The 66,678-nt window shown below is 43.7% G+C and overlaps 1 protein-coding gene across 1 annotated transcript; it reads right to left on the bottom strand.

Annotated features, from left to right (window-relative positions):
* Positions 1–6,036: 6,036 nt before the first annotated feature.
* LOC147439638 (signal peptidase complex subunit 2-like) lies at positions 6,037–36,428 on the bottom strand. Its single transcript, XM_086485451.1, has 7 exons — positions 36,255–36,428; positions 35,573–35,732; positions 35,398–35,471; positions 35,159–35,301; positions 6,538–6,566; positions 6,447–6,482; positions 6,037–6,368 (listed from the first exon to the last, which is right to left on the bottom strand). The coding sequence occupies exons 1-7, from the start codon at positions 36,330–36,332 to the stop codon at positions 6,292–6,294; spliced, it is 597 nt and encodes a 198-aa protein (XP_086341577.1). The 5' UTR covers positions 36,333–36,428; the 3' UTR covers positions 6,037–6,291.
* Positions 36,429–66,678: the final 30,250 nt, after the last annotated feature.

The following is a 66,678-nucleotide window of genomic DNA, read 5'->3' as shown; positions in this document are numbered from 1 at the left end:
TCCTTTGTTTGTTAACTATACCTCCCAATTAGCTTGCAAGATTATTCAAGACTTAATTGGTTGGGATGCCAAGCATTTGATGCATGTTGTGATGGTATCATGAAATTCAAGTGGGTTGATCCCTACTTAAATTGGTTTAATAATGTATTGTGGAGTTCTTTTCAAGAGCATGTTGTCACATTTACTTGCAGTCGAGGAAAACTTATGTAGAAGAGTTTTGTCAAGATGAGACCTCCATTGTCAAGTAAGGAGAGAAAATCTCTCTCTCTCTCTCCTCTCTCTCTCTCTCTCTCTCTCTGCCCTAGCTCGTCTTCTACCCTAAGCTTCCATCAGCCTCCCCTGGGCGAGGGGCCACCTTATTGGAGGGGCGCCAAACACAAGCCTTGCCCCAACGACGAGCACGGTACCTGCTTGCCCGCCATCTCCTATTCGCGACCTGAACCTACGTGCGAATCTTTGAATCCCCACGACACTGCCTCATGCTCTCTAGCCCTAACCTGATGCGATTCTCTGCCTCCTAGCCTCTAGGCCCAACTGTCTAACCCAATTGACCCTATGGCCCCGAAATAATTTACACTCTGGCCTCGAAGAAGTGAGCCTTGAGCTCTAACACAGTTGAGTCCCACCACACAAGCATGGCCACTCGAGCTTCGTCCCGCAACAAACTCTACTTCGCCGGGGTCGTGGCAACACCCCCAAAGACAGACAACACTCCTCGCCTCCAAAACGAAGGTGAAAGACTCCGCAAGGAGAAAGACGAGCTGAAAAACGAAGGTTGCCATCGAGGCTCTATTCGCCACCATGGAGAATGGCAAAAAGGAGGAGGTAGAACAGATGGAAGCCAAGCTCAACAAAGCAAAAGCAGAAGTAGAAACCACCCTCACAAAAGCTGTCAAGAATCAAGTGCAAGAGGTCATCTCTAACAAAGTTGAAGCCCGTGTTGCGCCCACGCTATTCGAACAACAAAGACAAGAGGATATTGTCCTCAATGTTCGCATTGGTGGGCTTCCAAGCAATTGGAAAGGGAGGGGGACCTCAAGTTCCTTGACTCTCGTGCTCGCATCCAATCAACAACCCACATGATACTATGGGATCTAGCGGCAATTACCTCTCTAACCCACGAGCATCGCACCAATCATGCAATCCTTACTTTCAAGACTAAGGCGGACCGAATCAAGCTCCTTGAGCAACCGAGGCTTCTCAAGGACACAAAAATTTGGTTTGCAGAAGACCTTACACCCGTCCAACTCAAAGAGAAAAGAAGGTAGAGTTACAAAAGATGCGAGATGCGCGCGCGGCAAGAAAATGAGTAGTTCACCAAGGAGGCAAAGCCATTATTTAGGAGTTTATGGACTCTCAAACCGACTTCCCCCTTACCCGCCCCTCTTTAGGTTTTCATATTCTCTTCTCTTTTTTCCCACACCTTGCTGATGGATCCTCAGTCCTTAACTGAGATGTATTTGAAAATCCCTAACCTTTGTGATGTTTTAATTTTCGGTCCCATAGTTCATATATGACCTCCGTGGACAATAATTCTATCTATCTATCTATCTATATCTCTCGCTCGCTCGCTCTTTTGAGTGTTCATGGCTAGGTTCAGTCTCGGGAGTAGCTTGAGTAGCCATATGCAACTTGCAATATGAGAGGAGAGAGCCATGCAAAGGAGAGGATAATGTGTTACGTAACCCTTGTTTTCTTTCTCCATACTCGATGACTTCTCTCCATCTCCTTTTTTTCCAAGTAGACATCCACATAGCCTTTGATTTTTTTACAAGAGATTAAAAGAAGCTAACCTTCAAGTTGATTTTTGTTTTGAAGGGGGTTTCCCCATTTGCTCAAGTTTTGAGCCATACGCTTACAAAAATCTAAGAGATGACTCGGGACATGGGAGACATGCTTCAAGACCTAAGAAAATCTAAGAGATGACTCGGGACATGGAAGACATGCTTCAAGACCTCAATTTCATTAGTCGCCGTCCTCAAGGAAAGAGAGACACAAGCTCTACTTGTTATTGAAAGGGCCTACAAAGCCTAAGTCACCGATTTCTAAAGTTTCTCGATCGATAACTTCCATAACTTCCAACTCTATTGGTCTCTCTAAGAAAATCTAAGAAATGACTTGGGACATGGGAGACATGCTTCAAGACCTCAATTCATTAGTCAATGTCTTCAAGGAAAGAGAGACACAAGTTCTACTTGTTATTGAAAGGGCCTACAAAGCCTAAGTCAGTTTCTCGATCGATAACTTCCAAAACTTCCAACTTTATTGGTCTCTCTAAGGCGCTTGCTGGTGCACAAACACTATGTTTTGTTATCACTTTTCAATGTTCCATAGTTTTTCTTCTTTAATCTACATCATATTTTCCTTGTCAAAGTATTTAAGTTTGCACAGACAAAAGATTGTTGAAGTCTCAAACCCAATTTCCAACTAGTCTGTGAAACATCCCTTCTACATGTTAGCCTTTTTCCAACTTGCACTGAGATGTGAAATCTCTCTATGATTTCATCAAAATACTGATTTGATTCGACATTCAAAAATTCCAACTAAATCTCTTTTTCTTTATGATCAAGATGTTAATCTCTTTCAGTGTGACAGATCAACATTACACCAAAATACTGAGCACCTATGTATGTGTGTATCTGAGTAGTTTGAGCAGCTACCTATCTACATTTATTCAATTTGAAATCTCCATAGGGTTTTGAAGTGTTGGGTTGCTCTTGATTTTGCTCGCATCACCAATGTAGTTCTCATCCGTCTCTTGAGTGATTAATAACGAAGATCCACACAAATTTTTTTTGGGATCGTATAGTGAGAGAGTTTAGCATTTTTTCAAATAATGGATTTTAAGTCCTTCAATCTCACATTGTAAAGGGGTGATCTACTCACAATATCAAATAAGTGAGTATGGAAGATCCAGATGGAGTCATTCTAGGTGACCACATAATCTTTGGGATATTTTTCAAGGGAATGAACAAAGACTAGATCAATGAACAATGCAACTATGATTGGACAACAATATTACCTCTCCATGTTATCAAATCTCTTGAAGAAAATCATGGATATCAACATGTAACAAGTCCATGGAACTCTCTTTAAATCTTTTATGAGTCCACAAAGACTTTTTGGATTCTCACTTTGAGGACTGGAATCAACCAAAGTTTTAGGTTTCATTATTAATCAACTTATAATTACTTATCAAAGATCAAGCACCAGATTGCTAATATTGGTGATAAACTTGTCGATAATGAGTTAGCACACGTTTTTCTAAATGGTTTTGGAGAAGGTTATACGAGAACCTTGTTGAAGGGTATGCTATCCAAAAGCAACTACCTTCTTTTCAAGACTTCTACTTCAGAGGAGCATTGACTTTATAATGAGAAGGCAAGAAGAGAGCAACATAATCACAACAAGAAGTCCAATGAAGGAACTTTTTCAACTTTACGAGGAGAAAGACAAATAGAAAGACGATGTGTGCATGTTGTGTAGGCAACTTATGTCACTTGTTCTCCTACGCCTGAATATACCACTTTTGTGCAAAAGGGACTTAAAATATGCAAGTTATCACCCAAAATTTGGTTTCCAAAATGTTTGCCACTTTTTCTATTGGAAATCAAGCAAATGAACATTTTTTGAGCTTTGGCTATATGACTAGACTCCTTGTGATGTATACTTTTGGGATGTGAAATCAACGTATGTCACTATGTGAGGTGCCCTTTGCAAAAGAGATGGTATATTCCTTCACAAGAGGTATTTTTGTAAACCAGTTTCAAAAGAGGAGAGGTGCCAATTGCAAAGGCTTATGCTAATGCACATTGATGATAGTGCATGGATGCCAAAATGAAAGTTCAATATGTTAAAAGAAGCATTATATGGTGAACAAGATATTAGTTTTGCAATAAAGTTTATTAAAATAGTAGAGATAGTGCACTTTGAAAGAGACTAGGAAGAGTATGAACACAACAACCTAAGGCATGAGAGAGCCGGATACAATCTTTCACATGATATTAGTCGCCTGAATAAAGTTATTTTGTACGTGGACAACCAAAATGGCAAAAGTAATGGTTTGGAAAGGTTCCTCTCGGCCTTCTCCACATTGAACGCACATACTATCCATATCATATCACACAACATGGGAAAAACTTGAAATAGAGAAAATCCTTTTTCCAATTGCTCGTCCCTAAGTTGCCATCAAGAGTAGGAAAACAAATGCCCACTGAAGAAAGGCTACTCATACATCTTATTTGGGGACCTAAGTGATTGAATCATCAGACCATTTTGCACGGATAGGTTGAAGGATGTATTTTTGCACCGAGGCATCATGAGCAAGCACTTCAAGAAATGGTCAAGTCTAAAATCAACATTCGTTTGAAATTCAACAAATCCTGCTCTCATGCACGCTCTCTACTTATATGGTCCCAAAGCACAAAAATAGTACAAAGATGAAAAGAGTAATAAAGAGCTCTCAAAAGGCCAATATTGCACCAACAAGGAGCTGCCAATCAAAGGTGAAGAAAGACAGACAACAACCACCACCACAATCACAACCTTACCCACCATCAAGGGTTGAACAACCTCTTCCCCATCCACAAAAAGATAACAAAGGCAAGAAGCTGACTTTCAAAGTAAGCAAGCGGTACCCGAGTATGAATCAACAAGGAGAGTTATAGGTTAAAATAAGGTCAATGCAGCCACACAAATCTAGTAGGATCTTGGTTACAGAATTGCACATTTTTGTTTAATTGTACCATGTAATATGCACTTTGATAATATTATGTAGCTCCAACAATCATAGCGAGTAATGTGGATGTATATCATTGAGCTAGGACATCTAGAGAAACTAATCTTTGTATCTGTTCATAGTCCTTATCTTATTCGATGTTGTTTTGGTCCTTTTTGTCCCCAATCTACCATTGTAGTCAAGACCTCAATTCCAACCTAGTAGGGTAAGGGCTCACACGATTAGCTTTACAAGCAAGGTGTTGCATCTCAAGTATGCCCATGAGTAGGATACATCATGTTGCTCATTGGAGAGTGAACGACGAAAAGTCTCTACAAGGAAGAGCTTGCTAGGGAGAGGGTGACAAGTGAGAAAGATTAGCATAGCTCGCCGTCCAAAGATTACGTGACATTGAAGAATGTCCGATAACACATGGAGTTGTATGTGAATATCATCATTATAAGGTCATTTAAAACTAACCCCTTGGATTGATGCATTATCATACGTGGCCATAATTATGTTGCAAAGGCTAAGAAACATGTAGTTTCATATACAGAGTAGCTTCATCATATATATATATAGCTCAACAGCCCCCACTCAAGTACCTTGAGAGCTCAAGGCAAAATCCACAATTCTATGCACACGCAAGCTATTCGAATATGTATTGAAAAAAGATGATGCAAGGTGTCCAAGTTTTAGGAAAACAAGCTTGGATGCACTTGGAACAAATCGCCTGCAATTTAAAAAACTACTTTTCCAAAACCAATGTACTATAAAGGGAAGGGGTTTGCAAATCGAAATGTTCATTTAGCTATGAAAACTCACAAGAAAAGACATCTTGATGTAACATGACCGGCCCAACAAACCTCTTCTAAACTCATTGTTAGGTCTCATTAAGTGGTTGACCTTCAAGGCCCATGGTATGCTATCACAAATATGAAGGGCACTTCTGATCTATGACATACTGAGAAGCATCTCTGCCCATTTCAAATGTAAAACAGTGGTAAAACAAGATGACCATATAAAGAACAGTAAAATGGAGATTAAAATCATCACTTCTTGTACTTCAAAACCATCAATTCAACAAAAATCTGGTCTTCGAGATTAAAAAGTTTTACGTTGGAACTGAGGTTTAGAATTAAGAACATTTTTCCTTTCCCCATTTGTGGATCCAACTAAGTACATTCCACTATTATCGTCCAAATAGATTGCGTAACATCACTTGAAGGTGGCCAAAAAAAGCAGATTTTGCCCAAAAAAATCACATGGTAAGGGCTACTTCCTGAAGCAAAACAGAAAGAAATGAGACACCACCAATATGAGCGCAGCATGTTGCTGGTCCAAAACAACCTAACAGATCCAACAAATTGAACAATGATAAACAATGACAGCATCCACCATTCTTTCACTTTCTAGCTGCACAGGATTCTTTTCTTCATTAACAACGGAGTTGACACATAAAAATGCCATTAAAGGCTTCTCAATGAAGATGTAAAGTCCGACACAAATTAATAAGACTCAATGATAAGTGTTGACTTCTATGATAAGTGTTGGCCTTGAGCCAAATTGCGCCATCAAAATTTGTAGACTCCACTTCGAGTGATAAACGTCCAGCAGTTTTCTCGAGCCTGGAATCCCTGTTTCAAGATTCCTGAAATCATGCAAAACTTGGAGTCACTTCCCACCATATAGAATCAACCTAAAAGAAATTTTCTTTTCAGCCTTGTACCTTCAAAGAAAATCATACAGCAGCTACTTCCCCTTTCTAGAGTCAGTACTGTACTTAGTCAGCAAGGTCTCAACATCCTCCCGGAAAAAACTTTCAACCAGGACCCCATCTTTTGTAAACCTGTCCATGGATCAAATCAGTACAGACATGAGATGAGATTCAAGAGTGCCATTTACTGTTGTTTTGCTTGGGGCACAGAGACAGGTACATATAATTTTATAAAACCCCGTTGACAAGGAGTAGATATCTGCGTGTTTACCCATTCAACTGCTCATGTTTGCGCCACCTTTCTGCACTTTCCTTACTTTTCTGTGAGTGTGCGTCGAGTTTGCTAAGAAAAAGTGTGTCGAATTTGCTTTTGGAGGGGAGGTTAAGGGCAGCCCTCAGCCACTATAAAAGCACCTGCTCGTGTGCCACTTTGAATAACACAGTACCACAGAACACTTTTGTGTGTTGACTGCCTGGGCATTCAGCTGGATAACTCCTCCCAATAATTGTATCTGACTTTTCAAGCAATAAACAAACACCCAATTTGGAGGTGCTGATCATGGCCGTTCAAGGCCACTGACTCGTGTACAGGGGCATCCCACTCCAACATCTTCTTCCTCTACCCTTCATTTTGTTCTACTCAGTTCATTTGAGTTCAGAGCGTGCTCAGTTCAGTAGTTCACCATCTTTCACCCAACCTCTCACCAGAAGTGCTTGCATTTGTATAAGAGCTTAGCTTCTTCCTTGCCCACTGCAAATCAACACACGGTCCTTCCATGAATTACCATGGTATCATAGTTCAAAACGGATAAAACAGCGGAGAAGATTGATGAGCGCGCGGCGGTGTGTGCAAGTGAAAGAGCACGCAAGAATGTGCAGGGAGTGCACCTTGGAGAGGGGCCAGTGCAGAAGGCAAGGAGGGCGCTAGCAGATCGAAAGAGGGAGAGAGAGAGCACGTAAGTTTCAAGGGGATAAGTGAGTGAGTTGTTAAAACTCACTATCCCTTTATTATTGTATAAGGACCAATTTAATAAATTAGTGGCCAAGTTCAATGTGAACTTAGCCAAAGGTTAGTAACATTTAAAATGTACATTAAAGGGGGCCATTTGGACCTTTAACCCAACAACCTCCCACTTAAAGGCATAAATGGCGCCTTTAAGCTACGTGACTCCCACCATCTCTATGCATAGATGATGTTGTGCTTTGGGTAAGCACTTAGTGAGAGCATCGGCTGGATTTTGTGATGTATGGACCTTAACCAATATAATAAAGCCATCCTCAAGCACTTCACGTATGAAGTGATACCGCCATGTCAGAGTCACAAAATCCCTTCAACTCCATTGGTCCTTTACCATAGCAGAGGCATTTGTTTTTAGTCCCTTTCAAGTACCTCATAATGGACTTCACTGCATCCCAATGTAACCTGCCTGGATTAGCCATAAACCGGCTGACTCCTCCCACTGCATGGGCTATGTCAAGCCTAGTAGCAACCATAGCATACATAAGTGAACCACAAGCTGAAGCATAAGGCACACTTTGCATGTCATTGGCTTCTTTCTTTGACTTGGGACAATCATCCTTGAGATTTTAACATATAGTTGTAATGGCACACCAAGAGGCTTTGCTTCAGCCATGTTAAATCTGTCCAGCACCTTTTCAATGTACTTTTCTTGCGACAAATACAATAAACGCTCGTCTCTTTGCTGTGTAACACGCACTCCAAGTATATGTTCAGCTGCCCCAAGGTCTTTCATTGAAAACGCAGATTTCAGCTGCCCTTTAAGAGCATCAGCAGTGCTTCTTTTCTTTGCAGCTATCAACATATCGTCTACATAGAGCACAAGAATGATAGGGCTGCCATCCTCATCACCTTTGGTATACAAACAATGGTCTGCATGGCTTCTTTTGTAACCATGTTTAAGCATGAAGCGATCAAACTTCTTGTACCACTGTCTACATGATTGTTTCAACCCATACAAGCTTCTATTGAGCATACATACCAAATGTTCCTTGCCAGGGATGACAAAACCCTCGGGTTGCTTCATGTAAAGCTCTTCTTCCACATCACCATGCAAGAAAGCAATATGTACATCCATTTGGTCCATTTCCAAATCAAGAGCAACCACGATGGCAAACAATACACGCAAAGTGGTCATCAGACATCTTCACAACAGGAGAAAACACTTCCTAAAAGTCTATGCCCTTGGTTTGAACATATCCCTTTGCAACAAGCCTTGCCTTATACTTGGGTTTTGCATCAACAGTCTTGATTTTATACACCCATCTGTTAGGAATAGCCTTCCTTCCTTTGGGCAATTCAACCAAATCCCAAGCATGATTAGCATGCAAAGCTTTAATCTCTTCCTGCATAGCAAGCCCCCACTTGTCGTTGTGCTCACATGTCTTTGCCTCTTTATACGTAAGAGGCTCTCCCTCATCTGTCAACATAATGTAATGCAAAGAGGGGTCATATCGACTCACAGGCCATCTTTGACGAGTAGACCGCCTCACCCAATGATCCACATCATCCGGCAATGGGTTTACATCAAGTGGCACGACAAAATCATCAACAATGGGCTGTTGTACATCATTTTCAGCACCATTTTCAGCATTGTTTCTTGGCTGCAAATACCCTTCAAGAGCCTAAATTTGTTGTCCAACATCATCTGGCTCAAACACCATTGGATTATCTACATTTTCAGCCATTTGTGGTGCATCCTGAGGGTCAAAAATAGGCCTAACAGGTGGCTGGTCATGCTGAAATTTGACCCTTTTATGGTCATGCTTTGAGGCACAATTGTTTTGAAGCAAACTTGCCTCATTAAAAACAACATCCCGGCTGCGTACAACCCTTTTGAGCTGAGGTAACCAAATCCTGTAACCCATTTCGCCTTCTTCACCATATTCCATGAAGAGGCCTTTAATGGACTTCGCATCTAGTTTACTCCTCAACTCAGGTCTAACATGCACAAAAGCTTCGCAACCAAAAATGCGTAAGTGATCATATGAAGCAGGCTTACCAGACCAAACCTCTTCACGGATGTCACCTTTCAAAGACGTGAGGGGATCGATTGCATATATGCACTGCAGTTTTCAAAGCTTCTCCCTAAAATCCATGAGAGAGATATTGTGGACAGCATGCATCTCACCCTCTCACAAAGTGTCCTATTGAATTTTTCAGCCACACCATTAGAAGAGGGGCTGTATGGCACAGTAAGCTCCCTCTTAATGCCCAAATTTTCACAAAACTTGTTAAATTCAGCACTTGTGTACTCCCCCCTATTGTCTGTACGCCTACATCAAAAGTAGAGAAACACTCCTTGATAGGAGTCACATGAAATGAAGCACCGGAATCAACAATCCAAGTATGGGACAATGCATCATTGACAGTCAACAAAGCATCAATAAGATCACTCTTGGTGATCTGCATGTCCTGTGAATGAACATTTAGAGAGGCATCAAAGTCATAAGCATCATCATCTGACAAAGTGGCACACAAGATGTCCTCTACATCTGACAGCTCCTCAATCACGACACTAGAAGCCACATTGGCCTTCTCTTTGTCCTTTAAGCTATCCTGTGCATCGGCCTTGACTTCCTTCTTCTCTTTCTTTTTGTCTCCGCCATTCTTTTTCCTTTCTAACTCAGCTTTACAGTACCTGCAATCGGGTTTCTTGTGACCTTTCCCGCCACATTGATAACAAGTCACATCACCCTTGCCTTTGCTTGCATTTCCCCTTTCTTTACTCTTACTCTTACTCCTTTGTGCATAAGCATTCTTCTTTTCTATCCTGCCTCTAACCATGTTGGCAGAGTTGCCTCCCTCTCCACTTGCTTTCCTCCTGATTTCTTCATTCAAGATAGAACCCTTAACACCATCAAAGGTCAAATTGGGGTTATTGGACAACGAAACCACCAAAGTTTCCCATGACTCAGGTAAGGTCATAAGCAAGAAGATAGCTTTTAGCTTATCATCAAAAGGGGGCAAGCCAGAATCCTGTAACTGTGACAAAGTATCTGCGAACAATGACAAGTGCTCTGCCGCGCTCTTGGACTCATCTAGTTGCATGCCAACAAGTTTTCGCATCAAGTGCACCTGGTTGACATGCGTATTTTCATACATTCCCTTTAACTTCTCCCACACATCAAAAGCAGTCGTGAGACCTTTCACATCAATGACAGTCTCATCTATCACGGCCATTTTAATGTATGTAACGGCTTTCTCGTTCATGCTAACCCATGCTTCATCTGTCATATTCTGTGGCTTCACCTGTTCAAGTGCCCCTTCGCAATCCTTAAGAAATAGGATTCCCTGAATCCTGTCTTTCCAAAGATCAAAACCTGTTCCATCGAACCTCCTAATCTCAAAGAGGTTCTTCACATCCGAAGAAGATGAGGCCATAGTTGCACGAAATAAGAGGTATAATACGCTAAACTTTTGGGCAAAATGCACAAAAATCGGAGTATAGCCTCACAGAGATGTGCACTACAGCTCCAAATGGTCACAGAAGCAATTTGGGGCAAAATAGGACAATTTGGGCACAAAATTCAATTTCTGAAATTTATGCGCAAGAAATTTCAGCGAGCGAATTTGTGCTCGAAAACAACAAATTAGTTGTTTTTAACCTCAAAAGACATACATAAGGCTAATACACGGCCTTTAGAAGCATGTAAGCGCAAAAGCCCCAATTTGTAGCATCAAAATTGCATGAAATTGAGCCCCAGATGGTCATACATCGACAAAATTTGTCAAATGTGCGTGGATATGCATCTATTTGCACTTTCCCCAATGTAATCGCACCATAAAAACACTTGCAAAAACCTGCGTAAATCTGAAATTTGCTTAAAACACCTGTTTTAGGGCTTGTTTTTCGGCAATTTCAAGGTTTTTGGGTAGCGGGGACTTGGGAAAAGTATTCCCACACCTTAATACATCATTTGCAAAACCTGTATTTTGAAGTCATAACCTGTAATTTCCTGTTTTTGACCTAATTTCAGCCTGTTTTAGGTCAAATTTGGTTGCCGGGAGCTCTCTAGTGTCCGGGGACGAGTCCTTTGGCGACGAAATTGCAAAATCTCGCGTGAAAGTTGACCTTCTTGGCTGAAATTCAGCGTTTGTAGATTTGGGGGCAAACCCTGATCGGGCTCTGATACCAGTTGATGAGCGTGCGGCGGTGTGTGCAAGTGAAAGAGCACGCGAGAATGTGCAGGGAGTGCACCTTGGAGAGGGGCGAGTGCAAAAGGCAAGGAGGGTGCTAGCAGATCGAAAGAGGGAGAGAGAGAGCACGTAAGTTTCAAGGGGATAAGTGAGTGAGTTGTTAAAACTCACTATCCCTTTATTATTGTATAAGGACCAATTTAATAAATTAGTGGCCAAGTTCAATGTAAACTTGGACAAAGGTTAGTAACCTTTAAAATGTACATTTAAGGAGGCCATTTGGGCTTTTAACCCAACAAAGATTGTCTTCAAGATTCTGGTGATGTTCCTGAGAGTCCTTCCACTTCACAACAACCGAAGGACTCCTCCCAACAATTGCATCCAACTTTAGAAGCAATCAACAAATGGCCAATAGGGGGCACTGATAGAGTCTAGAGACGGTTTAGGGCCACCAACTCGTATACAAGAGCATCCCAGTCCAATTATTTTCAATTTGTTCGAAAGTACCAAAAATGTTCAGCCCGTGCAGAGTTCAGTAGTTCACTGTCTTGCATCCGACCACTCGCAAGAGATGGTTTTAGTTGTAGAGCGACGACTCAATTTCACCGACGATCGGATTGATATGGAGTCACTTAAATTTTGGTGAGCATCTGTCCTCTTGCTACCCATGCTATCCCTCCACAAAATTCTTATGTTCCCGCTTCTCATGATTCTGACCCTTCTCAATCCCAATCAAACCTCTTCTCATACATCTCAATTCTTGGGCAGATTGTTTTGTCATATGGCATCTAGTGAGTCTCAACGTGGATCTCAGAAGTCTACCCCACCCATAGCCGCTATAATTCGGCTATTCTATTTAAAATTCACAATTTGACCTTTTTTTTTGCATACAGTATAAAGCATTAGCCCCTATAGTTCGCAGTGCTTGAAGTTGTTCAATCTGTTCTTTTTCGTTGGCACGTGGTGCCCGTCCCCATTACATGCCGAGGGTGTGGTGTTGCTGGAGGCGGCGCTTGCCAAAAAGTATGGCGACAAGGGGCCTTTTTCCAACCACCCGTTGTGCCCTGAGGTGGGGGATGTTGTGGCTCAGAGCGACGCGGAAAATGGGAATGGAGTCTCTCACCATGTGCCCAAACTGTTGACATCTAAGACACTGATCCGGGCAACCGGTAACCACCACCCTTTATAGACGGACTTGGTTTGTGGTGAGATCGCAAAGTCGTACTCTATCCGGGAAATGGGTGTCCCCGGGTATCCGTGGTGTGCCTATCTTTATAGCCAATGAACCTCGTATAAACAGGCCCACCTGGCCCCTACACAAGTAACACAACCCGAGAGATGGACTGGCAGCGATGGAAAGGAGAGTGACTGGAAAACGAGGGATCCTTTGCTCTCTTCCTGGACAGCCGCCCCTTCCCGACCCCCCCGATCCATGTCCCCACACATGTGCTTTTTTCACCGCTGAGATGGTGAGGAATGTAACAAACTGCTGACGTGTCAAAGCCTAAAGAATGGAGCCAACTTACAGATGCCAGCCGAGGGGCCTAAACCCTAAGAAGCAGTAGAAGAAGTGTCACAGAGTGAGGACGTGGTAACCCTAATTGCTGAAACCCTAATTCTGGAAACCCTAACCCTAAAACCTGCAAACCCTAATTTCTGCCAAAAACCCTAACTGCTGAACCCTAATTCTGGAAACCCTAACCCTAAAACCTGCAAACCCTAATTCTGGAAACCCTAAGAAGAACAAGCAACAGAAGAAAAAGTCCTACCAACTTATGGGGATCCCGTCCGATGGGGTCCCAAGTGACATAAAGGCATTAAAAATAAAGCAGAACACACTCAAAAGACTTTGCACATCAAAATATGATGATGTGGCACCTGTACGGACGTCCCGGAATTCGCGGCGGATTTTTAGGGAAATCCCGAAATTTTAGGAAAGTGATTTTTTGGAGTCAGCTTTTCATATTTGATGCTTTTAGGCTTTGGGCCTTTAAATATGAGCCTTGGGGGCCCTCTTTGGCACTCTTCAGCGCGCAGATTGAAGAGGAGATGCTCCCCGGTTGTTGTACTTTGCGAATCAGCAGTAATATAAAGAAATATCGAAAGGGGCGCCAAGGTTTGGGGCCAATACTCTCTGGGGTGGAATTTCGCCACTCCGTGTCGCGTGTCGTCTCTCTCTCTCTCTCAGTTCAGTTGTTATTGAAGTGCTAAAAGTCTGTTCAGTCTGTTCTTTTCTATTGGCACGTGGTGCCCGCATTTGTGACAGTGGTATCAGAGCATCAGGCGTGTGCTTTTCTAAAAGCATACCGGTCCTACAAAAGAGCAGACAGAGCTATTGGAATTTGATTCGAGGTATCTTCGCCCTCCAATCGAGACTTATTAGCCACTCCCACCCTTACTTCATCGCGCATCGGGCGCGCTCCCGTCTTCACCACAGTGTCTTACAGGGCATAAGCCAATTAAGATCACTTGCAAGAGAAGGATCCAGATTTGTTTCAAGTCACTGTTTTTCTCAGAAGCAGTGCTATGCAGATGTTGATTTCTACAGCTACCAAGCAGCATACTCCAAGTACTTGGCAAGCTTTCAAGAAAATTTTTTGCCCGAGGTTATATGGTTTCTGACATCTTCCTTCAGAGTGCAACTTCTGGCAGAGTGGGGTATCCTGAAATGCTTGCCATGGAAACCCTAGCAGATTATAAATTGAAATTTCTCGACACCTCTCAGTAGATGTCTCTTCACGAGCAGATAACCTTGGAGGTTCAGTGTGATTGCTATCTCTTGGGACTACCATCGCCGCCAAAGAAACACTGTCTGTCCAAGAGCTGATGGACCATGTTGTGCTCGGCTACGACCTCATGGAAGGAACCTAACCCTAATTTTTGGTGCAGGTTTCAAGATGGAAAGTCAGTCGACTTTTCGAGCTCGATTGATGTCGACATTGCTTTTTAAGTTTAAGTTCTATTTGATCTTGTTTGGTGATCCTGTTTGGAATTTGTTTGAAATGGATGATATCTGTTTTGAACCTGTCTTGGTGCCGATTTGAAATGTTTGACTTTGGTTTCAATGCCGGTTTCATTGATTGGCGATTTTTACTCCCGAGTGGAGGAGTGAGAAATACTGTCTTGATATTGTTTGAACCTCGGAACGACGCAGGCCGATGCCTGGGGAGCGTTTCGTTGTATGCTTGAACCTTCGAGCGACGCAGACTGCAGTCTGGGGAGCGTTTGGTTGTACAGTCCTCTGAGCTCATGGCCCGGACCTTCTTAGGTTATTTGCGGGGGGAGTGACGAGGTAGTCGTTGAGTAGCTTCATACCGCAGACCGTTTATCTCGAAGGAGTGCTCAGCGGCACTGTTTGTTGTGTCTTGTAACATGCATATGTGAGCATTTGTGTTGCATTGTGATGTGTCAATTACTGAATATTCCTAATTGGATGAGATTGCCTGGGTATGTAATTTTAGTGCATCAAGACACCCGTGGAAGATCAGTACGGTCTGGGTGTGATGGCTAATTTTACTACGCCGGAATATCAAGAGTTCCAATCTGGACGAAAGGAGAAGCTAACTCCTTGATCAAAACAGCCGAAGGAGAAGCTAACTCCTTGATCAAAACAGCCGAAAGGAGAAGCTAACTCCTTGATCAAAACAGCCGAAAGGAGAAGCTAACTCCTTAATAAAAAGAGCAAATTGATTGTCCCTCGGAAATTTTTGAGCTAACTTGAGTTGTTTTGCAGATATGCTGTAATCGCGGACGATTACTCTCTTTCAAGAAGGGGAGATGTAACAAACTGCTGACGTGTCAAAGCCTAAAGAATGGAGCCAACTTACAGATGCCAGCCGAGGGGCCTAAACCCTAAGAAGCAGTGGAAGAAGTGTCACAGAGTGAGGACGTGGTAACCCTAATTGCTGAAACCCTAATTCTGGAAACCCTAACCCTAAAACCTGCAAACCCTAATTTCTGCCAAAAACCCTAACTGCTGAACCCTAATTCTGGAAACCCTAACCCTAAAACCTGCAAACCCTAATTCTGGAAACCCTAAGAAGAACAAGCAACAGAAGAAAAAGTCCTACCAACTTATGGGGATCCCGTCCGATGGGGTCCCAAGTGACATAAAGGCATTAAAAATAAAGCAGAACACACTCAAAAGACTTTGCACATCAAAATATGATGATGTGGCACCTGTACGGACGTCCCGGAATTCGCGGCGGATTTTTAGGGAAATCCCGAAATTTTAGGAAAGTGATTTTTTGGAGTCAGCTTTTCATATTTGATGCTTTTAGGCTTTGGGCCTTTAAATATGAGCCTTGGGGGCCCTCTTTGGCACTCTTCAGCGCGCAGATTGAAGAGGAGATGCTCCCCGGTTGTTGTACTTTGCGAATCAGCAGTAATATAAAGAAATATCGAAAGGGGCGCCAAGGTTTGGGGCCAATACTCTCTGGGGTGGAATTTCGCCACTCCGTGTCGCGTGTCGTCTCTCTCTCTCTCTCAGTTCAGTTGTTATTGAAGTGCTAAAAGTCTGTTCAGTCTGTTCTTTTCTATTGGCACGTGGTGCCCGCATCTGTGACAGTGGTATCAGAGCATCAGGCGTGTGCTTTTCTAAAAGCATACCGGTCCTACAAAAGAGCAGACAGAGCTATTGGAATTTGATTCGAGGTATCTTCGCCCTCCAATCGAGACTTATTAGCCACTCCCACCCTTACTTCATCGCGCATCGGGCGCGCTCCCGTCTTCACCACAGTGTCTTACAGGGCATAAGCCAATTAAGATCACTTGCAAGAGAAGGATCCAGATTTGTTTCAAGTCACTGTTTTTCTCAGAAGCAGTGCTATGCAGATGTTGATTTCTACAGCTACCAAGCAGCATACTCCAAGTACTTGGCAAGCTTTCAAGAAAATTTTTTGCCCGAGGTTATATGGTTTCTGACATCTTCCTTCAGAGTGCAACTTCTGGCAGAGTGGGGTATCCTGAAATGCTTGCCATGGAAACCCTAGCAGATTATAAATTGAAATTTCTCGACACCTCTCAGTAGATGTCTCTTCACGAGCAGATAACCTTGGAGGTTCAGTGTGATTGCTATCTCTTGGGACTACCATCGCCGCCAAAGAAACACTGTCTGTCCAAGAGCTGATGGACCATGTTGTGCTCGGCTACGACCTCATGGAAGGAACCTAACCCTAATTTTTGGTGCAGGTTTCAAGATGGAAAGTCAGTCGACTTTTCGAGCTCGATTGATGTCGACATTGCTTTTTAAGTTTAAGTTCTATTTGATCTTGTTTGGTGATCCTGTTTGGAATTTGTTTGAAATGGATGATATCTGTTTTGAACCTGTCTTGGTGCCGATTTGAAATGTTTGACTTTGGTTTCAATGCCGGTTTCATTGATTGGCGATTTTTACTCCCGAGTGGAGGAGTGAGAAATACTGTCTTGATATTGTTTGAACCTCGGAACGACGCAGGCCGATGCCTGGGGAGCGTTTCGTTGTATGCTTGAACCTCCGAGCGACGCAGACTGCAGTCTGGGGAGCGTTTGGTTGTACAGTCCTCTGAGCTCATGGCCCGGACCTTCTTAGGTTATTTGCGGGGGGAGTGACGAGGTAGTCGTTGAGTAGCTTCATACCGCAGACCGTTTATCTCGGAGGAGTGCTCAGCGGCACTGTTTGTTGTGTCTTGTAACATGCATATGTGAGCATTTGTGTTGCATTGTGATGTGTCAATTACTGAATATTCCTAATTGGATGAGATTGCCTGGGTATGTAATTTTAGTGCATCAAGACACCCGTGGAAGATCAGTACGGTCTGGGTGTGATGGCTAATTTTACTACGCCGGAATATCAAGAGTTCCAATCTGGACGAAAGGAGAAGCTAACTCCTTGATCAAAACAGCCGAAGGAGAAGCTAACTCCTTGATCAAAACAGCCGAAAGGAGAAGCTAACTCCTTGATCAAAACAGCCGAAAGGAGAAGCTAACTCCTTAATAAAAAGAGCAAATTGATTGTCCCTCGGAAATTTTTGAGCTAACTTGAGTTGTTTTGCAGATATGCTGTAATCGCGGACGATTACTCTCTTTCAAGAAGGGGAGATGTAACAAACTGCTGACGTGTCAAAGCCTAAAGAATGGAGCCAACTTACAGATGCCAGCCGAGGGGCCTAAACCCTAAGAAGCAGTGGAAGAAGTGTCACAGAGTGAGGACGTGGTAACCCTAATTGCTGAAACCCTAATTCTGGAAACCCTAACCCTAAAACCTGCAAACCCTAATTTCTGCCAAAAACCCTAACTGCTGAACCCTAATTCTGGAAACCCTAACCCTAAAACCTGCAAACCCTAATTCTGGAAACCCTAAGAAGAACAAGCAACAGAAGAAAAAGTCCTACCAACTTATGGGGATCCCGTCCGATGGGGTCCCAAGTGACATAAAGGCATTAAAAATAAAGCAGAACACACTCAAAAGACTTTGCACATCAAAATATGATGATGTGGCACCTGTACGGACGTCCCGGAATTCGCGGCGGATTTTTAGGGAAATCCCGAAATTTTAGGAAAGTGATTTTTTGGAGTCAGCTTTTCATATTTGATGCTTTTAGGCTTTGGGACTTTAAATATGAGCCTTGGGGGCCCTCTCTGGCACTCTTCAGCGCGCAGATTGAAGAGGAGATGCTCCCCGGCTGTTGTACTTTGCGAATCAGCAGTAATATAAAGAAATACCGAAAGGGGCGCCAAGGTTTGGGGCCAGTACTCTCTGGGGTGGAATTTCGCCACTCCGTGTCGCGTGTCGTCTCTCTCTCTCTCTCTCAGTTCAGTTGTTATTGAAGTGCTAAAAGTCTGTTCAGTCTGTTCTTTTCTATTGGCACGTGGTGCCCGCATTTGTGACAAGGAAGGCCATTGAAAGGATGAGGACTGGGAGAGCATATGATCATGATGGCTTAGTGGTTGAGCACTTCATGCATGCCAGAGATCTACTAGCAGAGCTTCTAGCAGTTATGTTTAACCGTGCCATGTGTGAGGGCTTGCCTGATACTTGGAGCCTATCTACTATTGTACCTATCTTCAAGTCAAGAGACCCTATGGAGCCTGGGAATTATCACACTATCATGATCGGACACACATTGGCACGGTTGTACGCATCCATTGTTGAGCAGCAGCCGAGCAGACGGGCAGAGAGAGAGAGGATACGCGCAGCCCGGGCAGGCAGGGTTCGGGAGAGGTTTTTCTACTCTTGACCATATCTTGACACTCAGAGCCATCATTGAGGAGGGCAGATCACATGGGAGACGGATCTATTGTAGCTTTGTGGACTTCCGCAAAGCATTTGACACAATACCCAGAGCTAGATTGATGCGGAGATGGGAGTACCCACAGAGCTCATTTGGGGGGTCATGGCATTATACAGGTCAGTAGCGGGGCATGTACGCACCTCAGAGGGCCTATCTACGACGGTTCACTCCACTATTGGGGTGAAGCAGGGTTGCCCGCTCTCTCCTACTCTATTTGGTATGTATGTGGATGAGGTTTCTAACTACATTGAGAGAGATGGTGATAGAGGTGCACAGCTGGCAGGGACATGGATTCCACTATTTTTATATGCTGATGATATTGTGTTGATCTCCGACTCTCCGGGGATGCAACGTCACTTGGATGCTTTGCATACGTTCGCCCATGAAAGTGGTTTGTCTGTCAACCTTGGTAAAATCAAGGTCATGGTATTTAATACCACCCCACAGTGGATCAGGAGGTCAGCGCCCGCTCTCACATAAGGCCAGGAGACAGTGGAGAATACAGATGCTTGCACTTACCTTGGAGTGGTTTTCAGTGGACCAACATTTTCATTGAGGAGAGCAGCAAAGACTAGACTGACCAAAGCCCACGCAGCATTGGGTAGATTGGAGAGAATGTGTTCACATGTTCAGTTTCAGGAGCCTCGGACGAAGCTCTAGCTCTTTGACAAGGCTTCATTAGAGCCAAGGCTTCAATACCACGTGCCATTATTTGGGCAGAGCTAGCTGCCCCCCCACTAGTGGTGGAGGTGCTCACCATACACCGCATGTGGGAACTTCCCAGAGACAGATATGCCCGCCTTGCACTTGAGTCCTCTCGACAGTTAGCCATGCAGGGAGATACAACATGCTGGTATGGGGAGATGACATCATGGTTTCAGGCGCATGGGTTCAGCATAGACAGATTGCCCCCCTTCTAGTACTCACTGGATGCACCCTCTTTGACTCTTACACAGTCCAAGATCACCAGGCTCATCCGCCAGGACCTGACTCAGCTAGACACCAAGAGGACATGGATACAACCAGCACAAGAGTTGGGCACGAAGATGGCTTTCTACAAAGAGCATCTTCTCCAGCTTACGGAGGACGGTTTTGTGATGAGGCCCAAATACGTGGACACCCACTTGTCTCATGGGATATGATGTGCTATTGGCCAAATACGCACATCTTCACACCAGCTGCGGATCGAGACTGGGAGATACAGTGGAGTACCGGCAGAGGCCAGGACATGCCTCCTATGTGACATGGAGCCTGAGACAGAGTTGCACTACACATGCCACTGCCCCGTCTACTACGAGATACGTGGTCGCTTCCACTGCTTGTTCAGAGAGGGCTTTGGACCACTCTCCAGAGTCATGCAGTACAAGGATCAGAGATGCTTGGGTCTGTTATTGCTCGAGCTGCGCACACACACAGAGAGCCTGATGAGGGGAGAGGTTAGCCAGTCTCAGAGACGGATCACACACTTCTTAGAGCAGACATTGGGCACGCGGAGGAGCTACTACCACAAGAGAGCTCGTCGCCTCACACCAGAGGCACACTGATCGATCGAGCGACCGAGCTAGGGAGATCCAGACGCCCACCACTGTGGAGGACTACACAGAATCGACGGAGGCTGCATCGGAGGATTCGGATCACTTTGGCCTGACATGCACGACGGCCGGTGAGGCTATTGAGCATGGAGGAGATTGATGAGATCTGCCAGCGACCGATGCTGGATCTTTTGTGATTTAGCTATCCCACCTAGCTGCTTAGCTCACACCTAGCAATTTAGGATTCCATAGTAGTTTATTTTGTCTTTTTTTTTTGTTACTCTGACTTTGTATTAGAACCACCACATTGTAACTTTCTGGTCTCATAGGTCACTTTGGCCTTTTCAAGAAGTTAATATAACATTTCATTTCATTTCATCATCTCTCTCTCTCTCTCTCTCTCTCTCTCTCTCTCTCTCTCTCTCTCTCTCCGCCCCCCCCCCCCCCTCGCGCTGCTCCTGCATTCCCCCCCCCCCGGGGCAAGTACAGGCTCGATATAGACAACCTGCAAACAGATTTCAAATTTTCAAATTCTCAAATCACATTGCAGGGAAATTTTCAGAAATTCTCAGATTTGATTGCAGGCAGAAACTGAAGAAATTCAGAAAATACAGAAAATCCAAAAAAATTCAGATTGCGAGTTTTTTGCAAAAATTGCAAGGGTACGCAAAATGTATGCTTGATGCGGGAGAAATGTATGCATAATGTGGAAACATATGTGCGCATAGTGTGGCTCTCGTTTTTCTGGCGGCGATTAAGCATGAGGAAGCAGAATGATAAGATCGACCCCTTAGAGGATGCCATTCAAAAGTGCAAAGAAGAAATGACGGAAACCATTACCAAGATGAACCGCAACCTATTGGGCACAATAAAAATGCTCGAAGGACGCGCGTGTTGAGCCAAGAAAGCAAGATAAATGCACTAGAAGATCGTGTGACGGCTCAAGACGAAGAGATTGCGTCACTCAAGAAGGATCTCGCTGAAGCACGACCAAGGACCACACTTGAAGAGGGTGAATTGTAACCCTCAGTAATAGAAGAAATCAGCACGATCAAGGAGCAAGTACGGGCCATCAAAGAGGGAGAAGAGCAACACAAAGAAATGACGACTTCTTGGGCGGATGTTATTAGAAAGACTCAACAAAAGGAAGATGAAGCCGAGAAATGGATCGAGGTTGCCAAGAAAGGAAAAGGCAAGGAAATAACGTCCACGTCCACACCCACTATTATTAATCTGACACTAGAGGAGGAGCAAAGAAGATGTGTGCACGCTTTACATGTGGGAATTTGTAGCCTCAAAGACAAAGATAATGTGGACGAAGAGGTAAAAGAACTCATGGCTTTGATGGGGGCTCATGAGCCGATGCACACAAGAGCTTGGAGAGTGGGCAACAAGAAAATGGAAGCAATGGGGAAACCTCGAAAGAAAGGGTATTCATCCTTCGTTTTCCCTCCATGGAAGCGAAGAAGGTCTTTTTGAAGAAAAGGCCAACTCTTAAAAAGACGGGCATCTTTCTCGAGGATCGCTCATATGCAGTTGACACAATGCCGAGAGCCAGACTTATATGCAGACTGCAGGACATGGGTGTGCCTATAGAGCTCATATGGGGTATTCTGGCTTTATACAGGATAGTGATAGGGCGAGTACGCACTACTGAGGGAATGTCTGACATGGTCCACTCTACTATTGGAATGAAGCAGGGATGCCCCCTATTTCTGACTCTTTTTGGGATGTGTGTAGATGAGTTTTCAGACTATGTAGAACGTCAGGGAGACAGAGGGGCTCAGCTAGCAGGGACATGGATCCCATTGTTACTATATGCTGATGATATTGTGTTGATTTTCGACTCTCCAGAGGGGATGCAACGTCATTTAGATGCTTTGCATACATTTGCTCGTGACAGTGGATTATCTGTCAACCTTGGGAAAACCAAGGTTATGGTGTTCAACACCACACCACAGTGGGTCAGGAGGTCAGCATCCACATTTACATATGGCCAGGAAACTGTGGAGTACACAGATGCATAGATCCATCTTGGGGATCCATCTTGGGGTAGTTTTCAATGGACCGGTGTTCTCACTGAGAAAAGCATCTGAAACTAGACTGACGAGAGCATATGCAGATTTGGGAGGATTGGAGAGGATGTGTTCGCAGGTTCAGTTTCAAGAACCGCGAATAAAGCTATGGCTTTTTAACACTCTAGTGACTTCAGCTATGCTCTACGGAGTTCGAGTAAAGGGACCCTCAATAGACCATCATGGGAGATCTAGCAACACAGATGGATGGAGATATATGGAGAGGCCTTTGGTCTCTATGATCGCTCGGATGATTCGGGCTAAGGCCTCAGTGCCGCATGAGATTATCCAAGCCGAGCTAGCCCCCCCCCCCCCGCCCCCTCGTGGTTGAGGCATTGACTAGATTAGTATCCTTTATACACAGTTTATGGGATCTCCCCAAGGACAGATATGCTCGGCTCACCCTGGAGTCTTCTCGACAACTAGCGCTACAAGGGGATATAGCATGTTGGTATGGACAGATGACAACATGGTTTCAGTCACATGGTTTCAGTCACATGGTTTCAGTCACATGGTTTCAGCATGGATAGACTACCTCCGTTTCAATACTCCCTAAATGCACCCTCCCTGTCTCTCACACGGACAGAGATCACCAGACTCAATACGTCAGGATCTCATTAAGCTAGATACCAAGAGCACATGGATACAGCCAACACAGGAGTTGGGCACGAAGATGGCCTTCTACAGAGAGCATCTTCTCCAACTCACGGAGAACGGTTTTGTGACTAGCCCTGCATACATGGATACGCACTTATCTCATGGGATACGATGCGCTATTGGGCATATACGCACATCCTCACATCAGCTCCAGATCGAGACTAGCCGATTTCGAGGGGTACCAGCAGGAGCCAGGATATGTCACCTATGTCAATTAGAACCAGAGACAGCTGCACTACACGTCATTGCCCCGCATACTATGAGATATGTGGCCGCTTCCACTGCCTGTTTAGAGAGGGTCTCGAACCATTTTCTAGGGTCATGAGATACGAGGATCAGAGGTGTCTCGGATTGTTCCTGCTAGAGCTGCGCAGACTTCTAGAGAGCTTGTTGAGGACATCAGGGAAGAGACAGTCTCAAAGACGAATCACAGATTTCTTTACACCAGCTAGGGGAGAGCCAGAGTAGCAGTCATCACAACAGATCTCAGAGCCCACCCACACCAGAGGTACATTGATTGATCGAGCCATTGAGCTAAGCAGATCGAGACGCCCACGACCTCGAGGGGTCTCCCACCATCGACGAAGGCTACAATAGAAGATATAGATCACCCTAGCTCGACATGCAAGACGCCCAACCAGAGTATTGACCATGGAGGAGGTTGATGAGATTCGACAACGATCGATGAGAGATTCCATTTGAACCCACCACCCCCCCCCCCCCACCCCCCCCCCCCCCCCCCCCCCCGCCGCCCCTCTATCTTGTCTCAATTCCGAATCAGTTTCAGATTCATTCTCTTAGTGTTTTTAGTTTCAGTGTTATCGTACTTTCCGTACTCATACATGGTATCAAATTCACCAATGGTAACTTTTTGGTCTCATAGGTCATTTTGGCCTTTCGAAGACATTAATATAACATTTCATCTCATCTCATCTCATCTCATCTCATCTCTCTCTCTCTCTCTCTCTCTCTCTCTCTCTCTCTCTCTCTCTCTCTCTCTCTCTCTCTCTCTCTCACACGAAGATGGCTTTCTACAAAGAGCATCTTCTCAGCTTACGACGGACAGTTCTGTGACAAGGCCCAGATACATGGACACCCACTTGTCTAATGGGATACGGTGTGCTATTGGCCAGATACGCACATCTTCACACCAGCTACGGATCGAGACTGGGAGATACAACGGAGTGCCAGCAAAGGCCAGGACATGCACCTTGTGTGACATGAAGCCTGAGACAGAGTTACACTACACATGCCACTGCCCCATCTACCACGAGATACGAGGCCGCTTCCACTGCTTGTTCAGAGAGGGCTTTGGACCACTCTCCAGAGTCATGAGGTACGAGGATCAAAGATGCCTGGGTTTGTTTCTGCTCGAGCTGTGCAGACACAAAGAGAGCCTGATGAGAGGAGAGGCTAGCCAGGCTCAGAGACACATCACAGACTTCTTTAGAGCAGACACTGGACACCCAGAGGAGCCACTACCACAGTAGATCTTGTCGCCTCACACCAGAGGTACACTAATCGATCGAGCGACTGAGCTGGGGAGATCGAGACGCTCACGACTACGGAGGACTACACAGCATCAACAGAGGCTACATCAGAGGATTCGGATCACTTTGGCCCGACATGCACGACGCCCGGTCAGACTACTGTCCATGGAGGAGATTGATGAGATCCGCCAGCGATCGATGCTGGATATCTTGTGACTTGTGATTTAGCTATCCCAGCTAGCTGCTTAGTTCACACCTACCAGTTTAGGATCCCATAGTACTTTTATTTTATCATTTTATCATTTTGTCATTCATTTTGTTACTCTGACTGTGTATATCATATTCACCACATTGTAACGCTCTGGTCTCATAGGTTATTTTGGCCTTTTGAAGACGTTAATATAACATTTCATTTCATTTCATTCATCTCTCTCTCTCTCTCTCTCTCTCTCTCTCTCTCTCTCTCTCTCTCTCTCTCTCTCTCTCTCTCTCTCTCTCTCTCTCTCTCTCTGTGTGTGTGTGTGCGCGCGCGCGCTTTTGACACAACCTACCTCAAAAGCAACATAAAACATCTCTTATTTACAACAATGCTCTGCTATTTACAAAACGAGCCCCAAAAAGCTAATAACCCTTTGCATAAAAAACTACCACCAGCATGAACGGTCTACCACTTCAGGGGCCATACTCAACACGTCATCACTGCACGACCACCGCGTTTGGCAGGCAGCCACATCAGCATCCCCTGCTGTCACGAGGACGTGGCAGTTATTAACCATGTCACAGAGATGTGGCAACTGCTAACCTTGGTTGTTGGTTTCTTTCCAATGGGGTTTATTTTATTTATTTTGAGACCCTCTTTTTGAAGTAGCAAACGGTCGGACATTGTATGGCCAATGTGAACGGTAGATTCACCCGCAGACGGGAAGTGGTCGGCACTGGAATTCGTATGGTAAGAGGATGTCTAGGCTCAGAGCAAGATCATATAGGTCCCCCCGTCGCACTTAGCAAGTTGGTGGATACTAGGAAGTGAACTCAATTAAGGCGTAAAGTCAAGGTGGGACTACCAACCAAAAGTATCCGACAGTTGGGCCACATTGCATTTTTGGATGCGGTCCCAATGAGGATAGATGGTCAGAAGACCAGTGGGAGCCCAACGGAAGCATCTCCTAAAATTTAGGAAACTGCTATTTTGGGCCACGAAATGTGTTCGCGTCATTACCTTCGGTATGACTAGGGGAACACTTTACAACTCTGCCGCGAAGTCAACTGACGCACCAGTTGAGATATTTTTAGCAAGGAAAGCCCAAACTCGGAAACTGGGCGACGTGTCAGCTTGTGAGCGATTCTGCCACTCTGGGAGGCAAAAACGAGCTGCATATCATCAAAGGGGGCGCCATTTTCAGCCACAGGCGGATTGCAACAGGTACAGAAGCTATGGAATGCTTACCTTGCCCTCTATGCACAGTATGGTGACGGGAGTGATGCCCCAGTTATGTGATGCCCCACAAGAGGGCTACTCATTTGACTGATGTACAGTTGTGTGGGTTCATGCTTTTGTGCTGAGGCAAGAGCCTCCTTGAGCAGGAACAGGGGTAGCTAACTGCTGCTCCAAAGCAGGCACTGATGAGGGTCATAACCTCACCGTACAGGTGCAAAATCAGCGCTGTGTATGCGCTGTAATTTGACTGTTTTTCAGCCATACGGACGCCAGGATCATTGGGAATCGTGCCCCACTGGCAAAGGACAGTTAGGGGACTGTTTGGGGCTGAAAACAGGGCAAAAACCAGTAAATACAGCGTGCTGAATTTACTGTTTTTAGGCAGGAATCAGAGGGTATACGACAGTGCAAGCGAGTTCCAGCAGGGGAATTGGTTTCGCGCAAGTTTTGGGGTTGTTATGCTGCCAAAATTTGGCCAAATCAAATGGTATCTAGGTGGATACACGTGAAGGATTCCCAGGACCTTACCTTGTAATTTACCCTCCTAAAGAATAAAGAAATACCGAAAGGGGCGCCAATTTTGGGGCCTACAGGTTGTCAACGTCTGCTCGGAGCATTCTAGCTTCCGAGCCGTGTGTGTATTCAAGTGTTAACTCCCGTCGCAGGTTCTCTTTGCAAAGTGCTCTGTGTGTGTTTAAAGTAAAGAATTTCGGGTGAAAGCCAACGCCTACCGCCCTACGGGCCGGTTTCATGGTTCCATTGCCGGGATATCAATCACTTTTTCCTCAAAGAGTGAGCCTGGATTGTTCAGGGTAAAGACACACAGTGCAAGAACACGGGGATTACACTATGGCCGACAAGGGGAAGGGAATTATGGAAGAGGGTTCCTCTCCAAAGGACAGGCAGGAGATTCCTATGGTTTTTGAGATTGGCGAGAGCTCACGGCCACGTCAGTCTGTACCTCCTGTCAACGTGAATGTCCCTCCAGTAGTACAGGGCTTTATGACACGGCAACTTGAGGATGATGCGTTTAAGACTCAGTTAGTTGCCGCGGTGAATGTCTTTTCGCAGCTGGTGCAGAATCCGAGGTTTATGGAATTCTTGCAAGCGCCACCAGTGCAACAACAAAATAGGCAACCTACGCCGCGTACGGAGCTTGTTGAAGCTCAAGCCCAGGTACTTCATGAGGCGCAGGAGGAAAGGGAACACTCGCATGTTGCGGAGTCGGGGGCTCCAAAGCAGGTTCCTCCCGTGCTTGAACAGGTGGCTAGAACGCCTATTCCACAGGTTATGCCAGTTCAGCCCGCCACCTTTCAGAGCCAGCATGCTGTCTTGAATGGACAGGGAGCTGGATACCAGGCTATGCACTCAGTTTTTCCACCACCCACGGTACATCCTGGGTATTTCGGGGGTGGATCAGTGTTCCAAAGTATGGCTGGTTATGCGTCTGGAAGTCAGCCGTACATGCCAGGAACAGTGTTCGGGGGTATGCAAGGCATCATGCCAAACCCCATGTATGGTACTATCGGCATGCAGCAAGGTTTCCACGGCAACCAGGGCCAGTTTGGGGTGCCACAGGGTCATTTTGGCATGGCTGGTTTTTCTGGACAGCAGCCAGATATCGCACCTCTGACGCAAAATGTGAATGGCCAACACGTGCCGATCATGCCTAGTACAGTGCCCATGTTGCAGACCATCCCGTATGACAACTTGGGGGCACTAGAGAAGCCGAAGGCTTACAAAGAGGGTGGTGCAGCAGTAAAGTTCAGTACCTTCAGTGGTTTCGAGGACAAGACAAAGGCACTCACTTTCCTCCAGCAGTTTGATACAGCTTATGCGGGAGGGAATTTTACAGAGGCCTCGAAGGTCAGGAAAGCTGCCACTTTCTTAAAGGACAATGCGCTTACATGGTGGACGACATTGTTAATGCAAGGACAGGCACCCGCCACTTGGGTTTACTTCAAGCAAATGTTTGCATCTGCTTGGCTATCAAATGAATTTGAAGCCGATGTCTTGACAGATTGGCACCAGCTTACGGCAGCTTCGTGCAAGAGCTTGCTGGAGTACAATAGGAGGTTTTGTAAAGCATTACTCTCAGTGACCTCCTACAGATTTGTGCCACTGACAGAGCAGATAGAGAAGTATTGTTGTGGGTTGCCTAAAGGGCTTCGCGATTACTGTACAAAGAATAGAGTGGCTACCCTTACTCAGCTTATGGAAGTTGCGAACACTGGTCTTGCCCTGTTGAAAGGAGAGGACAGTGGATTTCCGAGCAGTGATAAAGGAGGGCAGCAGAAGAAAAATTCAGCGAAGAAGCCCTTTGTGAAGACGGCTCCTGATGCGTCACAGGGGTCAGAAAACGCCACCAAGGACAAGGATTCAGCTGGGACTTCTGGAGCACAGGCAAAGAAACAGAAAAGGAAGCCTTTTGTGCGCAAGTCGCTCGAGGAAAAGAAGGTCCTAATGGCTGAAAACAAATGCTTTATATGCGAGCAGCCTGGTCATATTTCTATCCATTGTCCACAAAGGAAAAGGCCAGCTGACTCAGAGGATAAAGAAGACCAGAAAGGCAAGAAGCCTAAACCCACGGCAGGTTTAGTGCCAGACATGGTGGGTGACAGGCCCAGCACAGATGCCAGTGAGTTATGCAGGGCATGGGGTAAAGTTAGGGATCAGACGGCACTCATCTTCTTTGATCCAGGTGCCAAAGCCAACTTTATCTCACCAGAGTTAGCTATGAAGCTCGGCATCAAAGCTGAAGAGATGGGGTACACAGCAGAGGCAGGGTTGGCATGTCCTGGCCACTCAGAGTGTGTTACTCCTATCATTGGAAAACTGCGTCTGCATATTCAGTCATATGTGGACACTGAAGAGTTTTACATCATGCCGCTGGAAGGTTGTGACGCCTTGTTGGGGATCCCGTGGATGTTCCGAGTGCATGGAGTCTTGGATGCCTACAACAAAAAGATCACTGTACAGCATAGGGGCAAAACTCACATCTTGGATGTAAAGCTTAAAGGAGAGTCAGTCCCTATTGTATCTGCTTCTGCTATCACTTCTGTAATAAAGAATCATCTTTCTGTGTACTTGATTTTTGCACGTGATGTCTCAGATAGGGATCAGTCAAATTTATCTGTGTTAGATAAAGAAAGGTCAGCATTTTTGCAAAAGTTTAGTGACTGTTTTTCTGATTCATTACCGTCGCAATTGCCGCCAGAGAGACCTGAGGACCATCGGATAGATTTGGTGCCAGGGTGTAGCCCACCAAATAGACCTCCCTACAGGGTTAGTGCGGCGCAGCAGAAAGAGATTATGGGCCAGGTTGAGGAGTTATTAGAGAAGGGGCTGATTCAGCCTAGTTCTTCACCCTTTTGCTCCCCAGTGCTCCTAGTGCAGAAGAAGGATGGCTCATGGCGCATGTGTATTGATTACCGTGCGTTGAATAAGAATACCATCAAGAATAGGTTTCCTATTCCTCGCATTGATGATATTCTCGATCGTTTAGAGGGTGCTGCAATTTTCAGCAGGATAGACCTGAAGAGTGGGTACCATCAGATTCGTATAAGCCCAGAGGATGTGCACAAGACTGCGTTTAGAACGACATTTGGTCTTTATGAGTTTCTAGTGATGCCGTTTGGGCTAACAAATGCTCCAGCCACGTTCAACAGAATGATGGACCGGATTTTCCGCTCGCATCAACAGTTTGTTGGAACATTCTTCGATGACATGATTGTGTATTCGAAGAATGAAGAGGAGCATAGGCGTCACTTGACCATTGTGTTCGAAGAGCTGCGCAGTCACAGGTTACTTGTCAATCCTAAGAAAAGAGAATTCTTCCTCGAAGAGATCCACTTTCTGGGCCACATAGTCTCAAAGGATGGTGTTAGAATGGATCCCGCAAAGGTCGAAGCTATCAAGACATGGCCAGACTTGAAGACTGTGCACGATGTCAGAAGCTTCTTGGGATTGTGTTCCTACTATAGAAGGTTTATCAGAAATTTTGCAGAGATAGCATCGCCTCTTCACGCATTGCAAAAGAAAGAGGTCACTTTCAGATGGACCCAAAAAGAGATTTCAGCTTTTAGTCTCTTAAAGGAAAAGTTGACTTCAGATCCAGTTATTGGTTTGCCAGATCTCAGGAAGTCATTTGTGGTCCAATGTGACGCGTGTGGCAGTAGCATCGGAGCAGTGCTAATGCAAGATGGACGGGTAGTAGCATATGAAAGCCGAATTTTGCAAGGGCCAGAGAGGACTATGCAAGTCTATGAGAAAGAACTCTTGGCCGTGATTCATGCGCTTTCTAGCTGGAAGCACTACCTCTTAGGTGCTGATTTTGTTGTCCAGACAGATCATCAGACCTTGCGATACTTCTTGACACAATCAAAGTTATCCGAAAAGCATATGCGATGGGCAAACATTCTTTCCATGTTCCACTTCCAGATTATGCATGTGGAAGGCAAGAAGAATGTTGTGGCTGATGCGTTATCAAGAAAGCCACAAATTTCAGCTGTGTCAATTCCTTATCATCATGAGTTAGATGACATGAAGGAACAGTATACTGCTGATGAAGATTTTGCAAGGATCTTTGAACAGTTACAAGAGGGGCAACATCATGAGCACTACCTCCTCAGAGATGGTTTTATGATGATGCATGGCAGACTTTGTGTCACTAGGCCATTGCGACATAAGGTCATGGAAGAGAGTCATGTCCCACCGTATGCAGGGCATCGTGGCATTGATGCAACAGTTAAAGCGGTAGAGACGTTCTTCTATTGGCCTACCTTGAGGAGAGATGTGGATGCCTTTGTGCGAGCATGCATAGTTTGCTAAAAGGTCAAGTTTGACAGGCAAAAGGCACCAGGGTTGTTACAACCACTGCCGATTCCGGATAAGCCATGGGAAAGCATTGCTATGGACTTTATCTTTGATCTTCCAAGGACGCCAACAGGGAATGATGGTATATGGACCATTATCTGCAGGTTCAGCAAGCAGGCCCATTTTATCCCTGTCAGGAAGAAGATAAAATCTGATCAGATGGCACGCTTGTTCATGTACAATGTGTTTAAGTACCGTGGTATGCCACAATCGATTATCAGTGATCGTGATCCTCGCATGACCAGTTTGTTCTGGAGAGGATTGTTTGAGAACATGGGTACTACGCTCAAGTTCTCGTCTTCGTTTCATCCACAAACTGATGGACAGTCAGAAGAGGCCAATTCTACTGTCTTAGATCTGCTGAAATGCTATGTGTCAGATAATAAGGGCAAATGGGAACAATATTTGCCTATGCTTGAGTATGCGTACAATAATACGGTGCATTCGTCTACTGGAAAAGCACCTTTTGAAATTGTTGAAGGCGGCAAAAAGGTTCCTCCCATTTTGCATACAAAGGACAAGATCTTTGAGGCAGATCGATATGTTGAGAACATGGATGAGATGTATAAGAAGATTAAAGTTGCCTTGGAGAAAACTCAGGCAAAACAGAAAAAGGCTGCTGATCGTCACCGTCGTGAATTGTTACTATCACCTGGTGATTGGGTTCTCTTAAGGTTCGAAAAGGCAAGATTAAAGAAGATGAAGGGCAAGGAACGGCTGTTTCCTAAGCTCAGCATGCGTTACTATGGGCCTTTTCAAGTGCTTGACAAGATCAACGATGTGGCTTACAGGCTGAAATTGCCTGATGCATGGAAGATTCATAATGCGTTTCACGTGAGTCTTCTAAGACCCTTCGTGGGTGATGTGCCAGAAGATATGCCAGTTGAGGATCAGCCAGAAGTTGAAGAACTTGATGAGATCCTGGTACCTGAGCAAGTTTTGGCACATAAGGACAGAAAAGTTAAAGGACAAGTTGCAAGACGCTATTTGGTGAAGTTCAAGAACTATCCGCCTATGGATGCAAAGTGGATGGAAGAGCATGAACTGTCAGAGTCACCAAATGTATTGCAGCTTTACCTTGAAGCCTTTGGGTTACAGCCTACTTATGCCCCAACCCAACGTGTGCAAAGGAGGGGTAATGATAGAGCTAGTACATCGAATGTACATATGAATTCAGTGCCATAGATAGAAATGGCAAAAGTATGAAGGCCTCATTAAGTCATTTGTATCTATGTATGTTACGACCTTTCTTGCGGATACATGCGATGATAAAAGAGTGTTAATAGCACAAGATCATCAGTGGCGTGTATTTATGGTATGCAATCGAGGACGTTTGCGATTTCAAGAGGGGGGTATGTCACGAGGACGTGGCAGTTATTAACCATGTCACAGAGATGTGGCAACTGCTAATCTTGGTTGTTGGTTTCTTTCCAATGGGGTTTATTTTATTTATTTTGAGACCCTCTTTTTGAAGTAGCAAACGGTCGGACATTGTATGGCCAATGTGAACGGTAGATTCACCCGCAGACAGGAAGTGGTCGGCACTGGAATTCGTATGGTAAGAGGATGTCTAGGCTCAGAACAAGATCATATAGGTCCCCCCGTCGCACTTAGCAAGTTGGTGGATACTAGGAAGTGAACTCAATTAAGGCGTAAAGTCAAGGTGGGACTACCAACCAAAAGTATCCGACAGTTGGGCCACATTGCATTTTTGGATGCGGTCCCAATGAGGATAGATGGTCAGAAGACCAGTGGGAGCCCAACGGAAGCATCTCCTAAAATTTAGGGAACTGCTATTTTGGGCCACGAAATGTGTTCGCGTCATTACCTTCGGTATGACTAGGGGAACACTTTACAACTCTGCCGCGAAGTCAACTGACGCACCAGTTGAGATATTTTTAGCAAGGAAAGCCCAAACTCGGAAACTGGGCGACGTGTCAGCTTGTGAGCGATTCTGCCACTCTGGGAGGCAAAAACGAGCTGCATATCATCAAAGGGGGCGCCATTTTCAGCCACAGGCGGATTGCAACAGGTACAGAAGCTATGGAATGCTTACCTTGCCCTCTATGCACAGTATGGTGACGGGAGTGATGCCCCAGTTATGTGATGCCCCACAAGAGGGCTACTCATTTGACTGATGTACAGTTGTGTGGGTTCATGCTTTTGTGCTGAGGCAAGAGCCTCCTTGAGCAGGAACAGGGGTAGCTAACTGCTGCTCCAAAGCAGGCACTGGTGAGGGTCATAACCTCACCGTACAGGTGCAAAATCAGCGCTGTGTATGCGCTGTAATTTGACTGTTTTTCAGCCATACGGACGCCAGGATCATTGGGAATCGTGCCCCACTGGCAAAGGACAGTTAGGGGACTGTTTGGGGCTGAAAACAGGGCAAAAACCAGTAAATACAGTGTGCTGAATTTACTGTTTTTGGACAGGAATCAGAGGGTATACGACAGTGCAAGCGAGTTCCAGCAGGGGAATTGGTTTCGCGCAAGTTTTGGGGTTGTTATGCTGCCAAAATTTGGCCAAATCAAATGGTATCTAGGTGGATACACGTGAAGGATTCCCAGGACCTTACCTTGTAATTTACCCTCCTAAAGAATAAAGAAATACCGAAAGGGGCGCCAATTTTGGGGCCTACAGGTTGTCAGCGTCTGCTCGGAGCATTCTAGCTTCCGAGCCGTGTGTGTATTCAAGTGTTAACTCCCGTCGCAGGTTCTCTTTGCAAAGTGCTCTGTGTGTGTTTAAAGTAAAGAATTTCGGGTGAAAGCCAACGCCTACCGCCCTACGGGCCGGTTTCACCTGCTCTCTACCTCTCAGCTCTGCTCTGGTCCAATTGAGTCTGTATTGGGATTGTAAGTTGTGCCATGTCAGGGTTTAGACTGGGTTTTCAAGGTATACCACTTCAGGGAATCCACCTCCTCCCTGCACGGACCCGCGAATCCCACCAGGATTTCCACCACATTTGGCAGGCTGCCACACCAGCATCTCCTGCTCTCTAGCTCTCGGGTCTGCTCCGATCTAGTCCGTGGCAGTTGATCGGACGTCACCAGAGGAGAATAATGGATTGAATGCTGGCTGCTTAGCCTGCCTATGGTGGCCGAAGGAGGAGGATCCTCAAAGGTACAGAGGATGCTCAAAACAAAATTTACAGGTGTAGTAGTAGTAGTAAGACAATTTGGGTAGCGTACCATTTGCAATGGCTGAGTGTGTCGTACAGGAACTAAGAAAACTAAAATGATTCATCATCAAGTGAAAGAAAAGGTCCTTGAAAGGAAGGACATGGGGTACGGCAGCATATGTGATAAAGTCGCTCAACTATTTGATGACTTTTTAGATATGAGGATGCTGCACAGCTTTAGGAGCATGTTGGGGGCGCTTTAAGTTGCCCTTGAGATTGTTGAAACATCCAATACAATGTACTCGGGGGGGATCGCTTCCAACATGATCCAGTGTGATTGCCATGACACCCGTAATGTTTTCTACCTGGTTTGTGGCAGGTTGTTGTGCTTACAATATTATAATTTACCAATTGCCTTCACCCTCTGTGTTTTTACTTTCTTTTTTTTTTTTGTACTAGAACCAGCAAGCCGTCGAGGGGATAAGAGCGAGCCAGCTGCCGGCGAGCTGGCGGGGGCAAGGAGCAAGTTTCTCCCTCAGGGTTGTAAAAAGTATTCTCATGCCATGTCTTCTATTCCATGGTCTCTTGTAAGTCTGTGGTATGGTGGCATAGTTATGTTGTCAGCCCAATTAGTTCTTCTCTTCATAGTTATGTTGTCAGCCCAATTAGTTTTTCTCTTCATGCTTATATCTTACACTTACAAAATATCAATGTGCGAGATACATTACCATGGTAATCTATACTAAATGAGAGAAGGAGAAGAAAAATGAAAACAACTGGATCTCAATGAGTGTCTGTGAGTAAGAAAATCTCTGCTGCATGAGTCAGAGTCCATGTGAAACTTCAAGCAGAAAGAAGCAATCCTCGATCTTTGACAGTATCCTGTCTGGTTATGGTAAAACATTAAAATATTTGTGTATTTGCTCAAACAGTAAGAAATGGAGATTTGATCATCATAGACTTCATCAGTAAACCATTGATACAGTCTAGGTTAGTACGTGCTTTGAAACACAATTTAAACACAGCATCGCAAACTTAGACACGGCTTATGGATCTAATGGAACTGTGGCATAGTAGATGACCCCTTTTCGATATAAAAAGTTCCCTTACCACTTTGTAACACTCTTTGTAAATTCCACTGGAGGATTTGCAGACAACGACTTGGGGTCTGCACTAGCTATTTCCAGGGTGTACAAATCCGAGAAGCGTGGAAATTTGGAAGAAATAGCCAGCCCTGTACTGCTAAAAGAGTCCTGTCAATTCAAACAAAAAATTCGTGGTTGTAAAAAAACAGAAATTATAACACAGAAATACAAATTGCTGGCTAGCCTTGCAACTGCCATTCTCACCTGAAGAGGGTGAGTAAAGAGAATGTGGTTTTTCTCTTTGAAATACAAGACAAGCTGCAGAGCAACGAACAGGACTATGTACGTGGTACACGTCAAGGAAAAATCTCAATGGTTGAGATACATCAACAATCACTAATAGGCCACACAGAAAGATAGCACAAACAGTTTCACAGACAAGGATATAGGATGATGCACCAAATAAGCACTTCCTTGTTTGCCGGGAACTTTTTTGGATAAAATTGGGCTACCAAAGCAAGGGCACAAGCCAGCAGTCCTAAACCCATCTTCAGATTGCTGAGGCTGACATTTTCAGAATAGCCCTTTGAGGTCACAATCTGCAACCGCAAACAATATAGAACTTACATAAGCAAACGCTTCTTATCCTAAGCCATGCATCACTGTTTCCTTCGATCAAAAACACATACACATGCATGAAGAATCAGGATGATTCTGCCAGCTAGAATGAGAAAAACAATAAGAATTTTGGCTCAGTTATTGATGGCACACACGTATATGGCATCGTCGAGCTGACAGCCCTTGCGCCAACTGTGAAAGGAATGCAATTAGTGAGGTAGCTGAATCAAAATTTATCCGTGCAGATACCAGATCGAATTCTTTCAGGAATGCAATTAGTGTCAGAATCGCCGTGTATAAATGACGCAAAAGAGGGGTTGCGCCACTCGCATGTATTGAAGGTGGGCAACACTACAGATTTTCGCATAATCCCTCAATAGAAGTTTCAAAAACCATCTCTACAATTCTTGTAAGACCGCAAAGCCTCAATGGAGACTAAGCTGTCTCAGAAAAAAAAGCACAGCATCTGTACGAGAAGAGGAAAGGAGCTACATCTCACTCACCTCTGTGACCGTGTCGTCCAGCACGCGCTTCAGCGAGTAGTGATCCAGCACATTTGCTTTCTTCTCCTTCGACGCCATCGTCTAACCTTTCAAGTCAATACTGCGTTAAGTAGAAGCTTGGATGTGTGAACTCAACAAATGGGCTATTTCACCCCGAGCTCGCAGAAACTCGACCTTACTAGTAATCCCTTTAGCATAGATAGATATATTAATATTAATTAGGTTAGTGTTTATCTTGTCTTTGGAATAAAACTAAGCATATGTCTATCTTCCTGCAAGAGCCACGGATAATCATTGCAACTCAAGTTGTTAGATTTTGTTACTTCAAACAGATCTCGAAGACCAAGAACAGTCGGTTGTTCAGTAATTCCATGGAAACAACTAGTTTCATGGAGATAATACAAGAAAGCAGAGGGGTGATCTTAGCCCTTGGGAAATGGAAGAATTCGGATGAGTGGAACATATTAATTGGCATCGTAGATATCGGTCCGCAAGGATAAGGACGTGGCTTTTTCGGGGTCGCTCCCCTGTTAGCCGATGTTTGGTCTATTGGAGATGTCATGGCTCGGCATGAGCATGACAAGAATCTGTGATTTTTTGGGTTTGTCAATATAATCCACTCACCATTGTGAGTTTTGCACCCAAAAAAAAAAAACTAAGCCTATGTCCAATGGATATGTGGGGATGTGAGGCCGCAGGGGGTGGTGAGCAAGATATGAGGCCGTAGGCGGCCGTGAGCAATAGGAGTTGCGTGCAGGTAGGACCGAGAGGCGTAGGTAGTACAAGTTTTGAGGCGCGTAGATATGGTGGTATCGGGAGCGGAGTTGAGATTGCTGGCCTTGGGGCTAGTCGTCATTGGTGTTCTACAGTTTAACAGAAATCCATGAGTTTTTTGGTGTGGTGTCACTACATTGTAGTGGAGCACAAACATCTCGTGGAGAGCAATGTAAGCCAACTTTCGTAGCGCGATGATTTTCGCATGTGATGAACTTGCTTTTTGGGTGTTTATTTCAGCGCGTATATATCTTTTGATTTCGCAAGCGCGAGCCTAGGCCTTATTTAGCGTGCTTATTTTTTGGAATCTAAGAGCCAGTTCATGCACACCCATTTAGTGCGCATCTTCTCCTGAAGATAAGAGTCTCCACACTCTCTTTGGCGCGTCTATTCACGATTAGCTGCTTACCAAGCCCCACTGTGGGGGGTGTTCATCGCTGGCATGGACCCCCATGGGGTGATGTCAGAGGTTCAAGACAACATTAGGGGGGGGGGGGGGGGGCACCTGATCCCTCTAGGCGGGGCGCAAATTTGTCTTCATAGCGGAGGGGTGGGAAAAGGCCTATTGTTTCGTATGCAAACACTTCCAATCCAAAAAAGATTTTGAAGCCCTCTTAATTCTGCATGGGGAGATTAGGCTAAGTTAGAATAAAATTGAAGATGGGTACGTGATGCAAGCGGAGTTCAATCAAGAAGCAACACTACAGAGCCTAGAAACATTTTATGGGCCATCGTATATCGAGCCAAGGCTTATGGGGGTGGGCGGTAGCGGCGACAAACAACAAAAATGAGATCTATCAATTCATGATGGTAGGAAAAGGCTTCTATGTGGCAGGATGTGCCTCTGAGCAAATTGTCTAAATTGTCTAGGATCTAATTACAAGAGGAGGCATATGGGGCATATGGGGAGCTTCTTACTTCCCTTACGTTATGCCTTGGACGCACGAGTTATGTCCAAACAAAGAGTTTATGGACTTTTGCCCGGTGTGGGTTACGCTCAAGGGATTTCCTCTCTGGCTTCATGACTATGTAGAGTCCATAGCAACCATGTTGGGTAGGATGTTGTTCATTCCAAAAATGTAGCGGGTAAGATCAAGCTAGGATATCAAGGTCTATATATTGTGGAATATGAGCAAGCCCATTCCCAAGTGTCTGGATTTGAATATGGGCAGTTTTGGCGCCTTTCGAAAAGTGTTAGTGTTTGCCTCGTTTTCAAATGCCTGCTACAATGTCACAGAATTGGTCACTATGCTAGGGACTACCCTGAGGTGGAAGTTGCCTGCAATCCAAGGATCCGGAGGGGGAAATTTTTAGGTGAGCACTTTTTCGAAATCGGGCGAGCAGATTCCAAAAAGATTCCCTGTAACATTTAATGGTCTAGTAACTTGTGTGTAGCGGAAAATAACATAGACATAGTGAGCATTTCGTTAGAATAGCTTCCTAATGAGCATAGCAAGAGTGCTTGGATGGAGAGAGCAACAAAAGGCATAACACCTAGTTAGATAGGCATGACCAATACTTAAAAAAGAGAGAGAAATCAAGTTATTGACAACAGTTGAGAACCGGATTTACATGGAGCTGGTCCCCCCTTCAAAAGGCTTTGTATTATAGGTTTCCCCCATCAAGGGAGACATTTTACAATATAATACTTTGTGTTCCTTCAATAACTTGCTGGTGCAATGAAGATGGAAGTTGTTAACCCTCCCGGCTCACGAACACCCTATCACCTATGACAGACGTTGTATTATTTACTTGGTAAAGTCAGGTACCGGGCTTGTCGGTCCAATAGGAAAAGGGTAAGAGTGATCGCCGATGAGAGGCGCACTCTATTTGGAACATTCAAGGGATTAGTTGGCTAAGCATGGGCGCCCAAGTGTGAATGGGGTGAGCTCATATAAAAGTAAACTAAACCTAAAATTCACTCATTCTCTCATTTGTGCAATTGAAGAGTGCTCTTGCTCCATCTCCATCTTCTTCTTCATCATCTCCTTGTGTGTGTGTGTGTATGCGTGAGAGAGAGAGAGAGAGTGTGCGATCGAGCATTGCGACGGCACGACGGCGGCGAGGCGGTTGAGCGCGGCGTAGCGGCGTCTCCCTCTTCTTCGCGACGAGGAATCCTCCACGAAGCAAGCGTAGAGCGGTGAGTGACACACCATTGTCATCTTTGAGCTTACTAATTTAGGCTTGTTGTGTGCTTGGAGCCATTTGTGGCTCATGCGCGTTATATCGGCAAGTTCCTTGCAGTGACATGTGCGACATACGCGCACATTTTTGGCCTCGCTGCCGGGGAATGCCATCCACTAAGCTTGAATGGCACTCTGTGCTTCTTTTGTGGTGCAATTTCAATCGTAGGAAAGGTAAGGAAGGAGGGTGTGTGTTTTGAGAAGAAGGATTTGTGTTATACTGTGTATTTTTTTTGTTAATGGAGTTTTCAAAGGTACTATGTTTATTCTTTGTGTATTAAGGTTGTTAGTTTTCTTTGTTAATGGAGTTTTCAAAGGTACCGTGTTTATTCTCTGTGTATTAAGTTTGTTAGTTTTCTGTGTAATGTAATGTACAGTGAGTAGGAAGTAGATCTGTGAGAGCTAATAGAGTGTGTTACTGTGTAACAGTAGGTGTATTAGTTAGAAGTAGGTAGATAGAGTGTGTGTGTGCTCTCGCGCAGGCCGCGGCGACCTTATCCTTAAAATAAATAAATTTTAAAACAAATTAATTTTATTTTTTTTTAAAGGTAGAACCGGGATCAGGACTATCTCCCAGACCCAAGCCCAAGCTCACGCTCAGGCCTAGGCCTCAATCGCCTTTTAAGATTACGAATTTTAGCTTTACACGTAGCTAAAAATCGATTTTTTGAGGACCAACGAAACTTCGGATGCCCAAAAATTGTGTTGTAAAGCACACAGCGACCCTCTAAGTGATACGCTCGTTTCGAGCTATCACACACTTTAATCAAAAAATCAAACATTAAAAAACATTAAAAACGTAAAAAAACACGAGTGAAAACGGATGCTTAAAAAAGGTAAGCGGTTAACCTTCGAGGTTATTCGCCGACGCTTGTAGGGTGCCAAAGGCACATGCATCTGCGCTCTGGTCGTGTGCTAGAGACGGAGCAACTAGATAGAATTTTGACTTACGCGAGTTCTCAATATTTACCTACTTTAGGTTCCGGGTCCTCGGTAGGGACCCAAGGTAATACAAACCAAGACCCGAACATAGCAGCTAGTGACTCTTCCTCTGACTACGACATCATGGAGGGTTTCCTAATGCCTAATCCCGATAGCTCAAGCCAAGACATACATGCCATGGGCCCGCGGTCCGGGCCGAGCGTGCTTAGCCGCCTAAAGGAAACCTTTAGTAGAGCCACTCGCTCCGAACATGGAGCTAATGATGTATGAGGGGGGTGGGGAAGTAAATTCTCCATTCATGACCAACGTAGACCCTATACCCTTAGAGGATGTGCACGTGAATACTTTATTCACTGCACCTCCTGAATCTTCAGAGCTATTCCCCTCTGAGGTTATATTACTTGATGGTAGAAGCCTTGCCGAAGTGCAAGAGGTTGAGCGGTATATCCTTACAGTGAGGAAAAAGGAAATTGAGAGCTTACGCAAGGCAGAGCAACGAAGAGAGTTAAAAGCGAAAGCCCCTATGTCAATATCCTTGCTAAGAGAGCAATCGAGTGCTCCTGACTTAGCAACCGCTAAGGGCCAACCCCTAGAAAGCAACATTGCATCTAGCTCAAAGGACACCCTTAGCACCTCAATCCTAGATGGAGTGTTCCTAAATGAGAACTGGGAGTACGAACTACAAACGAAAACTGTGACCGACCTATACACAGGTCACGCCATGGACCTCATTTGTTAGTAAAGCACCGCTACATGGTAGCTCAATGCCTGTAACAGTACCTACAAGTGTGTACCAATCGTATACACCCATGGGTGCTCGTACTCATGTAGTCCCTACTCCTCCCATTGTTTCAACAACCTATGCTCCACAAGCCCAACACCCAAGTTCTTATTTCCATGGGACTATACCAGCTAGCATTAGCATGTCACATCCGACGTCTGCTATGCCTAGGGCCACACATATGAACTATGGACCACCACATGGCACAACATCGTACCCAACGTGGAACCCAAGGGCTTCCTATGTGCCAAGCCCAATGCCAATACCTACTCCACATGTAGTCTGGAGCGCCTTCACCCACGGTGCCTGCTCACTTAGGTGACTTGGCAACATTTTCTCAAGCTATTGGTCGATCTATTGCTGAGAATATGCGTAACACGCCTGATAGAGAGCCTAGAAGTAAGGCAGTACAAATAGCCAAGCTCACACAAAAATTTAGTGGAGACGGGGATGTGAGAAAGTATATCGAAGTGTTTGAAAAAATATGTGATTCTCTAGGAGAACACAATGACCTAATAAGAGCAATGCTTTAAGCCTAACCTTAAGTGGAAAGGCTGGGGATTGGTATAGAACCCTAAGGGTGGAAGAAAAAACAATTTACCCTACTCTTAGGAGACTGTTCTTAAAAGAATACATACGAGAGGGAGTACTTTGGGGTGTAGCCTCTCAGCTCCAGAAAGCCCAACGAGAGGAAGGAGAGTCGGTGAGAGACTTTATTAGTCGCTTGAAGCATTTGAATTCTCGATGTAATCCAAATGAGCACTTCAACAATAATCAATTGCTTGATAGATTCATTAGGGGATTATGACATGAGGATATCTACAATGGCTTAGTCATTAGAGGTATCACCACTTGGGAAGCAGTCACCACCAATGCGATCCAATTGGAGGATAATTTAATGATTCAAGGAGAAACAGTGTCTATTGAGTCTAAATCTATTAGCTCACAAGCATCGGGGCATCAGTCAATGACCCTAAAGCTTATTGCTAAGGAGCCAAAGATATCTGGGATTACTTTAGCAGATCTCACCAAGGCTATTCAAGAGAGTCTTAGAGACAATCGTGCTCCGCAGAACAATCATATGTATCCAAGAAGGGAGCAACAATGGTGCTCAGTATGCTATGGACCGCATAGTACCAGTGAATGCCCTACTTTTAGAGTAAAATTCAATGGGAACTGCAGTGCCTGTGGGGGAGGTATGGTCATCAAGCTAAGGATTGCATAGTATTTAAGCGCGCGATGGCCAATAGACCAACCTTAGCATGGACAGACACACCTCGAGTGCCTACATTGATGCCGGCCCCACCTCTTGAACAAACAGCACAACACATGGTCCCTAGGGCCCAAAATGTTGTCCAAACAACACCTTTACCACCTCCAGTGCTAGGACCACAACCACCACATCCGATAATCACTTTTGTGAATCAAGTGGGTTGTTAGTCATCTATTGCTTGTTTAGAAGGCTGTGAGGAAGATATAGATCCTAATATTGCCTATGGGATGGATGTGCTTGAAGAAAGTCCACAATACTACATGGAGGACTATTGGGGACAAGTCAAACCTGTATGTATATCAAGTAGCTGCCCTTGCGGCAAGAGGCCAATATATCAATTACACTGCGAAGAGACCACCTCTTCAATGCTATGAGTGTGGAGGTCCACATCGTGCAGCCGAGTGTCCTATTAGGCTACAAAAGAACACCACACTAATGCAAACCAATCAAGCGAGCACATCTACAATGCCAATACTCATGTGTAATCGATGTGGCATAGATCATTTGATTGCCCAATCTCCAAATAATCCAAATGCACCGAACACGCCATTAAACTTGATTGAAGTTATCGAGGAGCCATCACAAAGTACACATGTGGTACCAGTAAACGTACTCACACGATCGATGCTCCAAAAACAAAATTATATTCTTGAGGAAAGAGACACGGCATCAATTGCCCAATCTCAGAAAAAGAAGAAAATACGAAGAAAGAGATCGCAAAAAGCAGCGAAGTCAGACCCCAGTTCAAAGACCAACATAGGGACTAGTGACGACCCTGTATATATGAACGACGCTAAAGAGGATTCTCATTCAGGAGAAACCATGGAGACCAAAACGACCACTAAGATAGAAACCAACAAGGAAGATCTTCATGAGCCACAATGGCCAGGATCCAAGAAGAAGATAGGAACTTATCCAAACCCTACAAAAGAGATTAAGCGAGTCAAGCAATTAAGGAGTTTGATAGAAGATACCCAAAGGGATCTAGAACCAGCACCTAGGAAGATCCAGATTACAGACACCATGTTCCCTACGCAACAACAACCTCACCAAGACCATAGACCCTTAGCCATACCTAGTGTCATCCAAGAAGAAAGTGACTTAAAGTCATGGGAAAGTGGGTGTACTCACTTCTTGATGGAAAGAATGTTTACAGAGGGACTACTTGATCATATCGAAGAAATGGAGATCCCATCTTCCCCACGTCAAGGGACTCAAGGCCAAAAGGTGCCGTTAAACATTGCCAAATTGATGGATTTCATGTCTTCAGAAGTTAGAACCACCATCATGTCCAAACTATATAAAGACCCTGAGCTAATTTTAGCTCTTCGAGCCTTCCTCAATGGAGAACTAAAGTTTGGGCTACCACAATTTGCACAGATGGATGGAGCTGGGGAAATTCCAATAGAGGAGGAACACTTAGATCCACAACCCAACCTAGATGAGAACCTTGTTATTGAAATACCTGTTAACAAATTGGGACAATACTTTGAGGGTGATGAATCCAATGCGACCACACCAATCACTACTAAGGGATTAACTATGAAGGGAATCCTTGATGGTGGCGCTGGGGTTAGCATTGTGACTAAAAATTGCTAGGAAGCTATGGGAAGACCTCACCTTGCGACCACAACCATAGTAGTGAAGATGGCCAATGGGTCTATTGTTAAACCTATTGGGATGCTAGAAGATCTCAAGATCAAGGTCTTTGGACATAAAATAAGGATTACCTTCATTGTTATGGATTTCTCCAAACACACTATGGCATTGGATGATCTTAGGACGTCCTTTCATGAGGGAAGCAAAAATGGTGCATGACTGGTCTAAGAACCATGTCTACCTGCAGTTCCAAGATTCTGTCATTCGAGTGGATCTTGTGACGGGTCGAGCACATCCTCTAGGAAACAGGTTTATAATTGATCATAGATCTGACACCACAGTTCACTCGGCCCCATTGCAGTATTGTTATACGTGGAAAGTGGACACTGATGTTGCGGAAGATTCTCCTTATATGGATGTACTACCTGGGATGACTGAGTCGGACAATGTGGATTGGGTCCACCTAGCAGCAACCATAGACACTTGGGGAAATAGGGGGACGACATGGGTAACACCTGAGGGGGATGAAATGCCCGTACCCTTAAATATGCTACAAGCAATGCATATAGCTTATGATAAGACTCATCCTAATATAACGAAGAAAACATACAAGTGGTTCCCTAAATCTTCTTTAGCGACCATAGCCATTGCTAAAAGACAGGAGCCCGGTAAGAGACGTCCCATTCGCCCCAAGAAATGTAAAGAAACATTGCGCTGGATTCCTAAACGACTATTGGAAGCCCAAGGCTACTATCAAGGAAATGATCAAATATGGGTACCAAAACGTAGATTGTGTTCTTACATGTCACCTGACCTATGTGAGTCAAACCCTGTGACGACAAAGCCGATGAAAGATCATGGGAAAGGAAAAATCACAGAACACTATACACCGGATCCGGAGCTAGTATGGGTTCCCAAGCGAGAAAGGCTTGTTTTGCTCAACTCAACCATAGAAAAAACGAATAAAGCTTCTAGCTCCTCATGTAATGCATCCATATAGGTAACAGATTCTCCACAACCTCCACCTACAATAGTGGACCTCCATAAAGCTACAAAGGAATCCACACCTCCCAATGTTCAAGAATCACCTGATGAACCACTTCAAGTTCAATCCTAGGAGAGTACCTTACCACCCTTGCAACTCGATGAGGCACCTAAGGTAATAGAAAACTACTGGAAAAAATCATCACCTATTACCAACTGGAACGATTGGTTTCAAAGGGTGACAAGCTCATTTTAAACGGTATGATCTACCCAAGGAAGGGGGGAGTATTTGCTTACAATCATCATTCACTTGCTTCCCTCTCAACCTTCCTCCCTGACCTCTCAATCTCCCAATCTTAGGGAATGTATATATAAAGCCTTATACTTATAAAAAAAAAAAATAATAAAGAGCAAGAGCAATTAGCAAACGAGTATGCACAATAAAAGTCAAAACATTGACCAGACCTACACATTCACATCCGGTACACTAAAACAGAAAATTATGTCATCAAACACCTTTGATCCTCACCACTCGAGTGATGGCGGGTAGGTAGGATTATTACAATAGGAGTGTTTCTGTTTTAGAGTTGAGTGATTAGCAAAGTTCTTTTTTCCCATTGATGTGTCTCCTAGAGGTATTGTTTGTGTTTCATAGTGTGTACAGGAACAATTGCTGTGGTTAGGATTTGGACCTCATGGAATCTTTCTCTCATCCACACTTCAAATCAAGCGCGACCATCAACACAAACAGGTGTTTCTTGTCCATTAGCATTGTCCCTTATCTTTTTTGCATCCATCTGTGTCTGCTTTGATTGTGATTGGTAGCATAATATTCAACGCATTTGCTTAGTACCAAACATTAAATTCAATGTAATTTTTTGTCATAATCACTTGTCTAGATTTAAAAATCAAGCAGTCCGACTAAGCTAGTTTGACCAAGTTAGGTGTTATAGATCTTCTCTTAATACCATGGGGAATGCCTTCCTAATAATCAATGGTTACTTAGGTTCTTAATCCGATTTAGGCAGCATTGTGTGAAATGTACTAGGGCTTTCTAGTGGGCTTAGTCCCTATTGACCTTTAGCTTAAGTATTATAAAGGGAGTTTGCTAGTGTGATGAGCTTGGGGAGGGTAACAGTGTTATATGACCCCCTAAAGTTACAAAATTAAAATGCTAAAAACGTACAAAAAAAAAATTTCAAAGTGCCACAATGTAAAATCTTAAGCTGGAAGAGAAATCTTAGCTTGATTTGGTTCTTCACTCACATGTATCGCCTGTGGTACTAGAGCCCTAGAGGTTCCCAGTGTGGGCGCTTTTCCTTGAAAAGCAAAAAACCCAAGGCATACAAAATAAGCACACACATCAAAATTGAATCACTGTGAAAAGACTTTGGGGGGTCAAAGAAAAGGTAATCAGTTAGGCGATGATTTCATGAGAAATTCCTTTTATCGTAGCTTAACTACAAGGTCTTCTAGGTATAGCCTCTAGTCAGCCCTCAAACATAAAATACTTGGCTCTCGCGATTAAACAACTTAATTGACCAGAGAAAATTAAGAAGCTTACCCATGGTATTAATAGTCGATCTTTAGTGCCTTTCGACCGTTAAATTAGCGACCCCAGACTTGTTTAATTTTTTACCTTTACAGCTGTTTATGCATTTGATTATATTGCAATTTAATGTTTATTGCTAACAAAAGGTTTAAAATTCAGTTACCAATCAAATTGTTTGCCTACAACTGCATATGCTTTTTAATTGCTTATGAGAATGCAATTACTGTGCCAATGTTGTGTGATTTTGCAGTGACTGAAGGAGGCTAAGGACATTGATCTCAGATGCTCTTCCACCTCGATGAACGAGCTTCAACTCAATAGCTTTCGAGGACGGAATCTACATCAGGAAGGGGGGCATGTTAACCCTCACGGCTCACGAACACCCTATCACCTACGACGGACGTTGTATTATTTACTTGGTAGAGTCAGGTATCGGGCTTGTCGGTCAAATAGGAAAAGGGTAAGAGTGATCGCCGATGAGAGGCGCACTCTAACTGGAACATTCAAGGGATTAGTTGGCTAAGCATGGGCGCCCAAGTGTGAATGGGGTGAGCTCATATAAAAGTTAACTAAACCTAAAATTCACTCATTCTCTCATTTGTGCAATTGAAGAGTGCTCTTGCTCCATCTCCATCTTCTTCTTCTTCATCTCCTTGTGTGTGTGTGTGTATGCGTGTGTGTGTGTGTGTGTGTGTGTGTGTGTGTGTGTGTGTGTGTGTGTGAGAGAGAGAGAGAGAGAGAGAGAGAGAGAGAGAGAGAGAGAGAGAGAGAGAGTGCGATCGAGCATTGCGGCGGCACGACGGCGGCGAGGCGGTTGAGCGCGGTGTACTGGCGTCTCCCTCTTCTTCGCTGCGAGGAATCCTCCACGAAGCAAGCATAGAGCGGTGAGTGACACACCATCGTCATGTTTGAACTTACTAGTTTAGGCTTGTTGTGTGCTTGGAGCCATTTGTGGCTCGCACGCGGTGTACCGGAAAGTTCCTTGCATTGACACGTACGACATACGTGCACAAAGCTTCAAGCACCAAGCTCACACTTGTAAAACACGACATCAATTCCCTCACGGTCTCAGACCCAAGACCTCACACACCTTCGAAGATGGTGAGAGCTAGCGGGGTATGATAGTAGATTGAGAGGAAGGAGGAGTATTCTTACGAGAAAGAAGCATGTCTTCTCACATGATCACTCTTAATAGCTTAGCATAGCTTAGTAATTAGCATGGTAGAGGAGATGAGCATGCATTGGAGCTTGGCTCTTGGTTGGATTTGCATCACAAAGCCGAGAGTTGTTGTTGTAGGCCTCCCTTCCCACAAGCTTGGAGTAGATGATGAGCTTTCCCTTAAAGCTTGAGAAGGAGATGGTCTTCTTTACTCCACACATGAGATTGTGTGTGTGTGTGTGTGTGTGTGTGTGTGTTAATGCCTTGCAAAAATCAGCCCCCTCTCTCTCTTGGTCGACCCCTCTTGATAATTGCACATGATGGCATCCTATTGGACGTTGCAAAGCTTAGCCAATGACAATTAAGAAGCATACGTGATAACCTTGTGACATGTGTCTCCCTTCCCCTCTTGTGAGAGCTTTATGTATTTAAATAATGCAATTAAACTCTCATTGGACCCCTTAGTCTTCTGGCCAATAGGAATTAGGCAAGCCATTGGGCTGTTGAATGCTCATTGGATCCCTTGGAAGACTGTCCAATAGTCTTCTAGGGAGCTTAATTTCTATTGGTTCTTTTCTCAAGTGTTTTTTTTTTAATGAATTAAACTAGATTTACTCTAGCCTAATTCTCATTGGTCCACCTCTATGGCCATCCAATAGGATTTGAATGCACCTTGGGGGCAACTGGGCTAGGGTGTCCAATATGCCCTTTGTGTAAAGGGAGCTTGCAAGAGAGTGTGTGTGTGTGTGTGTGTGTGTGTGTGTTTTTCTCTCATCCCCTATATATAAGGCTCGCCCCCTCCTAGATAGGGATGTGGGAAGACTTTTGAGTCTTCCCACAAGCATCCAATTTACCCTAAGGCTGGACCATTGGACATAACCTTTGAATTTTGGAACCTTGTATTTTGGAAGTCTTAATGGGCTGAACCTTAGGGTCTTTGAAGCCCATTGATGCACTTGCTCTTTTGCAGATGGCCTCCCCTTTGGATCCCTATTTTCCCTCCTTTGGATCCCTATTGTGACCGGTCTGCCAGCCCAACCAATATTCTAGCCTTTTCTCCCCTAATACTTCCCCATATTAAATGATCAAACTTAACATGAGAAAATCATTTAGGAGAATTAGATATTAGTTATTATGACGTTACCTCTCTCTTGAAATCATAGCCGTCCTCGACTATGGGGTATAGAAGATAAAGCCTATTCATTAGTCCTTTTTCTAGCGGGTAGAGGATCCCTATCTTACCCTATGACATTGTTCCAGAATGGACGACTAATCCATTTGGCGCTTGAGAGCCTAAGCTGCCACAAGCATGTTTGCACATTAGTCCTATCAATCTTCCATAGTAGAGTGACAAGCTCTACTTGGTGTTTGGAAGACATCATCTCCGCAAACTTGATCCTAACCATGCATACTTCTTGATATTTGTGCACAATAAAGAAAAAGAGAGTCTTATAAGACAAAAACTTTGTTCATTTAAAACATTTTTACATTTGCTTACTCTAGGGAAGCATTGTAAGCATTGACAAGCTTTAGGTTATCCTTTAATTGTATGCCTTGCATCCATCTAGCATCTTCGAAAGGATAGTTCTTAAACTTAATAAGATACCATCGGATAATCTTACCGCCTCTCAATACCTTGTCTTCATGTCGAAGAATGGACTCAGGCTGCAACACCTCTTCTTGGTCCTCGATCTCCAATGGGTCTTCAATAGTTGGTCCTTGAGGTGGCTCTCCTTTGTAAGGTTTTAGTAGGCTCACATGGAAAGCATTGTGTATGAGACAATGACTTGGCAACTTGACTTGATAGGCCATCTCATTGATTGGTCTAAGAATCTAGAAGGGACCATAGTACCTTTTTGTTAATTTAGCGTAGTACTTTTGGTGTCCCGTAGGATTCTTGCCCGTCGTGTGCCTTAATCGAGCCTTGGGAAATTTAAGCAAGACCCAATCATTTTCATTAAAGGCTTGGGCTCTTCTGTGCTTATCAGCAACAACCTTTTGCCTTTGCTGTGATATAGAGATAGCATCCTTAATCTTTTGGAAAGATTCTTGTAGGTCTCGGCTATACTCATCAGCAGCAAAGATCTTCCCATGTACCTTAAGTAGCAGGGGACTTTTGGATCTTCCCTCAATTACCTTGAAAGGTGCTTTTCCCGTGGAGGTATGTACATTATTATTGTAGGCATACTCCACTAGGGGTAAGTACTTATCCCATTGGAACCTTTGATCTACTTCCTTTACATAGGCTTTTAGTAGATCAAGAATTGTTAGGTTAGCTATTTCACTTTGGCCATCCATTTGTGGATGATAGGCCGAAGAGAAGTTTAGCCTTGTCCCTAAATTCTCAAAGAGACCCTTCCAGAAATTACTGGTCATTCTAGGATCTCTATCCGACACTATGGACATCGGCAAGCCATGGTACTTGAAGATTTGTGATATGAAGAGGGTTGCCATTTGATGGGCTTTGATAGTCTTTTTGACAGGTATAAAATGAGCTTGTTTGCTGAACCTGTCTACTATCGTCCATATTCCCGTATTCCCATGGATAGACTTGGGCAATCCAAAGATAAAATACATGGATATGCTCTCCCATGGTGAATTAGGGATTGGCAAAGGTTGAAGCAATCCAGGTTGCTTCCTTCTATCAAACTTCGTCTTTTGGCATACCACACATTTAGAAACATACTCTTCTATGCTTGCTTTCATGGTAGGCCAATAGAAATATGTTTCTATCCCCTTTAGGGTAGACTGGATCACTCTATGCCCCGCATAAGGAGGTTCATGAGATTCATACATTACTTTCTCACGTAGTGAGTTAGTAACGCATAGTCTATTTCCATAGAGAAGATAACCATCTTGTAAGGTAAATGGTTCCTCTTTCTTCCCTAGTGCAAGGGCTGAAATCACATCTCTAAAATCGGAATCAATAGCGTACTCATCTATCGTAGAAGATAGATCATTGTGAGTTGCTATGGAAACCGCATTCACTCTCAGGCATCTTGAGAGCGCTACTTGATTATGCTTGCCAACAATGTGAGCAATATGAAAATGAAATTGAAAAAGGAAATTTGCCCACCTCATTTGTTTGTCGGAGAGCTTGGTCTGCGTCATGAAGTACTTAAGGCTTTGGTGATCCGTCCGCATAATGAAAGGAGTCCCCAATAAATAGTGCTTCCACGAGTCTAAGGCATGCGGAACGGCAAGGAGTTCCGTTTCATATATGCTAGAGCTTGCTCAATAGAGTCGAGCCTTCGACTTTCATAGGCTATGGCATGCCCTTCTTGGAGCAAAACAGCTCCAAGGCAATCGCCACAAGCATCACATTGGACCTCAAATGGCTTTGAGAGATCTGGAAGTGTAAGCACAGGTTGAGAGATAAGCTTTTCTTTAAGCTTTTCACAAGCATTGTTCTCCTTGGTAGACCATGTATTCCTAACGTTTTTCTTTGTTGGGTCATGTAATGGTCCCGCGATTTGTGAGAACTTTCTATGAAGCGTCTATATTATGCACACATACCTATAAAGATTCTTAGTTCATGTAGATTCCTTGGATTAGGCTATCCTTTTATTACCTCTAGCTTTGATGGATCCATTTGGATGCCATCTTGAGAGATAATCTCACCTAAATACTGAATCTCTTGTAAGAAAAACTCACTTTTCTTTCAATTAATGTAAAATTTATTCTCTCGTAAGACTTGAAATATTACTTGGAGATGCTGCTTGTGTTTGTCTAGTGAATTAGAGTAGATGATTATATCATCAAAGAAAACTCCAGTAAAGGTTCGGTGAGGCCTGAATAGCTTCTCCATCAAGCGGTTAAATGTGGTTGGTGCATTGGTTAAGCCAAAAGGCATGACAATGTATTCGTAAAGACCAAATGTAGTGCGAAATGTGGTCTTTACAATGTCTTGATCAACTATCCTTATTTTATGGTAGCCACTTTTTAGGTCAATCCTACTGAAGTAGGTCGACCCTTGTAGCTTATCAAATAGGTCTTCTACTTGTGGAACGGGAAACCTATTTTTGATAGTGATCCTATTTAGTGCTCTATAGTCGACATACATACGATATGTGCCGTCTTTCTTTTGCACTAATAACATGGGTAAACAAAATGGAGATGAGCTAGGCCTAACCATGCCCTTCTCAACTAGCTCATGCAGTTGCCATATAATCTCCTCTTGTTGAGCTTGAGAAACTCTATAAGGAGGTTTATTAGGCGGTGAACTTCCTGGGAGAAGTTCAATTGCATGGTCATCATTGTCTCGTTTAGGAGGTAGTTCACAAGGGATGTCGTCAATAAAAACATCTTGAAATCCCTTGAGAAAATTGGATAACTCTAATTCCTTGTGATTGTTTATATTTTCTTTTGCTAAAGCATTAGGTTAATTTTGAGAATCTTTAACAAAAATCATGTACACAAAAATAGAGCTCTTTATTGACTTATTGAAAGCTTGGGTATGTACAATGGGTATGGAGTTACCCAACTCCTTAGCATCTATGTACATATCTTTTTCCCTGAACCTAAAGTAGATTTTCCTTTCAGGGAATTTAACATTGGTAGCTATGCGATCAAACCATGGTGCCCCTAGGATTACATCCTCGTGCTTGAGAGGAGAGATAAAGAAGTCCTCCTTGTCTACATAGCTTTGGACATGGAGCCTCAATTTCCCAATTAAGGGAGTGATTGAGGCTTCTTGCCCCTTGAAAGCACCATTAGCGGGTAGGACATCTCCCATCTCATAGGCTTGGATGCCTAGCTTGGTGGCCAACTCTGTGGATATGAAATTGTGAGTAGAACCAGGGTCAAAGAGAATAAAAGCATCATGTTCTCTTACCTTTCCCCAAGCATGGCATAGAGGAGATCCTTTGTGGTGAGCATCCTCTTCTTCGATTTCGGCCAAGGTAGCTCTAGGAGGCTCATTTTGTGTATTCTTGTGGGGACAAGCACGATAGGCATGCCCTTGCTCCCCGCACTTGGAACATCGGTTATCTTTACGATAATGCTCTAGCTCTTCAGGAGAGAGTTTATTTTTGTCTTTATAAACTCCCTTTCTCCTTAGCTTTGTTGTTGTTGGCATTGCCTTTAGGAGACTTTTGGACAGACTCCTTCCCCTTAGGATCATTATCATGACCCTTGTTCTCCGTGGGCTTTAGATTTCTCTTAGCCCCTTGTTGGAAATTGATTCGTGAAGCCACCGTGGTATGGTGTATGACCGCAGAGATGGTGCGTGGCCTTTGGAAGTTGACATACTCCGCCATATCTTCTGTTAGACCCGCACAAAATTATTGTTTTTGCTCTCCAAAATTCATCTTTTTGAAGACAGTGGCTTTGAGATGTAAGTCCCAAAACTTGTCTACATATTTGTGAATAGATTTATAGGAAGAGAGCTTCAAGATTCGCCTTTCGGTGAGTACTTTGTCTTTGGCACTGGTAGCCAAAAATTGTATCATGATGGAAGCTCTTAAAGCTTTCCATGTTTGTGGAGCTTCACCATTTTCTCGTAGGCTAGACCACCATTGCCTGATGGACTTTTGAAAATGCATAGCTACATGGCATAGCTTAGAGGACTCCATGAAGCCCTCATCTCCAAACGCCGCATCAAAATGTTGAATGAAGGCCAAGAATTTGTCCGTAGCACCAAAGGTGCCATCGTAGGTAAGGAAAGAGATGTCCTTTCCTCCCTCTTTGAACTTTTTGAGCTTGGATGACCTCTTCCACGCGGCATAAGATTTCCTATGGCCTCTTCTTTTTGGTGGTTCAAAAGCTGCACCATCACTTTCTTCAGAAGAGGAAGAATTTGAGGAGGATGGAGAAGAGGGTGACCTCTTTCTCGCCTTTTTCTTCTCTTGTTCCTCCTTGTCCGCACCATCACTTTCTTCATAAGCGGAAGAGGATGAAGAAGATGGAGAAGAGGGTGACCTCTTTCTTGCCTTTTTCTTCTCTTGTTTTCTCTCATCCCTCTTTGAATTATGGTGTGGAGAAGTGTGCGATGGTCTTCTGCATTTAGGGGGTGATGGAGAGCGTTTTGCCCGCCGTCTTTGTGGAGCCATCTCCACCAAGGTGGCAGGAGACTCACTTCTTTCTCATTCTATTTCTGGGGGCTCTACCATTGAAACTTGAGTTCTCCTTTGGGAAGGAGATGCGTCGTCAAGTAGTAGATTTTTGAGCCCTTCGTACGGATACTCTTCTTCTTCCCTTATCGGAGAGAGGCCTCTTTTGGAAGTCTCACAAGGAGGCTTCCTAGGTACTCTCTCTTCTTGGTGGGGAGTTTGGAGAATCCCATGAACATGTAGCTGCGGTTGCACTTCACTTTGGAGGGATGGATTGCCCATGGCTTGTTGAAGCCTAGAAACAAGGTGATTAACAAGCATAGGGGCATCATTAGTAGCCTATTCATTAGCAAAATCAAAGCTATCAGCATTAATTTCACTCTCTTTACTATTGTCAGCCATTCTAACAACTTTTAGGTGTAAATTTTTAAGCGTACTTTGGCACTTCAAGCCCTAGTTGCTACTCCTCTTAACCCCTTTAGAAAAGCACTCAAGCTCCTGTACCCGTGGCTCGAATATCATTAATTGCAAGGAATAGAAGAGAGGGTCTTTCACCACCAAAACAGTACCGGCTCCTGTCAAGCTTCTAATAGGTCAATAGTGGTTAAGCCATAGGCAATCCCCATAGGACTCCACTATTAAGACCATAGCTCTCTACGGTGATGACCCGTTATCTGCACGAAGCAGGCGCACTACAAGACTGAAAAATCCCTATTCTACTTACTCAATTGTGATTAATAATACCAGCCATTTATAGTTAGCTTGAGGAGCTCTCTTCTTGAGCAAGAAAAGAAAAACCTTGTGCTCTAATACCAATGTAACATTTAATGGTCTAGTAACTCGTGTGTAGCAGAAAATAACATAGACATAGTGAGCATTTCATTAGAATAGATTTCTAATGAGCATAGCAATAGTGCTTGGATGGAGAGAGCAACAAAAAGCATAACACCTAGTTAAATAGGCATGAACAATGCTTCAAAAAGAGAGAGAAATTAAGCTGTTGACAATAGTTGAAGACCGGATTTACATGGAGTCGGTCCCCCCTCCAAAAGGCTTTGTATTATAGGTTTCCCCCATCAAGGGAGACATTTTACAATACAATACTTTGTGTTCCTTCAATAACTTGTTGGTGCAATGAATATCGAAGCTTCAAGCACCAAGCTCACACTTGTAAAACACCACATCAATTCCCTCACGGTCTTAGACCCAAGACCTTACACACCTTTGAAGATGCTGAGAGCTAGCGGGGTATGAGAGTAGATTGAGAGGAAGAAGTAGTATTCTTACAAGAAAAAAGTATGTCTCCTCACATAATCACTCTTAATAGCTTAGCATAGCTTAGTAATTAGCATGGTAGAGGCGGTGAACATGCATTGGAGCTTGGCTCTTGGTTGGATTCGCATCACAAAGCCAAGAGTTGTTGGTGTAGGCCTCCCTTCTCACAAGCTTGGAGTAGATGATGAGCTTTCCATTAAAGCTTGAGAAGGAGATGGTCTTATTCACTCCACACATGAGATTGTGTGCGTGTGTGTGTGTGTGTTAATGCCTTGCAAAAATCAGCCCCCTCTCTCTCTCTTGGTCGACCCCTCTTGCTAATTGCACATGGTGGCATCCTATTGGACTCTGCGAAGCTTAGCCAATGACAATTAAGAAGCATACATGATAACCTTGTGACATGTGTCCCCTTTCCCCTTTTGTGAGAGCTTTATGTATTTAAATAATGCAATTAAACTCTCATTGGACCCCTTAGTCTTCTGGCCAATAGGAATCAAGCAAGCCATTGGGCTGTTGAATGCTCATTGGACCCATTGGGAGACTGTCCAATAGTCTTCTAGAGAGCTTAATTTCCATTGGTTCTTTTATCAAGTGTTTTTTTTATAAATGAATTAAACTAGATTTACTCTAACCTAATTCTCATTGGTCCACCTCTATGGCCATCCAATAGGATTTGAATGCACCTTGGGGGCAATTGGACTAGGGAGCTGACATGTGTCCACTATGCCCTTTGTGTAAAGGGAGCTTGCAAGAGTGTGTGTGTGTGTGTGTGTGTGTGTGTGTTTCTCTCTCATCCCCTACATATAAGGCTCACCCCCTCCTAGATAGGGATGTGGGAAGACTTTTGAGTCTTCCCACAAGCATCCAATTTACCGTAAGGTTGGACCATTGGGCATAACCTTTGAATTTTGGAACCTTAGAATTTTGGAAGTCTTAATGGGCTGAACCTTAGGGTCTTTGAAGCCCATTGATGCACATTGCTCTTTTGCAGATAGCCCCCCCTTTGGATCCCTATTGTGACCAATCTGCCAGCCTAACCAATATTCTAGCTTTTTCTCCCCTAGTACTTCCCCATATTAAATGATCAGTTTAACTTGAGAAAATCATTTAGGAGAATTAGATATTAGTTATTATGACATTCCCTCTCTGTGTGCTCTCAATGATCACTCACCCTTATGGAGGCTTCTCTCTTGCTCTCTTCATATTTCATTCCATGTCTCATCCTCCGTTCAAATTTTCCGATCTCTTACTCACTTCTTCCCATCTACCAACGCAGCTGGCAAATGGACCATCTCTCTCTCTCTCTCTCTCTCTCTCTCTCTCTCTCTCTCTATTTCGTTCAATGCTTACTTTCTTCTTCCCATATACCAATGCACAATTCTGTGCGGGCTAGCAAACACACCATGCATCATGAAAACCTAGACAACACGATTGAGCCCCCATAAGGGTAAGTGAGCCTCTCACCTTTCCCTTATGGAGGAATAATCTCTCTCTCTCTCTCTCTCTCTCTCTCTCTCTCTCTCTATCCATGTGTTTTTGTGTGTGTGTGTGTGTGTGTGTGTGTGTGTTGGTAGATGGGAAGAAGAGAGTAAGAGCACGCGTGCACACACACACACACACACACACACACACACACACACACACACACACACACACACACAGAGAGAGAGAGAGAGAGAGAGAGAGAGAGAGAGAGATCGTGAGACATAGGCAATGATATGCCAAATTTTAAAATGTTTCAAAGAAAACAAAAACTAGGCTACCTAAAAGATGAACATCCATTAATAATAGAAACATATTACTTGCAGTACATAAGGCAACACTTTATGTGGGGAAGCTATGGATCCGTGAGTGCAAGAGGGGGAAGGAGAGAAAGGGGGGTTGTAGATTCAGACACAATAGAGTTTGGATTAATGGAGTAGGAAGTGAGAGTTGTGGTCAACTCTCACATTCTCTCCCTATATTCATTAAAGAGAAAAAGTAAATATGGGATGGCTCGTATGGCCACCTAGCCTACACCCCAACAACCACCTCCCACTGGCCAATAGTGGCGCCAGTATAGTTAGTCTATACAAAGTCGATGAAGCATCACATAGGCTTTATCCTACACCCATAAGCTCTATACAGTGTGTAAACTACTCCGAGGCTAGGCTCCTCGTGAGAGCTGTGGGGTTGTCGTCAGTGTGAACCTTGACAAGCTCAATGCACTTTCCAGCTAGTACATCTCGTATGACGTGGTAATTGACCTCTATGTGTTTTGACTTTGAGTGAAACACCAAATTCTTTGCCAAAGCAATGGCACTCTGACTATCATAATGCAGTACTGGAACCTCGTGGATGCCCAAATCTCCCACTAGCGGAGCTAACCATATGGCTTCGTTGCTGGCATCAGACACATCAACATACTCTGTCTCAGTGGTAGATGAAGATGTGCAGTCTTGGAGACATGATCTCCAACAGATAGCCGCTCCAACAAACATGAACACATAGCCAAATGTGGATCTTCTATTATCCACACAACCCGCATATTCCGCATCCGTGTAACCCACAATAGATGCATCTTTTTTCCTGAAGTGTAAACACTTTCTAGCTGTAACCTTCAGGTATCTGAGGGTTTTCTTCACTGCTTCCTAATTCTTCTTCCAGGGTTTGATATGTACCTACTAACCACTCCCACTGCATGTGCAATGTCTGGTCTTGTGGCTACCATAGCGTACATCAAACTGCCAACCGCTGAAGAATATGGCACTTTTGCCATTTCCTCTTTCTCAACATCTGTCTTGGGAGAATCTTCCTTGCTGAGTTTTAAGTATGCTTGCATTGGGTTACTCAATGACTTCCCCCCTTGCATACTAAAATGTTGCAAGACCTTGTGGATGTACTTTTCTTGAGACAATTCAAGAATTCCATGTTGCCTATCTCTCTTGATGCCCATACCAAGAAAGTGATTGGCATTTCACAAGTTTTTCATGGAAAACTGAGTGCTTAGCATCTCTCTCAAATTAATTGATTTCCCTGGGATAAGCATATCATCTAAATACAAGATCAAGAGATTAAAGAACCATTGTTTAACTTTCTTGTGTATAAGCAATGATCCTCTTAACTCCTTATGTAACCTTGAGACTGCATGAATTTGTCATACTTTTCGTACCACTACCTTGAACCTTGCTTGAGGCCATAGAGTGCCTTTTTAAGTCTACAAACCAATTCTACCCTCGTTGGCTTTTGAGTTTCACATACAAAACCCTATGGCTGTTTCATGTAGATATATTCATCTAGATCCATTTGGACAAGCTCCATGTCCTTGATAGCAACCAAGCCAAGCACAATGTGAAGTGTAGTCATCTTGACTACTGGAAAGAAAATCTTGCAAAATCCACACCTTTTTGTTGCCTGAAGCCCTTGGCAATTAGACGAGCCTTGTACGTAGGCCGGGATCTTCCACTGTACACTTCTTCTCTTATACCCACTTGCAAGGTAAAGCACGTTTGCCCTATGGTAGTTCAACCAAATCCCATGTCTCATTAACCACAATCGAATTGTATTTTGATTGCATAGCTTACTCCCACTTAACTCTATCATCCATTTGTACAGATTCTTTGTAGCAGGTTGGTTCTTCAACGTGAGTGACCAAAATGTGGCTCAAGCTGCTCGGGCGCACGTGATACTCTCGTTGAGCGTCTCAGTGCCTGACTGATGGACTACGCTCTTTCAACGATTTTGATAGACCTTTGTTAGTCAAAACATCCTTCATGTGCTCTTTCCACATGGTGAAGTTGTTGTCATCAAACTTGCGCATGAAATACTCCTCCTTTTTTGAAGAAGAAGCCATTGCTGACAAGAGGGTTTGAGAGGTGCCAAACTATGGTGAGAAGCTGCATAAATTTGGGCCGAGTGTATCGGGAGCAAAATCTCAACTGAAATAGGCTCAAAAGTGTGAACATGAAAGTCACGACTCGCGGAAAAAATGCGGCAGATTCTCCTTTCTATGAGGAGTCCAAACTCAACTAAAAAATGCATAGAATGTGCCAACTCAAAAATCCATCGTGTCAGATAGAGATCCTAGAATGACGATTAATTTTTGGAAAGGTCTCTTTGAAAACCTAGGTACAAAATTGAGTTTCTCTTTAGTCTATTACCCACAAACGGATGGCCAAAGGGAGATAGCCAATCTTACGATACTCAATCTACTAAAGACTTATGTATCAAAAGTAGATCAACGCTCACAATGGGAAAAATACTTACCTCTTGTGGAGTATGTGTACAATAATACTGTCCATACTTCTACGGGAAAAGCACCTTTTGAAATCATAGAGGGAAGACCTAAAAGTCCCTTACTACTTAAAGTACATGGGAAGATATTCGCTGTCGATGAGTATAGCTGTGACCTACAAGAATCTTTCCAAAAGATTAAGGAGGCCATATCCATCTCTCAACAAAGGCAAAAAGCTACTACTGACAAGCACAGAAGGGCCTTAACATTTAAAGAAAATGATTGGGTCTAACTTAAGTTTCCCAAGGCTCGATTGAGGCAAACAACGGGAAAAAATCCTACAGGCCATCAAAAGTATTATGCTAAACTAGCAAAAATATACTATGGTCCTTTTCAAGTTTTGGAGCCAATCAATGAGATGGCTTATCAACTCAAGCTGCCCAAGCATTGGCTCATACACAATGCTTTTCATGTGAGCCTACTTAAGCCCTACAAAGGAGAGCCACCAAGTGAACCAATTATTGAAGACCCTCTCGAAATCAACCCGAAGCTATCCTTCGGCATGAAGACAAGGTACTATAACATGGTAAGATTATCCGACGATATCCTGTTAAGTCCAAAAATTATCCTTTTGAAGATGCTAGATGGATGCAAGGAATACAACATAAGGATAGTATAAACCTTGTCAATGCTTACAATGCTACATTAGAGTAAGAAAATGTACATGTTTCTTTTAAATGATCAATGTTTTTGTCTTATAAGACTCATTCTATTTTTATTGTTCACAAACTTAAATAGTATACATGCTTTCAATCATGTTGATGATGGTGACATCTCTCAAACACCAAGTAGAATTTGTCAATCTACTTTGGGAGAATGAAATGGACCAAAGAATAGACATGCTTGCGGTGGCCACGTCTCTCAAGCACCAAATGGATTAGTCATCCATCTTGGAATGATATCGTAGGGTAAAAAAGGATCCTCTACCCGCTAAGAAACATTGACTAATGACTAAGGCTTTATCTCTTCTACCTCATAGTCGAGGATGACTATGATTTCAAGAGAGAGGTAATGTCATAAAATCTAATATCTAACCAACCCAAAATGATTTTCTCATATTAAATTGATCAATTAATGTGGGAGAATACACAAGAACAAGGGTTAGAATATAGAATGTGCTTACAGGTCTATCTCAACACGGGACCAATGGTAAAGGGGTCCAAATGAGAGCTGATTTGTCAAAGAGCAAGGATAGCTAATGGAGATTAAAGACCTTAGGGTTAGCTTCATTAAAGACCTCCAATGGTTAGTGTTAAAAGTCCAACCTTAGGTAAGCTAGGGTTGTGCTTGAGGTGGGAACCCGGCCCAAGCTTGAGGTGCTTGTCGTGCTTGCTCACTAAGGTGCTTGAGGTGCTTAATGACTAAGGTGCTAAGGTGCTCCATGACTAAGGTGCTAGAGGGGCTTGAGGTGTTCCACAAAGTCAACATGATCCCTACTCAAGGGGGGGCGATCCCTCATTGTAAGGGCTAGAGAGAGAACACACACACCCTCACACAAGGCAAGCTTGGTACAAAGAAAGCATTTAGGATACTTGTCAAGCTCCTCCTCATGTTGCCCTCATGGTGTGCCTAAAGCCTATTGATTGGCCTCCCAAGGGGTCCAATGATAATTTAGTTAATTAAATTAATCTTTTATGTATTTATCAAGTCCTCTCTCTCAAAGGGGAAAGGGGGACACTTGTCCCAAGGCTACCCTTGTTGCTTGATATGCACTAAGCATGTGATTGGCCAAGCTTGAGGATGTCCAATCAAGTGCAAGTGAGTGCTAGAAGAGGGGGTCGACCAAGCCAAGGAGGGGGCTAGCTTGGGGGGTATACTCTCCCTCTCTCTCTCTCTCTCACACACACACACACACACTCACACACACACACACACACACACACACACACACACACACACACACACACACACACACACACACACACACACACACACATGCATACACTCTCTCGTTGTGTGGGTTGAAAGTGCAAGAGCTCCATCTCATTCTCCAAGCTAGTAGAGAAGTTGAGAGCCTACACCAACACTCTTGGCTATGGAATGCAAATCCAACCAAGATCCATGCTTCAATGCTTAAGCTTGACGTCTTCTCCATCTTCATTACTATGCTATTATGTATACTAGCAAGAAGAGTGACGATAAGTGAGGAACTATTTTTTTCTCCTATGAATGTTTCTTCTTCCTCTTCCCTGCCCTTATTCCCCGCTAGATCTCTCCACCTTTGAAGGTGTTTTAGGCCTTGGGACTGAGGCTGGGGTTAGTTAATGCTTTTCACAAAGTCTATGTTATGCTCGTGATGCATGAAGCTTTCCATCTTCATTGCATGGTCACAAGGAACAAAAAGATCGTATTGTACCAAGTCTCTCTTGATAGGAGAATCTATAATACAAAAGCCTATTGGAGGGGGACCGGCTCCACATAAATCCGGTCCTCAACTATTGTCATGTTCTCTATACTCTCTCTCTTGCAAGAAAATTGTTCATGCCAAGTTAATTAAGTAGTATGGTTAAGTTGCTACCGCTAAATAAGTTCACCCTCTATGTTCCCAAAGTAGTCTCACAAAAATATTATGTTTAATTCTCCTAATTCCGCTATTCTCAAATTTCATAGGCCATTTCCATTACATTGGTATCTTGGCTTCTCTTTTCTTGCTTAAGAAGAGAGGTCCTTAAGTTGTCCATGAAAGGTTGGACCTATTTATTGCAATAGGGTAAGTGGGACATGGATCTATTACCTTGGTTGAGAAGGACTTAATTCGAGGCACACCATTGGGAACTATAATCTTAATAATGGAGCCTCTCGGGGCTTGCCTTTGCTTAACCATTATTGAGCTACGAGCAAGCTCAACAGGAACCATAATCAACCGAGCAATGTTAGACCCTCTCCACTAGTCTTTGCAATCAACAGTGTCATAAAATATAATGTCTAACTTTACCAAATGATTTTCTCATATGAAACCGATCATTTAATATGTAAAGAATAAAAGGGGAACAAGAGTTAGGATATACATATGTGCTTCTAGACCTATCTCAACATGGGACCAAAAGGAGAAATGGTTGCATCTCAATAGGGGTCCAAAAGGAGACGGTGTACCGAAGAGCAATGTGCAATAAGTGATTCTAGATTTACTTCAGCAAGGGACCAAGAGGAGAGATGGTTACATCTCAATAGGGGTCCAAAAGGAGGTAGTCTATCAAAGAGCAACGTGCATCTAATGGAGCTTAAAAGACCTTAGGGTTAGCTTCATTAAGGACCTCCAAAAGTTAGTGTTAAAAAGTCCTTTGACCTTAGGCAAGCTAGGGCTGACCTTGAGGTGGGAATCCTGCCCAAGCATGAGGTGCTCTAGCTAAATTGCTTAAAGCGGTTGTGGGAACCGTGCTCAAAGCTTGAGGTGAATTTTATGCTTAAATGACTAAGGTTCTTGAAGTGTTCAATTCAAAAATAAACTCTCAAGAGGCAGAAACGATTTCCATGCTTAATTGACTAAGTGTTCAATTCAAACCAAATGATTTAAGAAGCATAAAAGACACATGGAAAAATTCTCCACATGTGGCCCTCCTCATGATGTGCTTGAATCCTATTGGATAGGCTTTAAAAGGGTCCAATGAGAATGTAGATGCATAAAAATAAATAATTAAGTTCTGCTTCTCAAAGAGGAAAAAGAGGACACATGTCCCAAATGATATAATTAAATTTTGAGAGAGAGAGAGAGAGAGAGAGAGAGAGAGAGAGAGAGAGAGAGAGGTACATGGCAAAATTCTTCACATGTGGCCCTCCTCATGATGTGCTTGAAGCCTATCCTATTGGATAGGCTTTAGAAGGGTCCAATGAGAATGTAGATGCATAAAAATAAATAATTAAGTTCTTCCTCTCAAAGAGGAAAAAAAGGACACATGTCCCAAATGATATAATTAAATATTAAGAGAGAGAGAGAGAGAGAGAGAGAGAGAGAGAGGTGTGGACTAAGTATTAGAGGGGGGTATACTCTCCCACACATTATCTCATTGTGTGGAGTGCAAAGTGCAAGAGCTCCATCTCCTTCTCCAAGCTTGTTGAGAAGTGGAGAGCCTACACCAACACTCTTGGCTATGGAATGCAAATCCAACCAAGAGCCATGCTTCAATGCTTAAGCTTTCTATCTTCTTCATCTTTATTACTATGCTATTATGCTATGCTAAGCAAGAAGAGTGATGATAAATAAGAAACTATTTCTTTCTTGTATGAATGATTCTTCTTTCTCTTCCCTACCCTCATTCCCCGCTAGCTCTCTCCACTTTCGAAGGTGTTTGAGACCTTGGGATTGAGGCTTGTGATAGTTAATGCCTTTTTCAAAGTTTATGTTATGCTCATGATGCATGAAGCTTTCCATCTTCATAGCATCACCAAGGTCACAAGGAACACAAAGATTGTATTGTACCAAGTCTCTCTTGATGGGAGAATCTATAATACAAACACCTTTTGGAGGGGGAACCTGCTCCAAGTAAATCCAGTCCTCAAGTATTGTCATGTTCTCTATTAATCTCTCTCTTGCAAAAGTATTGTTCATGCCAAGTTAATTAAGTACTATGTTTATGTTGCTACCATCAATTAAGTTCGTCCTCTATGTTCTCAAAGTGACCTCACAAAAACGCTCACTTATATCTCTTAATTCCGCTATTCTCAAAGTTCATAGGCCATTTCCATTACATTGGTATCGGAGCATTTGATTTCTCTTTTCTAGCTTAAGAAGAGAGGTCCTTAAGTAGCCTATTAATGGTTGATTTTGTTAATTATATTAGGGTAAGTGGGACAAGGATTTATTATCGGTTTTGTTGAGCCCACTATGTGGGATATGGTGCACACCTCAGGAGCTTTGGTCTTAATAATGAGGTCTTTTTAGACTTGCCTACCGCTTTACCATTATTGAGCCATAAGAAGTCCAAAAGGAGCTTTCCCTTGGCAATTTTTTGCTATGATAGACCCACCCCACTACTCTCTATAATTAATCAATTTGAGCCGTGGGTGTAGATACTCAAGTGCTTATTTTCAAAGGTTAAGAGGAGTAGCAACTAAGGTTTTGAATTGCCAAAGGATACACTAAGTAAACACATAAGTACAATTAGCATGGATGACAATAACCAAGAGAGTAGAATGAACATTGATAACTTTCGTTTTGCACATGAAGGTGCTAATGATGATGCCCACATGTTTATCTATTATCTTATTACTAGGTTGCATCAAGCTATGGGCAACCCTATTTTGTAAGCCAAAGTTACTCAGCAACTTCGTGCTTATGGGATTTTCCTTCCTCTCCAAGAGGAGAGAGATTTTAGGAGGCCTCTTGATGAGACTCCCAAAAGAAGACTCTATCCCATAAGAGAGGAGGAATCCAAATAACGAGAAAGAAGTGAATCCCTAAGTTCCTCTAAAGATGTGGCTCCATCAAGACAGCGGTCTAAACTATCGCCAACTCCTCCCAAGAGGAAACGGTCAACCCATAGTACTTCTCCTCGTCACTTCGAAAGGGAAGAGAGGAAACAAAGGAAGAAAAAGGCAAGAAAGAGGTCAATCTCTTCTCCTTCTTCTTCACCTTCCTTCTCTTCCAACGAAAGCTATGGCTATTCTCCTAGAGAATACAAGAGGGAATGACATCACAAATCATACCCTACATGGTGAAGATTACAAAAGCTCAAGAAGTTCAAAGAGGGAGGAAAGAGTATCTCTTTTCTCACCTATGATGGCACCTTTATTGCCACAGACAAAGTACTGGCCTTCATCCAACAATTTGATGCGGCCTTTGGAGATGAGGGCTTCACGGAGTCCTCCAAGCTACACCATGTAACTATGCACTTCTAGAAATATTCTTGTCAATGGTGGGCTAGCCTTCATGGCAATGGCGAGGCCCCAAATACATGGAAAAATTTACGAGTTTACATCATGAAGCAGTTCCTGGCAAGCGATGCAAAGGACAAAGTGCTTATTGAATGGCGGAGCTTGAAGCTGCTCTTCAACGAGTCTATCCACAAATATGTAGACAATTTTTGGGATTTACATCTCAAAGCTAAAGTCTTTCAAAGGATAGACTTCTCCAAACAAAAGCAAAAATTTTGTGCGGTATTACGTGAAGAAATGGCCGATTATGTCAACTCACAACCGCCTAATACTATCATCAAAGCCATCCACCAGACTATGGTTGCTTCAAGAATCAATTTCCAACAAGGGGTGAGAAGAAATTTCAAGCCCATGGAAAACAAGGATCAAAATGAAGCTAAAGGGAAGAGCAATGCTCAAAATTCTTCCCAAGGCAATACCAACACCAACAACAACAAGGCCAAGGAGAAAGGAGCTTACAAAGGTAAAAGTAAGCTCCCTCCCAAAGAATTAGAGGCCTTTCATAAAAGAGCATAAATGCTTTGAAGTGCGGGGAGCAAGGATATGGTTATCATTCTTGCCCCAAAAGAAATGTATGCAATGACACTCCTAGAGCTTCCATGGTTAAAGCTCCAAAAGAGGATACTCATTGCAAAGGCTCATTCCTCTCCTATGCTTAGGGAAAAGTAAGGGAGCATGATGCCCTTATTCTCTTTGACCCTGGCTCTACTCACAACTTTATATCAATGGACTTGGCCACTGAGTTGGGCATTCAAGCTTTCAAGATGGGATATACTGTAACTGTCGATGGAGCTTTCAAGGGATAGTAAACCTCTGTTACTCCCTTGATTGGGAAGTTGAGGCTTCATGTCCAAAGCTACATCGACAAAGAAGACTTTTTTTTTTAACTCTCCTCTCCAACATGAGGATGTTATCCTAGGGGCACCATGGTTCAACTACATGGCTGCCAACATGAAGTTCCCTGAAAGGAGAATCTATTTCACCTAAAGGGAAAAGAGCATGTCCATAGATGCTAACGATTTGGGGAACACCATATCCCTGGTAAAAACGCTTGCTTTTGATAAGTCAATGAAAAGCTCTATTTTTGCATATGTGATTTTTGTTAGAGAATCTGTAAATGATTCTAATGTTTTCACAACAATAAAGGGAATTAAGAGGAATTAGAGTTGTCTAATTTCCTAAATGAATTCCAAGATGTTTTCATTGATGACCTCCCTAGTGAGCTACCTCCAAAACAAGGGGATGATGACCATGCAATAGAGCTTCTACTAGGAAGCTCACCGCCTAATAAACCTCCTTATTGAGTTTCACAAGCTCAACAAGAGGAGTTCATGAGGCAAGTACATGAATTGGTGGAAAAAGGGATGGTGAGGCCTAGCTCCTCTCCATTCTGTTCCCTAGTACTTTTAGTGCAAAAGAAAGATGGCATATATCACATGTGTGTCGACTATAGAGCACTAAATAGGATCACTAAAAAAAAAAGAATTCTCGTGCCGTGGGTAGAAGATCTATTTGATAAGTTACAAGTTTTGGTCTGGAAAATGCTCCAGCGGCATTCAAACTCACGATGGACAAAAATCTTTAGGCCACTCAAATTCTCTTGAGGAGTACAAGTGACACCTCTAGGTAATCTTTCAAGTTGTGAGAGAGAATACGCTTTTTATTAATCAAAAGAAAAGTGAATTTGTCCTACAAGAGATTCAATATG

Source organism: Adiantum capillus-veneris, chromosome 16, assembly GCF_014529385.1.
Source record: "Adiantum capillus-veneris isolate H3 chromosome 16, ASM1452938v2, whole genome shotgun sequence".
In the NCBI taxonomy this organism is placed as follows: domain Eukaryota; kingdom Viridiplantae; phylum Streptophyta; class Polypodiopsida; order Polypodiales; family Pteridaceae; genus Adiantum; species Adiantum capillus-veneris.
This window is presented reverse-complemented; position numbering and strand designations above follow the sequence as displayed.

What these genes read in the sequence shown, in the direction of transcription:
- LOC147439638 (XM_086485451.1), bottom strand. Translation starts at nt 36,332, where the DNA reads ATGGCGTCGAAGGAGAAGAAAGCAAATGTGCTGGATCACTACTCGCTG. An exon ending in GTGCATCATCCTATATCCTT is followed by an intron (nt 35,472 to 35,572) that starts GTCTGTGAAACT and finishes CCACGTACATAG; the next exon opens with TCCTGTTCGTTGCTCTGCAG. An exon ending in CTGTATGATTTTCTTTGAAG is followed by an intron (nt 6,369 to 6,446) that starts GTACAAGGCTGA and finishes GCATGATTTCAG; the next exon opens with GAATCTTGAAACAGGGATTC.